Source organism: Bidens hawaiensis, unplaced genomic scaffold (genome assembly GCF_021521415.1).
Source record: "Bidens hawaiensis isolate Kalapana, Puna unplaced genomic scaffold, B.hawaiensis_p1.1 tig00006805_1, whole genome shotgun sequence".
Taxonomy (NCBI): domain Eukaryota; kingdom Viridiplantae; phylum Streptophyta; class Magnoliopsida; order Asterales; family Asteraceae; genus Bidens; species Bidens hawaiensis.
This window is the reverse complement of record NW_027491464.1, coordinates 1,022,960-1,095,048: the sequence shown is the minus strand read 5'-3', so window position 1 is coordinate 1,095,048 and position 72,089 is coordinate 1,022,960. Positions and strand designations below refer to the sequence as shown.

General features: G+C 40.2%; 3 protein-coding genes across 3 annotated transcripts; all 3 read right to left on the bottom strand.

Annotated features, from left to right (window-relative positions):
* Positions 1–16,342: 16,342 nt before the first annotated feature.
* Positions 16,343–17,779, bottom strand: LOC143633572 (uncharacterized). Its single transcript, XM_077101847.1, has 4 exons — positions 17,624–17,779; positions 17,505–17,525; positions 16,822–17,059; positions 16,343–16,720 (listed from the first exon to the last, which is right to left on the bottom strand). The coding sequence occupies exons 1-4, from the start codon at positions 17,678–17,680 to the stop codon at positions 16,536–16,538; spliced, it is 501 nt and encodes a 166-aa protein (XP_076957962.1). The 5' UTR covers positions 17,681–17,779; the 3' UTR covers positions 16,343–16,535.
* A 33,924-nt stretch (positions 17,780–51,703) lies between these two features.
* On the bottom strand, positions 51,704–53,078 carry LOC143633571 (uncharacterized). The gene is made up of 7 exons (XM_077101846.1): positions 52,931–53,078; positions 52,693–52,788; positions 52,523–52,615; positions 52,280–52,423; positions 52,098–52,205; positions 51,864–51,915; positions 51,704–51,790 (listed from the first exon to the last, which is right to left on the bottom strand). The coding sequence occupies exons 1-7, from the start codon at positions 52,979–52,981 to the stop codon at positions 51,756–51,758; spliced, it is 579 nt and encodes a 192-aa protein (XP_076957961.1). The 5' UTR covers positions 52,982–53,078; the 3' UTR covers positions 51,704–51,755.
* A 4,008-nt stretch (positions 53,079–57,086) lies between these two features.
* On the bottom strand, positions 57,087–61,592 carry LOC143633590 (xyloglucan glycosyltransferase 4-like). The gene is made up of 4 exons (XM_077101866.1): positions 60,632–61,592; positions 60,234–60,542; positions 59,501–59,905; positions 57,087–57,959 (listed from the first exon to the last, which is right to left on the bottom strand). Exons 1-4 carry the CDS (start codon positions 61,280–61,282, stop codon positions 57,324–57,326), a joined length of 2,001 nt encoding a protein of 666 aa, XP_076957981.1. The 5' UTR covers positions 61,283–61,592; the 3' UTR covers positions 57,087–57,323.
* Positions 61,593–72,089: the final 10,497 nt, after the last annotated feature.

Sequence of the window (72,089 nt, the reverse complement as noted above, 5' to 3'; positions counted from 1 at the left end):
AGAAAGGAAAGGGTTTGAGTTTGATTTGATCGTCTTAACAGTTTTGGATTTTAAAGGTTCCGCAGATTCGTAAGAATCGAGATATGTGAGAAAGGGGGTCTTCGTCGAGGAGACATGAAATTGAACTGAATTTTCTATCATATGAATGGTGCTTGATTTAATTTTGAAATTTTCGGTGATTTCGGGTGGAGCCACTCCATTGTCGTAGCCTTCAAGAGTTGGCTTGGCATACTGACTCATGTTCGGCTCATTGTTCTGGCCCGCCATCATTTCTTCGGTTTGATTTTCTCCTTATGTGGTGGCATCTACTGATTCGTCTTTGATTTCTTCGGCAGTTTCTGCTGTCCGTTTACGTGCTCGTTGGCGAAAGAGTCGTTCCAGTTCAGAAATTGAAGAAACAAGCTCAGTCTCAAAAGTAGAGGGTATACATGGGACTATATCAAAATTAAACGCTAAAGTAAAAGTTAGCTAAAGTTAGTACTAAAGGTTAGTCTAATATTAAACTACGAGTTATGCTACGATATTTTAAACTTAACTAAACTAAGGTCTAAATTAATTAAGCTAGAGTAAGGTAAGGTAAATAAAGGTAAAAAGTAGGCTAGCCGTAAAATTATATATTTTAATATTTTGTAAAAAAAAACTAAAGATAAATAAATTAGAAGTTAAAAATTTATACAATTATAGACAATGATTAAATTAAAACTTGGATCGTTCTTAGAAACGTACCGTGACCCCGGCAACGGCGCCAAAAACTTGATGTGATGTGTGCGTGGCGATTAAAATATAAAGGATGGGATAATTTGCTTTTGCACAAGATCGTGTTTTAAATATATAAAAGTGATTTCTACAAAGACTAAACACACGCAAAATAGGCAAGTGTACCTATCGTATATGTAGAATAGTATTGGTAAGAACCAAGTATCGATCCGTGGACACAAATGTTTCTAATGATAAATCGTTGTTTTACTTTAATCAGAGATTTTAATCATTTTGGGGTTATTTTTTGAACTTTTTATAAAATATAAATACTTATATATAATATATAGGTGACCAAGACAAGAGATTCTAAACGAGTTGTTCAATTATGCGAAGGTTACCATCTAAGATCAAGAATCCACTTCATTTTAGCATTGATAATTAATATTAAAACATGTGGTAAACTTGCCGTAGAAATATATGATAGATAGCTCCTTAAGCCTTAAGTGAGCATCTTTGGCAATAAAGAGGTAACATGCGCATTTTAAAGTCCATCCTTTCCTAATGTCATGCTACCTCAATGATGTCAATTTAAGTTGGCAAGTAGTTTCGTAAAGTAGAAAGATTAGAATTGACTTCGATTTCTCAAATATCAATTCTAACAACTTCGGGTGGTTGTAGTTAACTCACACAACCTCCCCTTGGTTGATTTATGTAGGTTATAATTACACATTCTGTTACCATATGACTTCTTTAACTAGCATGATATCCTAAGCAAAGCCATTTTCGGATTCCCAATACTTAGAGAAATACATCATAACTTATATCTCATCATTTCTAAGTACAATATAAGGATCCATGTTTCGATAACGTATCAAAGTATTTCTATCTTTCAAGAACATGAATCGATCATGAACGATTGCCAATAGAATTGACAACCACCAATTTTGAATTAGTGATTTAAGATGGTGAAACATTTCTCATTAAAAGATAATTGAAATATAACCATGTACTTTACTAGACTACACCACATGTTTTGTATAATTATCAAGTAAAACAAAGCTTCTTCATGATTTTAGATGGTAAAAGGAGTTTAGCTCATAATGAGCATGATGATAAACATTAAGATGAATGATGGTAACAAATACATGATTTAACTTGGAACAATCTAACCAAATGTAGATGAATCTTCCGTCTTAATGATGATGATGATGGATGATGATGATGATGGTTGATGGTGATGACCTCCAAGCCTTCAAACTCTTCACTAAATCTTCTATGTGAGTGTTAGTGTGTGTTTTTATAAGAGAAAACCGGATATAACTCTTTTCATGGTTACACCAAATGAGTGCAACATGAGCCACTATTTACGTAGGCACGCCCCCCGTGTTTTTAGTGACATGTGCTAATTCTTTTTGTCGTTTCTGAAAGGTAAACACGGCCCCGTGCTTACGTAGGCACGCCCCCGTGCTTTTTAGTGACATGTGCTAATTCTTTTTGTCGTTTCTGAAAGGTAAACACGGCCCCGTGCTTCCATAAGCACGACCCCGTGTCCAGCTGTTCACTATTTTGTCTTTTCTTGTAGATTTTTTTGTCTTTTCTGAAAAGTGACCAGAAGCACGGCCCCGTGTTTCCAAAAGCACAGCCTCGTGTTTCCAAAAGCACAGCCCCATGTTTCCTGAAAGCACAGCCCCATGTTTCCTGAAGCACAGCCCCATGTTTTGTTGTTTTCTTTGGTTTTTCATTCGTTTCTTCGTTTGAGGCTTGGATTCACCTGAAAATACATTTTAACATGATAAGTAGTTATTTTAACTATATTATACTATAGAATTTGCAGTTTTTAGAGATTATTTGATGCTAAAAAGATGTATATTTTATATACATCAGTAGACATCCACGTCATCATATAATAACGGAGTTAGTATTCAATTAACAAAAGTCCATTGGTGGAAAATAGGTTAAACGTTGGGCCTGTCAAAAAAATATTTTCTTAAGTTGGCCTTAGCGCCAACCGATAGATCAAAGTTGTAAATTTTAAATACTAATTACCCTTTATAATATAATAGTTTTTGTATATATTGATTAGGAAAGTTAATTTTAATAATTATTTACTAAATGATTCATACTCAAATAAAACTAAGTTTTCATTTTCATTTTCATTGTAAAGGGCAATCTCAACCTAATAAGAAAGTAAGTCATGTGTCATAGAGATGGTGAAAGGGCATGAGCCCCTATCTGCCACCGTGGCACAAGGAATGCGGAATACCGCCACACAAGTGGCATGGCCGGGCACGAAATTTCCGTTAGGCTGAGGGGTGTGGGGGGCTCTAACGGGGGCGCGAGTGGGGGCTCCAGCCAATAATATTGTGACGTGTGGCAGAGAGAGAAACTGGATAAGATGGGTGTTGAAGCCCCCGCTGGAGCCCCTGGCCCTGGTGTGGAGGGGCGCGAGCAGGGGCTCCAGCGGATTTTTTTTTTATTTTTTTATAAATATATTCAAAAAACGTATTATTAAAAAAAACTCATAAATTATTAAAAAAAACACACATTAAAAAAAGGTGTGGTAATTATTTTATGTGAATCTAGGTTTGGGTACCAATTTCCAGCCATGTTTTTAAAAAAAGGTTTGGAAGATGGGTTGATTTTGGGTTTTTTTTGAAGTTGTGGTAATTATTTTATGTGATTTTGGGTGTGGTATGTGATATTGGGTGTGGTAAGGTTTATATAGAGGAAAAACTTTTTTTTTAATAAAATTAAAGAGCCCAACGGCTCTTTTCTTCATCCCAACGGCTCCTTCACGCATTCCCAAGCCACCTTTACGCCATATGCCTCCCGCTAGCAGGCTTGCGCCCGCCTTGTTTTTCGCGCTCGCGCCCCTCTCGCGCCCCTCTCGCGCCTCGGTGGTGTGGTGCTCGCGCCTGGGGGCGCAAGCGGATGGGCTCTCGCGCCCCCGCTGAAGCCCCACACCCCTCAGCCTTAGTGCCAGAATTAGTGTATCGGGGGGTACGTAAGTTGGACGTTGGGATGTGGGCTAACAGTTACAGAGGAATGCAATAAAATAAATAAATTAAAAAATAATCTAATCTTCTTTTAAATTTGTACAATCTTTTATTATACCATCTCTTTCAATTTTCATACCAGAATCCCTTCAACCATATTAATGTTTCTCACTCAATTATGGCATCGACACGTGTGGTTTAGGCATTTGAAACACACCAACCAAAACGGCAGAATGGATCCCCGAACCACAAGTTACATCAACCAAATTCTCGTCGCAACGCAAGGAGGTATTTTACTAGTTTGGTTACAAAAGTGTAAGTGGTTGAACGACCAACAAACGGAATACCTGATTAAATTTACATAATTGAAGTAAGCATACTATCTCATGGTTGAAAAACTCGTCATTTGCTGGTTGATAATCCCTCTTTTGAGATTCCCAACGGTGCTAATTTGAATGAGACAAAGGATAACTAGCAATTTTAAATTTGTAACCTTGTTATAACTAGAAGAAATGAAAAAAATAAATAATTGGTTAGTATTAGTTTTCTCAGTTTTTTCTAGGGGTGTAGATCGTGTTGGAATGACTGGTTGGCGGGTAACGGATTGCTGGTTGGTGGGCTGAAAGGTTGAAATGTGCAACCGTAACCCGATCCATATTGTCATTCATATTAGAGATTTTGAGCCTAATCAGCACACACATAAATTCGGGTCGGCCTGAACACAATCCGTTTAACCTATTTATCAACAAATAATTAAAAAAATGATACGTCGACAAAGTAAATGAGTAATATGAATACTTTTTTTTTGAAATTATTAAAAATCTTGAAATTGAATTGAAAATTACAAGTGCATCTTCAGAAAATGGAAAACGGAAAAAACATAAATAAAAATATAATTATAAAATCTTTTTTTAATAGTTAAACATCGAACCCGTTGTTTAAACGGGTCGTGTTAGTTGACCCAAAACTTTTTTGTCGTGTCAGGTTCTGGCCGTGTTTCAGGTTATGTCAAAAATTGTTGCCCGCTAGTTTTCTCGTAACTTTGTTGTTTCCCATGAACTCTCCCAGATATATCTATATATTATTTGCTAACTTAAAAAAGAAAAGTAAATACGCAATTGTAATTAATTTTATACCGAGTGCCGTTACCATATCGGTGTTGGGATGAACCGAACCACCACCGACCAAACAACGTAGATACCAACGTTGGTATTTTTATTCATACAATTTATCGGTATTTGCTTTTATACTTTTTTATTGATGTATTACACGTGTCGATGGCCTTTACAACATAGGTACCGGTGTTGGTATTTGGTATTATCAAGACTGGTATCAATACCTGTTTTTATAATTTTCGATCAACATAATACTCAGACACAATGCAGGAGTACATTTACTGGGCATAGATAATATTCTTGTAAAATTGGCATCCAAAATCATCTAGGAACAAAACCATCACAACACTTTCATGGTAAAAAATAAAAATAAATAAGTAAAAAATATGATGGTTTTATTAATGTGCGACATGAGTATAATACATTAGAAAACAATAACAAAATCAGAACTTAAGCACCCTTTTTAAATATAAAGAAAAATAACGCGACACCTGCTAAACCCATAATCGCTGATTGTACTAAAGGAAGTGCATTCGATGCGTGTGATGGGGCAGGAGCCGGTGCAGTCCACTCGGCAGCATTTGCTTGCATTGCTGCACTCACAAAGAAGATGGCAAAAGCGACCACAACCATTTGAAGAGAAGCCATCTGCATGTATTTGTTATCACGTTTTTTGGTTCAACGAACCAGTTTTGCTTTTAGTTACAAGCCTTGTAAACTCATTACTATATAGCCAAAAGATGTTACGATTTTACGATAAATACAAGAAAGAAGGATTGCAGCTAGAGATAGCAGCCAGTAGGCCATGGCAACATTGTTCATCAATAATGCTGGCAGAAGCCGGTGACAAAAACAAGAAGCATAAATCTTGTTACAAAGATAAATTTTTGGAGTATATGTTTTAGAACCTAAAAATGATAGATTTATAAATAAGGTTATATACTATTACCTATTTACATAATACTACCTTCTAATATCATTAATTACAGCATGTTCTAACAGTGAGTAGTGTGATAATATTAGTACACATGTCGTTAAAAGAGTGCTTAGATTTGCTTATACGCTTATGATGATAGAAGGACTAGTGGAAATAACAAAAGAAAAATATCCATGTGAAGTTGGAAACAAGTCCTTATAAGTTGATGATGGAGTTAAAAACAAACTAATTATAAACTTGTTTCTTTATGATAATACGATAAGTTAATAAATTGTGTAAATAAGATCACCAGATCACCTCTTATGAAAATGATACAATCAGTTGTGCATAAATCAGTTAAGCGGTATATTATACGGAGTTATATATTTATCCGAGCTGGTTTTTTGTTAACAAGATCAAAACCAATTTGATTAAAAACCAGTTCGGTATGTAACCAGTTTTCAAAAAAAACCCATAAACCATGACTCACGAAGTAAGTGGAGAAGTTTTTGTTTGAAATTTTTAAAAAACGAATAAAATACCCTTAATAAACAAAATTAAAAATTAATTGTAGGACCTTTTAAATATTAGAAAATAAAAAAAAATACATTTATTAATTGTTGGAACTACCCTTGTTCTTCATGTTGAGTGAACATGAGTCACGCCTTTTCCAAAAACGTGGCACTCCCCATCTTACCTGGTTTTTAATCAAGTCTCCACACTTTCACATCAGTGGCCTCCATATTTTCGATATAAGGATATCTTTTTGAAGAAACACTAACCGGACCCCGGGCAGATTAATGGTAACCTGGGGGTTAGATAGATGTTTCCCACGAGGGGTTAGACCCTTGGAAGATGGTTCTTCTGATAACCTGCAAAACAGACACCGTGAGCTCGTCACTGAGAAGGGGGGGTTCCTCCTTGTGACCACCCTCCGGCGTGAGAATCAGACTAGATTGCTCTTTAAATATAAAAGTATATTAAGAGATTGCTAGAGCAGATATCAGGTATATATGATAAGATAAGATGTTGTAAGATGATCATACCATTGGGGTATTTATAGCCGAAGGTAGGTTTCCAAGGGGTTTAGCCGGCCCAACACGCTACCAACTGTAACCTATGCACGTGCCCTGCCTGTGAGTGGTGGATAGGTAGCGGCTGACACAGAGCAGGCGTGTCGTGCACTCTTCCTCTTCTGCCAACTACAGGCTAGGCACGTGGTATGGCAGGAGTTGGTGGGTAGGCGGCGGCTATTGGTCACAGTGCTGTGGCGTGCTGTCTGCCATGCTGCTGTCAGTGAGCTGTCGCATTCTTGGTCAGATCTTTTGTCTGTACCTCGTCAGGTATCACACAAAAGATCCTCCATCATACGGACTGGCTCATTTAGGCGGGAGTTTTCCCCCTCCCGCCTTTGCTCATTCCTTCAGGTGACACTGGGGAGTTAAGTGCCTTGTGCGTGTAGCCATGCTGCGCGGGTGGCCTTCCCTAATGGCTTGTATCCGAGGCTGCGGGGACAGGCGGAGTCCTTCACCATTGGGAGGCATTTCCTGCGGGACCAGCTTGCGTACTGCGCGTAAGGACGTTACGTCTCTGAGCATGGTTGGTCCTGCGGATCCAGTTGGTCTCTGCGCAGACGTCCCTGTTTAAGGTGAGTCTTGCGGGTCCAACTGGGCTCTGCTGGGACCTACCTCTTCAAGTCCCCCCAGTCCAATGTTCTTCTCATGAGTGTTTAATAAAATGAGGTGAACTTTTGGACTTGAGCAAAGGGTTTTGAAAAGGGTTTTGTAAGGTTTTCCATGGGGATTCTTTCCGCGGAAGTCCTTGTCACTTGCAGAAATGCCCGAGTTTCCTGCTTGGTCTTTGGGTATGATGCGGGTAGGTCTGTAACCTCCTCGCAAGTCAGGAGCATTGAGTCCCAGTTGTATGTATTTTCCATGAGGTTTTGGTAGTTTTGAACATAGTGATCAATTATGTTAAGACCACCAATTCCATCTTGGAGCTTCAAACAACGTAGTTCTCGACGTTCCCGCTATGCGGGGATGTTATTTCCGTTTCCGCAAGCATTGCCCAGAAGATCCTTCTTGGTTTCAATTCCCAGCGGAGCGCTAGGTATGTGAAGGGTTTTGCCTTAACACTGTACCTGTGCTCGTCTTACGGTTACTTTACTTCCAAGGTATTCCTGGCGTCAATTCCCTGCGGGTGCTAGGTATGTGAAGGGTTTTGCCTTTACACTGTACCCGCACCCGTCTTATAGTTACTTGGTTGCCGAGGTACTTGGCTTCAATTCCCTGCGGGTGCTAGGTATGTGAAGGGTTTTGCCTTAACACTGTACCCGCATCCGTCTTACGGTTACTTGTTCACCAAGGTTTTCTTGGCTTCAATTCCCTGCGGGTGTTAGGTATGTGAAGGGTTTTGCCTTTACACTGTACCCGCATCCGTCTTACGGTTACTTGCTTGCCAAGGGGTAAGGGGTATTTTCCCGCTTACTTTTTAATATTTTCGAATTTTGAATTTTGAAATTCGAAGAGTTGGTGAAAAGATAAGTCCAAACCTCTGAAACGTCGTGCGACGGTTTCTTCTGACTGTGTCAGGACGTGCAGGGAGTTATGGTGACGTGACAGAACATGGTCATTCCAGTTGCTTTTTCAGGCGCGTGGGCACGGGATTTCAGGCGCGTAGCCGCGAAATCTTTGGCATACGTCTTTGTGACAGATGTTGCCAGCTTGCTTTTGCCACGCGTCCTAGTTTCATTGCACCTTTGATTTCTCTCTCTTCCGTATTAAATTCATCGCATTAATTGCGATTACTATATAAAGGGGGAGAGGGTTATTTGCAATTCACACTTTTCACTTTCATCTCTTCTTCTCAAGTAATTTCCGGCGAATTTTTCTGTTCAGTAAAGCATTACCCTGAAATCTCTTCATCTTTCTTCCACCATGTCTTCTCATGATGCTGATGACCAGAAGACTGCTGGCGAATGCCAGTGCTCTCTTCCTGTCGATCTGTACCAGTATATCGTCAGGAAGTTCATGCTCGAGTCTCTCGAGCCTGAGTTTCCTGAACCCCACCATACTGTGTACGATGCCCCTAGTGGCAAGATCGGGGTTTATGCTGCATTCTTTGTCTACGGAAACCTTAGGTTTCCGTTGACAAAGTTTGTGTACCGTGTCCTGGAGAGGCACGGTGTGCACCTGACAGAGGTGCACCCCATGGCCATTGCCAAGGTCCGGCACTTTGAGTGGGTGTGCCGGATACTGGGCCTTGAGCCCCTCGTTGACCGTCTGATGACCTTCTACACTTGGAGGTGCATCCAGGGGTGGTACACTCTTACAACCCGTATCAAGGGTTTAAAGATTTGTACCACCGAGCGGAGTCTTCGCTCATGGAGAAGAGAGTTCTTCTTCATATCCGCTCGCGCCATCCCCATCGCCATGAAGTTCAAGAATGGCCAGGCGCTTCCGAACCTTCCCGCCCTCAACTACGAGGAGGCGGAATGGTTCTCGAAGATATCTCGGGTCCAGTCCCCGGTTTTCCGTTTTCCGGAGTCGGCGATGGTGATGCTGGGGATGAGCCGGGTGTGGAAGGCGGCGAATGCGGATAAGGTTCCGATCGTCCTTGAATATGGTTCGAACTCTATCCCTTATGGTACGTCTTGTTTCATTTTGCTGACTTCGATTTTTTCTAACTTTCTTGTTGATTTCAGAGGGGAACGATCTTCAGTCGCTCCTGAACCCGCGGGAGGAAGATGGTCCCGCGCGGATGGGTACTCGTGCTCTGGACGAGAACGAGTTGCCCATCTTAGAGCAGACCGCGGGTCGGTTCGTGGAGGTTTACCCGCCAGGCCAAGAGATCCTGAGCCACCGACGGCCAGGTAAGCCTATCTTCTACCCTGAACCTCTCAATGCTGTGCCTGCTGCTGGAGTTGACATTTCTTCTTCTGAGGAATCCGCAGAAGGTCCTCCACTGGTGCGGAAGAAAAAGGCTGCCGTCGGGAAAGGCAAAGAGAAGGTGGCCTCTACGGCCGACCCGGTAGTCCTATCTGACTCGGAGTCAGATAGTGCAGAGGTGGCGGGGAAGCCCGGTGGTGAGGAGACCACCGCTCCGGAGGCTGTAGCTGTTACCTCCGGGGAGGCAGCGACGACGACGGTTACCGGTGTCAAGAGGCCGGCTCCATCGGGTTCGCCCCCGCTCGTCCGTACGTTCAGGCTCAAGAAACCCCGTAAGTACCCCTATAATTCTTGTCTAGATTTGTTGTTTCAAATAAATTTTTCTAACACTTTTGCTTGTGCAGGTGTGGATGTTGACGCATTCCCGGGTGTAGTTGGAGCAAGTATTCCCCCGCCAATGAGGGAAGGCTCGGTCAGCCTTCCCGAGGCGTCGACCCAGGCGTCTGCGCCTGCTTCCGTTGGTTCCAGCCTTCCTGAGGCTGTTCCAGCTGAGAAGGTGTCTCCGCCGGCCGTGAGTGCAATTTTTACAGCATCTTTCACGGAGCCGGCGGTTACTGTTGCTGAGGAGGCGACGCCAACAATGGCTACCACAGCGGCTGCCACTATACCTGCGCCACCGGCACCGACGGCCGGACCATCAGGTACGCGCCGGGCTTCCCGCCGATCTATGCCACCTTCCCATCTGCCTGACCTGTTGGATGGATTTCCTTTAGGTTCAGGTGATGGGTTTGGCGGCTATCGGCCTGTTATTGACCCTACAGGTACGTAGGGTTCTTTTTCCTTTGTATATTTTTGTCATCTTTTCCTAACTGCCTTTGTTTCTTTTGCAGTGTCGGATTCCAATGAAGTGTATGTTCCAAGATGGAACATACGCCGAGGAACAACCCTTCGCACCCCTGTGGAGTGCGTGGATTGGGCTCGCCACGCTGCTCCTCATGGTGCGTTGGGGGAAGCCATGGCTAGCTACCAGGAGGGTAGGCTAACCAATGAGCTTCGGGTTCTCCAAGCCCGGATGCAGCCCCGCGTCGAGCTGCTTTGTCGTGAAAACGACAAGTTAAAAGCAGCTCGCGCCAAAGAAATATCTGAGACGCGGGCTCTGCGGGAGGAGAACCGGCAGTTGGCCGCTGCCGCCGCCGAGAAGGAGAGAGCATTCAAGGCCCTCGAGGTTGAAGTCCAGGCGCGACTCGAGGCCCGCTCCAAGGCTGCCCAAGCTGTGAATGAACAGCTTCGGCTGGCTAAGGAGACTGCGCGAAACTCAACTGAGAGGGCTGCCAAGGCTGAAGCTGTTGCTGAGCCGCTTCGCGAAGAGAATGAGCAGCTTAAATGCAAATTAAAGGCTCTTCAGCATGCTCATGACGCCTTGGCAATGGAAGATGCCAAGAAGCTGCAGGAGATCCTTGACCAGAGGGGGGTGCTTGACCGCACTGAAAGGAAACTCAAAAGCGTCGAAGAGGCTGCCGCCAAGGAAGTTCAACTTGCCAACCTTGATAAAAGCGGAGCCGAACGTGCTTACAAAGAAAGTCAAGCTACCCTCCAATGGCTGCTTCGAGAAGCATTGCCTCAGGTATCTTTATCTTTTTCTTTACGCTTTCCGCTCGTAATTAGAAAATGTTCTAACTTGTATTCTTTTGTAGGTTGTGCGTCGGGTCCTTTCAGAGACCTCTTATGACGATGCGATGAGCGCAGCCCTCAACGCTTCTCATGAGGATGGGGAGAAGACTGGCTTCCTGCTTGGTCTTGGGTTTGCTGAGAGAGGCTTTCCGCCCTCCAACTTCCCTTTATTCAATGTTAATACTGAAGCTGCTTATGACCAAGCTGTGAACCAGTACGCTGCCTTCCCGCATCCAGTGGTGGAGAAGGTGAATGAAGCTGCTGCTGCTGATGATGGGCTAAACATCCTTAAGGCTTTCCTTGGGCAGCCGCTCTCTGACGGTGCTGGTCCAAGCGGAGGTGGCCCTGAAGCCTGATCCTGAAGATCCCTTCCCACTGCTAGGATAGACTTAGCTTTGTATAGATTTCTTTTAGGCGGGTAGTTACCCGGCCACTGTTGTAATATATCATTGAAATATACGATTGTTATTCCTTTCATTGGATTCTTTGCTTTATAAACTTATGACTTGCATACTTAGTTTAAAATAGCAATTTTCCAAGTGTTTAGAATAAGAACCTTTGAACGTGGTTGATAGTGGGTTAAAGTTTCGCTTCCTCCTTCGTGATTGTGCGGGTAGAACCGTCACTTGCACTTGGTAGGATGGCTAAACTTTAACTTTTATCTAACCTGCGTGTAGGTTTTTCTTACTTTTTGAGGATAAGTTAACCTTTGAACGTGGTTGATAATAGGTGTGAAGTTTTGCTTCCTCTTTCGTGATAGCGCGGGTAGAACCGTCACTTGCACTTGGTAGGATGGCAAAACTTTACCCATACCTGACCTGCGTGTAGGTTTTTCTTACCTTTTGAGGATAAGTTAACCTTTGAACGTGGTTGATAATAGGTGTGAAGTTTTGCTTCCTCTTTCGTGATAGCGCGGGTAGAACCGTCACTTGCACTTGGTAGGATGGCAAAACTTTACCCATACCTGACCTGCGTGTAGGTTTTTCTTACCTTTTTAAGAATTTTGTTTTGAACCGTTCGACGCGCGGTTGTCGATAGGTTAGTGTTCATCTTCCTTTCATGATTCGTGCGGATAGACCGGCACTTTCATTTAATGGAATAATTGAACTCCTTCAACTGACCTGCGTGAAGGTTTGCCTGTTGAGGATAAGTTAACCTTTGAACGTGGCTGATAATAGGTGTGAAGTTTTGCTTCCTCTTTCGTGATTGTGCGGGTAGACCCGTCACTTGCACTTAGTAGGATGGCATAACTTTACCCATATCTGACCTGCGTATAGGTTTACCTTTTCCTCTTAAGAATTTTGAACTGTCCCACGCGCGGTTGTTGATAGGTTGGTGCAGTTCCCTCGAATGATTCATGCGGATAGACCAGCACTTTCATATGGTAACTTTTTTCCCCTTCAACTGACCTGCGTGAAGGTTTATCATGCTTTTTGGGTTCGTGCGGGTAGGACCGCCTTCCCATGCAATGACGTTTTTTGTAATTATGCGGTGAAAACCGGCATATTAGTGTGTACAAAAGTATAAATGTAAATCATCAGCTTCGACGTTTGAAAGAGAATCATTTCCATTAGAAGTGGCTCTTGGCCTTTTCTGTACAAATTGGAATTGATTACATGCAAACTGTGTAATTGAACTCCCTTCCATGTTGGGACAGGAGTGCCATCGAGCCGACACGCACCTGTTTCGGGATCTCGTTCTTTACGCAGCATGTAGTCTCCATATTGAAGCTGATTTTTTATTCATGTTTACCCCAGCCATGGTTCCACACGCACCTGCCTGCTTAGCTTTTATTTCGCCACGAGGTGTGCGAGCGTCCCATCTCTGACGAATGTTTCGACCATGTCTTTTACGTCTATGCATTCTTCAGTGTTGTGGCCTTTTGTTCTGTGATAGTCACAGTACTTGCTCCGATCAGCATCGTGACGATGTCGGATTACTGGAGGCTTTGGCCATGGGAGCTCTTCAGTAGCAAATATGTCAGTGACGCTTTTGGTAAGTGGCGTCCATCTGGAGTTCCGGTGCAGCTTTACATTATCCCTTTCACCCAATCGGTGCTGTAAGCCGGATGAGGTGTCAAAGTTTACCCTTGACTGCCAAATGCCTTGCTTCCGTTTTTTGTTCAATCGGGCGGTGAGGACGTTGTCCTCTCTCGTCCTCTGGGTGTAAAGGTTTGTGCTCTGCGGAAGGTCTCTACCCAGTTGCTTCTCCGTTTCCGCATAGCGTTTAGCTGCTGTCATGATGCCATCCCATGTGGATGGCATTCCATCTTTACCCGTTAGGGTGCGGATAAGCTCTGGGTCCTGCGCGCCCTGGATGAAGGCTGCGCGAACAAGATCCTCGCTGATATTGCCCAAACTTAACTTCTTTGAGTTGAAGCGAGTGATGAAGTTTGCCAGAGATTCATCTTCTTCCCGTATGCATTTGAGGATTGTCCATTGCTCCTCGGTATACTTTCGCTGCTGGCTGAAGTGTTGGCTAAACTTCTGCTGGAAGTCTGCCCAGTCGTAAATGTGGTTAACCGGTAAACGATCAAACCAAACCCTAGCAGCCCCCACCAGCGTCATTTGAAACATGTAACACCACGTGGGTTCCGTCCAGTTGCTGACGGTTGCCCCTGCTATGAACCTGTTCAAATGGTCGTCTGGGTCGGACATACCATCATAAGTGCCTATGTTGGGCATTTGTTTGGCACTTTTTGGGGCAATTGCTTCCGCAATGTCCCTTGCAAATTTGGACGTTCCCGCATTTGCAACGTTCGGTCTGTACGTTTTGGAGAAGTCTCGTGAACTTCCACCTGTGCTTTTTGGTTTGAAGGCTTGTCCAAAATGCCTTCTCGGTTGGGAGTCCGTTTCCTTACGCTTCCCTTTTGCCCTATGGCGAGGGTTCGCGTCGGAGTCGGATTCCTCCGAGTCATTGTCCAAGTATTCTTCGAATTCGTCGGCCTGTTGGACGGAACGCAAGCGTTCGTCCAACTCAGCTTGGAATTCCTTTTGTCGTGCCTCCGCCCATGCCTTAACTTCATCGAGAGTTTGGCGGGGGAGTCTTGTTCGTTTTTTAAACTGGGTATCGGTGAATCCCAGTGGGCGATTATTTACTGCACTTGCCCCAGCTTGGGTAACTGGGGTAGTGTTCGTAAAATTTACTTCACTTGCCCCGGCTTGGGTAACCGGGGTAGTGTTTGTAAAAACTGTGTTGCCGGTATTCCCTCCAGTAGCTGGGGTTGTGGTTACCGGAGTTTCTTTAACCATCTTTCTAGAAGTTTGAAAAAACTGGAGAAAAATGAAGTTCTAGCTTTATGCACGGATGGCGCCAATGAAGAAACACTAACCGGACCCCGGGCAGATTAATGGTAACCTGGGGGTTAGATAGATGTTTCCCACGAGGGGTTAGACCCTTGGAAGATGGTTCTTCTGATAACCTGCAAAACAGACACCGTGAGCTCGTCACTGAGAAGGGGGGGTTCCTCCTTGTGACCACCCTCCGGCGTGAGAATCAGACTAGATTGCTCTTTAAATATAAAAGTATATTAAGAGATTGCTAGAGCAGATATCAGGTATATATGATAAGATAAGATGTTGTAAGATGATCATACCATTGGGGTATTTATAGCCGAAGGTAGGTTTCCAAGGGGTTTAGCCGGCCCAACACGCTACCAACTGTAACCTATGCACGTGCCCCGCCTGTGAGTGGTGGATAGGTAGCGGCTGACACAGAGCAGGCGTGTCGTGCACTCTTCCTCTTCTGCCAACTACAGGCTAGGCACGTGGTATGGCAGGAGTTGGTGGGTAGGCGGCGGCTATTGGTCACAGTGCTGTGGCGTGCTGTCTGCCATGCTGCTGTCAGTGAGCTGTCGCATTCTTGGTCAGATCTTTTGTCTGTACCTCGTCAGGTATCACACAAAAGATCCTCCATCATACGGACTGGCTCATTTAGGCGGGAGTTTTCCCCCTCCCGCCTTTGCTCATTCCTTCAGGTGACACTGGGGAGTTAAGTGCCTTGTGCGTGTAGCCATGCTGCGCGGGTGGCCTTCCCTAATGGCTTGTATCCGAGGCTGCGGGGACAGGCGGAGTCCTTCACCATTGGGAGGCATTTCCTGCGGGACCAGCTTGCGTACTGCGCGTAAGGACGTTACGTCTCTGAGCATGGTTGGTCCTGCGGATCCAGTTGGTCTCTGCGCAGACGTCCCTGTTTAAGGTGAGTCTTGCGGGTCCAACTGGGCTCTGCTGGGACCTACCTCTTCACTTTTAGTTATGGAAAAACCCACTAACACACCCTCTCTGTATATATTTGGTTGTAAAAAACGTAAGGCACGGCAACAAAGTCAGTAGTCGTATCGCAAAGCAAAGCCGAGCCAAGGCAATAGACTTTTCGTACACGAGCTGCAAAATATTATAGAAATATTATAGACACAAATAAGCTTTTATATATGTTTTAATATATAAATTGCATACGTGTACAACCTAACAGGTTTGTTTTCCAACACCCTGATGCATAAAATATACAATGTACAAGAGGTGTGTGCTTCACATGTGCCTTTAGCACACATCGCACCCTAGGTTACAAGAGGTGTGCGCCTCACGTGTGCCTTTAGTACACAACACACCCTAAGTCGTTTGAAGCACGGGTGAAACTTACTAGTTAAATTTAAAATCACAATAATAATAACTAATTTTCTAAATCGTAGTTATATATATAGAATATTTCAAGGCTTTTAAAAAATAACTTATTGAAAAAATCACCTTAAGGCTAATAAAAGTTAAGTTCATGTTTGACCATTAAACAAATTTATATAACTAAAAGAGGGACACACGAATATAACCATTTCAAAGTAATTATGATGCAAATCTTTATTAACATATTAGGTTGGAGGGAGAATATTTGTCGTGGATCCTCGGTATCAATAACATACTATGAAATCTTAAGTTAAAAGTTTCCTCTTTGGCCTTTAACTTCTGGGCATTTTATGAATCATGACAAAACAGAGTACTTTTATTTTTAACTGTTTAGACGTTTCTATTTGATTTTTATGTTGTAGCAAATGGTATCCGAGGAATATGCACAAAAGTATATCAATCAAGATTTGAAACATTACATAGATTTGAACCATTACATAAGCACTTGCCATTTTACCAAAACAAGATCAACAACCTCCTAATTCCCTCTTCACAGGCCAACCCACATTTTATTTCTCAAGCTTAAACATAGTAGTAATACTAAAAATAATAACACCTACTTAATAGTAAATATTCTAAGGACACTTGGGCCTGCCGCCGTGAGTTGTCATATTGGTGTAGCAAGTACCGCAAACCTCCCGGTTGCCAGACTGACCTGGTGGAACACATTTGCACCGGTCACAACATGTCACACAAGCTCTCAAGCATACATTCTGCCTTGAATGAAGTTTGCACCGAACCAAACACAGTGGGTAACATTCTACACAAAATACATAAATAACACACGTGTTAAATGGAAATATAATAATATATTCATATTAAAAACTTGGGTTATTTAAAAAAAAAACAAAGATATTATACCTTTAGTGTTTCTTGGTGGTGTTGGTGGTGCGGCGGTGGGTGGTGGTGTAGGGGTTGGTGGTTTAGCCACCGGTGGTGTTGGGGTGGGTGGTTTTGTAACCGGTGGTGTAGGTGTAGGTGTAGGAGTTGGTGGTGTAGGGGTGGGTGGCTTGGCCACCGGCGGTGGTGGTGGCTTTACGGCGGTTGGTGGTGGTGATGGGGTTTTGGATGGGGCTGGGGTGGTGGCAACATATGCAGCCTGTATACATTAAACAAAATCCAAGATTATATATTATATCTAGAATGCCCTACCTTAACTTAAATAAAATGATTTGATTTTGGTTTTAGAGTGTTTAAATTATTGCATATATGATATATCCATTTTCTCTAAGGTGGATCTGAAGATATAATTAAGAAGACAAATATCTTTTGGCTACCATTAAATAAGGACATATTTGGAAAGAGTTTGAAGCTGATGAAGTCTAGCTTCATTTACCCATCTGATTGTGACCACTCATTTCTCAAGGTTTATTTTAAAAAATAATAATAATATTAATAATTTTGTAAATCAAGCATAGCTACTTGTTTAAAATATTGTGTATATTCTTGGTTTCTTTGTTCTCTTCAAGATCTAGAATAATAACCAAAAAATATATGTACTTGAAGATCATGACAAACATTTGCAGAGAGATCTGATTTCATACCTCTTGCTCATTGGATGTAATCTGAAAGTAGAAAATAATAACATTAATAATACTAACAAGAAAAAATGTGAAGTGTTATTTTTTAAAAAGGAAGTGATTCAAGTAAAGATGAAGCTTACAGAAGTATTGACAAGCAGAAAAAAAGCCAGAAGGAAGAGATGAATCTTTATGGCCATATTTAGAAGCTTCAACTTGTGGTGTTTTCACTTGCTGCTGGGGTGACTATACTTGGTATAAATAGAGCTGGTGAGGAACAAGTTTCATCATAAATTAAGAATATTATTTTCCTTATATAAACTATAGTATTTTGAGATTCGTATAAACGGGTTTAGATTTTTCTTTCTTATTTTTTAACATTTTAAAATAATTATAAATATCATAGTGAGTTATCTTTATATGGAAGGTTAACCGTTCATTAATTTTAACGCTATAGGCCTGAGTTACTTGAAATGCTATCAAGAAGCATACTTCATACATTGAACCAAAAGATTAACTACAGTCTAGCTGATGTTTTAGTCCTAATACATAGCACAACTGTATTAGCATATATATTGTCAAAACTATACATTAATTAAATAATAGACGAAAGTGCTTATATATCTAATTATTATTTGGATGTACTTCATATATATATAGCTTGCATACAAATTACACGTGCGAAACACGTCTTAATCATAATAGACCACGGACCCCCTAAACGTAACATATTGCTACCAATGGAAAAAATAATTTTAAGAAACAAAGTTGATAATTTATGTTTCACTATAAATCTTGCTATTAAGTTATACAAAATACTTGAACTTTGTACTAAGATTCATTGTATGAAAAACAAACTAAATAATTATTAATATTTAATAATACACTAGAGTATTTTTTTTTTTACCTAAAATATTACTTTTTGGATCACCCTAGGTCCACACATAACCTCACTCTTAGCCTCTTAGGCTAGACACGAGTCATGGGATACTGGCCATGTGACAAGGCTAGCTGGATATACATCCCGAGCAACATCGACCTAATATGCCACACATACGTATCCTCTTCGAGCCATTTCCTATAAACATGATATTCGTTATAACACCTATACAAATGTTATTATGCCTTAGATATCACCATCACGTTTTACGCTTGATGACGGGGTAGTCCAAAGTCTAGTAAAATGGCTTTCACATATTAACGCTAAAAAGGTTAGAATGTTAAAAGGTTCGTTTCCCGCCCAATTTAGGTAGACAAGTACATGAACAGTAAGCACATGCAACAATACCATGTCAAATCACTGTTCACATCATTGTTCCCTCTGAACAAGGGACATGCTCAGAAAAAGTAATATTATTATAATCGTTAACCAACGGTCAAAAGCTTCCCGCCCATAAATGGTCAACCCTCTAGCAAACCAGAGGTTAACTAGTTTATTCACTGGACAAAAGGCTTGCGTTTCTCCCTCTATAAAAGGATGACCAAACAATAAACAAGAACACACCAGATTGGAGAGTTAACATATACTCTCTAATCTTCTCTTCTTCCTTGAGAAGCATGCACCTTGCTTGCTTCTTTCTTACTTCAAGAACATCATAGCTTCACCAAGAACTTCATCCAAAAACCGATTCCAAACATCACGGTCTTGGATCTTCGGTGAACTATAACAAATAACAACAAACTAGTGAACCTCTCTCTACGTTTTGCAAACGTAGAGGGACACCACGACCCGCGTTAGGTTAACTGGAACCCTTGAAGCTTGTTAGCCTAACCAGTCCATTCACTATCATTGGTCTTATAATTGTTGTAGCAACAAGTTGGCGCCCACCGTGGGGCTACGCCGCTTACTTTATCTTAAAGACCAGTAGTGTAGCTCCATTTTCATCAAAATAATCATGTTGGAAAGTGAATCTCCCGAAGAAGTTGACCAAGTGTCAAGAACGGCGACACCGAGCGCCGGCCGCAATTACGCCTCTTTCCACTCCGGGAAGTACTCCGACGGGACCCTTGTTCCTCGAGTTTTCACCCTTTCGAACTCCAACCCCTTCACGATCCGGAGTTCCTTCTCTTCATATAGGAACCTCAAACATCCCGGAGCAAGTCGACTTGACACCGGAAGGGGTATCAAGACATTTCTTACAACTAAGACATCTACTTAACCAACGCGTGAGCCAAGAAAGAGAAAAGGGGATAAGAATAAGGCTGGAGTATGACGATCCAGAGCCCTCACTATCACTCGGACGTCCACCTTCCCCTTTAACTAGCTCACGACCGGCTGCTTCCCATTTAGAAGCTAGTCCAAGTATAACCTGCCAACCTTTTAACCCAGCTCTGTATACCTACGGGAGGCCAAGCCCAACGACCTTCTCCTTGTTTACTTCACAACCCCTTGGGCACGAGACCACTCTCGACCAAATATGGCAGTCACCAGCTTCAAGTGTTCCTCCTACAGCCACTACGTGGGAGCAAGCCATGACGGTCTTGCCATTGGCTCGGAGTGCAACAATGAGCACCCCCATGGGAACAAACTAGATAGCAGCAACATCTGAAAGCCTTCAAGGCTTTAACCTCATGCCTCAGATGATGGCTCAAATGATGACACACTTTCCTTGGACCCAGCTCATCAACCAAGCGCTGAGTACTCACCAAGGAGCAACGAGTCATAATCTCGCTACAAGGGTAGAAGAAGACCTTGCAAAACCTTACAAGCCCGGGAACCTATCCTGTTTCTCTCAACAAATCACCGATTATGACTCTCAAACAAAAATCAAGATGCCACCCCATATAAAAACATATGATGGGACCGAGGATCCCGAGGACCACCTCCAAGTCTTTACCGGTGCTGCCAGAATTGAAAAGTGGTCCCACGCTGAATGTTGTTTAATGTTCATGCAAACACTTGTCGGATCAGCCAGGATATGGTTCAACGACCTTCCTGCCCGTTCGAAGCTTCGTGATATGAGCAAAGGATTCTTGGCCAACTTTTCACAACAAAGGAGGTACGTCAAGGATGTCACGGTCATTTTTCAAATAAAACAAAAAGATGATGAAAGGCTTCGAGATTTCATCGAAAGGTATAAGAAAGAAGGGTTAACATATGTGGGGGCTGGCGAAAAAATGAGGGTGGCAGGCTTCATGAATGCCATCACCTCTAAACACCTCACAAGGGACTTTAACAAGTACCTACCAAAAACCCTTGAAGAAGCTCTTGAACGAGCTAAGGCTCATATTCGAGGCGAAGAGGCCGTTGATTTCAAAGAAAAAAGAAAAAAGAGCTCCTAGTTGGCGAGGCACTAGCCACAACCGAAAGAGAGGGAACTTCAGTCCCTATGATAGATATTCAAGAAGCTCAGATCAACGAATGCCTGAAGGTCGGAACCTTCCAAGCAAGGAAAAGACTGTGAACTTCACGGATTTAACCAAAACCCCTCAAGAAATCCTTACCACCGAAGAAGTGAAACATAGCTTCCGACCTCCTCGACCCTTGCCCAAAAGCAAGAAAAACGAAAGCTCCACCCAGTTCTGTGATTTCCACGAAGAAAAAGGTCACCACACAAACGATTGCTTTCAACTCAAGAGAAGAATTGAGGAAGTTGTTAAGTCTGGAGAATTGGCCCATTTGGTGAAAGGGGTCAAAGACAAGATGGCCGAAAGAAAAAGCAAAGAAGTGAATATGGTGAATATAGACGAAGGTGTTCCCCACAAACGATAACCCTTAGAGGCTTGGGAGCTTCAATGCGTCTGCTTCATACCACCTCAAGATAACTTACTCTCAAACCCTTTGATGGTAGAAGCGAACATGGGAACACTCAAAACAAACAAAGCCTACATCGACACAGGGGCGGCCACAGAGATCATGTATGAAAGGTTCTTCAACCGGCTAAGTAAGGAAGAGCGTTCAAGGATTCAACCCTCCGGGTCATCTATAAAAGGTATCGCCGATATAACCTTGAAGCCTTTGAGCCAACTAACTCTTGATGTCTGTTTTAGTGATGGAAAGATGAAGAAAACCAAACCACTCACTTTTGTGGTTATCAACATACCTTCCAACTATGATGTAATCATAGGAAGGCCAGGAAAATGTGCGTTCAACATGGCTGTCTTGGTTGGTCAAGGTGCTGTAAAGTTTCCCACCGACAGGGGAATTGCAACCCTTCAACCTACCCAAGAGGTTTACACGGTTGAAGGGGAAAGTTCAAAAAGCGAAGACGAGGAACAAGGCTTGATCATAAACCCCAAGTATCCTGAACAAAAGGTACGGGTAAACACAAGCATTTCCAAAGAAACTCTCTCACACCTTAAAAAGTTGTTGATACACTATAGCGATGTCTTTGCTTGGTGCCCGGAAGACATGACAGAAATCTTTCGAAGCATTGCGGAGCATGAGCTAAAAATACCTCCCGATGTCACGCATGTTGTCCAAAAGAAACGAATCCTAGCTCATGAAAGAAGCTTGGCAGCATGCCAAGAGGTTGAAAAGCTTGTCCTAGCTAGGATCCTACGTGAGGTCAAATATCAATCTTGGGTGGCCAATCCATTCATGGTTCGAAAGTCTGACAAGTCTTGGAGGATGTGCATCGACTTCAAAGACTTGAACAAAGCATGCCCGAAAGATTGTTATCCCTTACCCGAGATGGACCTCAAGGTTGACTCTTTTACAGGCCATCCCTTTAAGTGTTTTCTTGACGCTTACAAGGGATATCATCAAATTCTCTTGAAAGTGGAAAATGAAGAAAAAACTGCATTCCACGCGGACAAGGGTATTTTTTGTTATCAAAAGATGCCTTTTGGCCTACGAAATGTTGGGGCAACCTACCAACGTTTGATCAATAAAGCATTTTCCAGCCAAATTAGCATAAACCTGGAAGCTTATGTTGATGATCTGGTAATCAAAAGCAAGACCAGCATCAAATGCTCGATAACATACAAGAAACCTTCCAAAACCTGAGAAAGATCAACATGAAACTCAATCCCGTAAAATGTTCATTCGGGTTTGAAGAAGGCAAGTTTTTTGGACACATCGTGGGGAAACAAAGCATAAAAGCCAATCCCAACAAAGTCCGGGCTGTTCTTGAAACCAAATCCGCATAAAGCAAAAAAAAAGTGGAAAGTCTGAATGGAAGGCTTGCAGCCTTGAAGCGTTTTACCTCCAAGCTCGCTGAGAAATCCATACCCTTCTTCAAAACACTAAAGGATTGCACCAATAAAAAAGATTTCAGGTGGACGGAAGAAGCATAAGAAGCCTTCAATTAAATGAAGCAACACTTGGCTTCACTTCCAGCTATTGCAGCCCCCGAAACGGGAGAACTAATCTCTGTCTATCTCTCGGTCGCTGAAGAAGCATTAAGCGCGGTTCTAACCATCGAACGAGACAAAGTTCAGGTACCCGTTTATTTCTTTAGTAAAACGCTAAAACTGGTAGAGATCAAATATCCTCCTTTGCAAAAACTTGCTCTGGCCTTAATTCAAACGGCCAGAAGGCTTCGAATGTACTTTCAAGCATACCCTATACAAGTGGTCACTGACCAACCCATCAAGAGTGTGCTTGAAAAACCAGAAAATTCAAGCCGATTGGCCAAATGGGCCATGGAACTAGGTGAACATAACATCACCTATGTCCCAAGAAAAGCTGTCAAAGCCCAAGTCTTGGAGGATTTCATTGTAGAAATCCCGAAGCAAGTCATTCCTGAAATACATGCAACTGCCACTGAACCTTCTGACCCTGAAGCTTAGAAGCTTTTTACCGATGGTGCTTCCAGCATTGAAGGGTCAGGAGTTGGGCTCATTTTAATCAACTCCGAAGGGTTATAATTTACATATGATCTCCGACTTGAATTTAAGACCACCAACAACGAAGCTGAATATGAAGCATTGATCGTTGGTCTGAAAATCGCCAAAGAGATGAAGATCCAAAAGCTACAAGTCTTCACAGACTCGTTGCTTGTTTCAAGTCAAGTCAATAATAACTATGTAGCAAAAGAGCCCAACATGAAGAAGTATCGTGAAAAGGCAAAAGAGTTGATGAACACGTTTCAGGAGTTCACTATCAAGCAAGTCCCAAGATCACAAAACAAAAGAGCCGATACCCTGAGCAAACTGGCATCCCTCACATTTGCACACCTCACCAAGAAAGTATTGGTGGAAGTGTTGAAAACTCCTTCAATTCAAGAATTGGAGGTTCAAGATGTAATCACCGAAGAAGGTCCCAATTCGATGACTCCCATAGAAAATTTCCTCGAACTGGTGAGTTACCTCTGGACCAGACAGAGGCTGAAAGGGTTCGAATGAAATCCCGACAGTATGTGTTGCAAGGGGAAAACCTTTTTAAGAAAGCTTACCTTGCACCACTACTAAGATGTGTGGGCCCTGAACAAAGTCAATATCTGATCAAAGAGGTTCACAAGGGGATATGCGGAGCTCATTTTGGGCCAAGGACGGTGGTTGCAAAATTGATGAACCTTGGATACTTCTGGCCCACGATGCACCGAGATGCAACAGAACAACTCAAGAAATGTGAAGCTTGTCAAATTCATGCACCTGTTCCAAAAGCCCAAAACACGATCTAGTCCCCATCTCCTCGGCTTGGCCATTCCACAAGTGGGGAATGGATATCGTTGGTCCATTCCCACCAGCTAAGGGTGGGGTAAAATTTTTTCTAGTAGCCATTGACTACTTCACCAAGTGGCCTGAAGTCAAGCCACTTGCAAAAATAACGGGCAAACAAGTCATCGACTTTGTATGGGAAAGCATCATTTGTCGCTATGGGCTGCCAGGAGTGTTGGTCACGGATAATGGGAAACAATTTGCTGAGAAGCCGTTTAGCACATGGTGCAAAGAATTCAGAATCACCCAAGTGTTCAGCTCAGTTGCATACCCTCAATCCAATGGCCAAGTTGAAAGAACAAATAGAACCATCGTGGAAGGAATCAACACAAGGCTGGGAAGACACGGCAACAATTGGCTTGAAGAACTCCCAAATGTTCTATGGGCAATAAGAACAACTGAAAAGCCAAGCCACAAGCGAACACCTTACAGCCTAGTGTTCGGATCAGAAGCTGTAATCCCAGTAGAAGTCGGATTTGTGACTCAAATAACACTCAACATGGATCTCGAATCAAACAACAATGAGACCATATTGAATTTGCAACTCCTCGAAGAAATTCGTGATCAAGCCGCAATACAAGAGGCTAAGTACAAACAGAAAATGGAAGCTTATTACAATGCAAGAGTAAAACATGAACGTTTCAGGCCTGAAGATTTTGTACTCCGAAACAACGAGGCCAGAAAGAAAGAAAATCAAGGAAAGCTCGGCCCAAAGTGGGAAGGCCCATATACAATCCTTGAAGCTCACAAGGGTGGATCCTACAAACTGACCGACACAGAAGACAAAAAGCTACCAAGACACTGGAACGGCAAAACCCTTAAAAGGTTCCTTGCCTAGTTAAGATCTTAAAATGTATTTCAAGAGATGTACAGCTCTCCTTTTTGTAAACAACAACCTCTTGAATGAATGATGAAGTCTTTATCATAACTTGTCTTTACTATCCTATAATCAGGTTGAGAACCTAGCAAGAAACTCCATGGCAAGGGCCATGTAAGGGGATGAGCTCCCAGGCCACATCCTCAATAGGTTCAAGGGTTAAATGAACCTATATAAGGGGTGAGTTCCTATATCAATCCAACTCTATGAGACTTAGAAAATCTTTTCAACCAAAACTTGTCTCATAGACGGGTCTGAACAGCCTGCATCAATACGTTCCTTAAGATTTGAAAAAAGTTTACGAAACAAATATACACTAAGTAATGATATAAAGGATAGAAAACATGTGCTTTTTACCTAATGAAGCCTTGAAGCTAATGTGACTGCAGCACTAAAACTTCTTAAGGAAAGTTAGCTAAAAACACATTAAACAAACAAGACAAGCAACAAAATACAAAACACCAAACATTACGATTCATAAAAAGGCCCTTTAAGGCCATAACTAGCATCATTCATAATAAAGCCATCTAGGCTAAACAAGGAAATCATAAAGATTCCCATAAAGAGTGTCCAAACAGCCAACAAGGCCAACAACAACCATAAAGCAGAAACCTTAAGGGTTTCATGCTTAACCTAAATTGTTTAAGATACACAACATTGTTTAAAGGTGCTAAGAAAGCTAAGAATAAAGTGTTTCAACATCAGAAACAGGCTTTGAAGTACTAGCCTCACCACCCTTAGCTTTCTTGGACTTCTTCACTTCTGGGCCACCACCAGCAACGGCTGAACCTTCGAGGCTAGCCACATGAGACCTGTCGCTATCTCCAGATATGGTCTCATCGCTATCACCAGAACGGGAACGCTTCTTGGACAAGGACTCAAGCACTTCAGAGCACACCTTCACATCAATCCCAGCTAGTTTCAAGCCCTGCAAAACGGAAAGAGGTTTACCGAAGCAAGAGGAAACTTCACCCACGTAGGGGTAAGTAAGCCTTTCCATCGCATAAACGGAATCTGAGAAGAGCTTGGAAGCTTCACGGTTGAACATAGGCGATTGCTCCAATGATTGACCAGCCTCGTGATGTTTAAAGCCAGCAACAAAGCTCAAGTGTTTTCCATAATTCAGTAGGTTCGTGTAAAAACCACCCAACACTGAGTTGAATTCAGAAGAGTGAAGCAGGTAAGTCACAACCTGAAGAAACCCATGCTCAGTCAGCCATCAATTGTCATTAGTAGCCTGGGTGACCAAAGCCTTCAAGCCTTCTTTCTCCATATCAAAGGTTTTCTTCTGAACCTCCAAGGCTTCCCTATCAGCCTCCAGCTTAGCTCTATCAGCTTCCATCGCTTTCCTCAACCCGACAATCTCAACCTCGTGGCTACGGGACAACTCATCAATCTTCTTCACATAACCCTCCTCCTTTTTTGAAAAACCATCAACCTCTTTCTTCATGACTGTCATAGAAGCCTTCATCTTTTCCTTCTTCTTAGAAAATTCCTCATACTCTTGCATCCCCTTCCGAAAACGAGTAACGCCCTCAGCTAAAAGGGCAGAAAGGTTGCAAGAGCTAAGGATTAACCTTGAAAGCGTGGCATCACCTTCCATCTTAGAAATGGTATTACGAACCCCATGGGGAGCAAAGTTAGCCAGAACATCGGCACAAACCTCCTGATCTTTAAAGCTATCACCAACCTTAACATTCCACTCAGGAACATAAACATCATCTCCACTCAAACCTTGAACTGTGGCCATCGCAACCTTTTTACCAGTTGATTTCTTCTTCTTGGAAACAACCAAGCCCTGCTCCTTCTCCACCTCCACACTAGGACCTTGATCCTCAGCAACATGAACATCATCACTAACATCCACTGGTTCATGAGAAGATGATGGACCAGAAGACTTCAACAAACGCTGTGTGGAACGGCGGGTAGAAGCCTTAGAAGCAGCAGCCTTGGTAAAACCCTTAACGTTTGGAACTCCCACATACCCAGAACCTTCGAACCTACCCTCTTTCCCTCGAACCACAACATTCTCCCCAGCAGTAGTCGCAACATCCGTAAACCCAACATCTGAAGTGTCATCACTCATCAAAAAATCCAAAGCCGACATAACTACAAAAACAAAGGAAACCTATCAATAAACATATCAGGGAAATGAAACAAGTGCAGGATAAACAAACGCATACCCTTATCATATCTCATAAGCACGGAATCCCGATTAGGCTTATCCCACAACTTTCTAATACCTAACAAAACGAGAAGATGTTCGGGAAGAGGACGAAGACGCGATGGACACTTCCTAATCGATTTCAAAAACACATCATTCAACTCTGATTCAGCCGGCTCCGGTTCATTCAAAACAACCTCGGGTTGTCTCCAAACAGGTTTAAAAGGAAGAATGGAATCGGAAACAAAGAAAAAATGATCCTTCCAAGAACCAAGGGTCGTAACCGTCGAAGAAACTAAACATGTATCAACCTGAGTATGTTCAAAGGTATACCAATCCCCGTTCTTCGCTAGACGGAAGAAACGGCGAAAACTTAACAACGACGGATCATACCCTAAAGCCCTACATAAAACCTCAAAATGCAAAACCCTAGCAAGCCCTAAGGGGTGAATCTGACTAAAGACACACGATAATACTCTAACACGCTCAAAACAAAAACCGAAAATGGATGGCGAAGGTTCGAAAACTCAAAATGGCGACAATAAAGAGCAATGGAACCCGCCGAACAACGATCGATAGAGGCGTCGGCCGGCGGAGCAACCGGTTTAAACTCTAAACCTATACCCTAATCGAGACAGAACGATTCAACCTCCTCTTGGGTTAATCGGGAATAACTCACCAATAGATCCTTACGAGCACCCATAATTTCGAAAGAAAGGGAAGGATTTAAACTAACCTGGTGAAGGAATGAAAGGAACTTGATGAATGTTTGAAGGAATATTGTGGAATTGTAAAAGAAAAACTGAAGAAAATGAACAGTTATCACTATTAATAAGAGCAGTTACTGGAAACCGCAACCTGCAGTAACCATCACATCAACTGTCTTGTCAGAAATTCAAAAAATAACCAAAACCGTTTGAAGCCTCTAAGCCTTTAAGTAATAACAAAATGTGTGCAAAAGTCAGAAGCCTTTGAGCTTACTTCTCAAACACTTCTGACTTGGGAGCTGATGACGGGGGTAGCCCAAAGCCTAGTAAAATGGTTTTCACATATTAACGCTAAAAAGGTTAGAAGGTTAAAAGGTTCGTTTCCCGCCCAATTTAGGTAAACAAGTACATGAACAGTAAGCACATGCAACAGTACAACGTCAAATCACTGTTCACATCATTGTTCCCTCTGAACAAGGGACATGCTCAGAAAAAGTAATATTATTATAATCGTTAACCAACGGTCAAAAGCTTCCCGCCCATAAATGGTCAACCCTTCAGCAAACCAGAGGTTAACTAGTTTATTCACTGGACAAAAGGCTTGCTTTTCTCCCTCTATAAAAGGATGACCAAGCCATAAACAAGAACACACCAGATTGGAGAGTTAACATATACTCTCTAATTTTCTCTTCTTCCTTGAGAAGCATGCACCTTGCTTGCTTCTTTCTTACTTCAAGAACATCATAACTTCACCAAGAACTTCATCCAAAAACTGATTCCAAACATCACGGTCTTGGATCTTCGGTGAACTATAACAAATAACAACAAAATAGTGAACCTCTCTCTACGTTTTGCAACGTAGAGGGACACCACGATCTGCGTTAGGTTAACCGGAACCCTTGAAGCCTGTTTGCCTAACCAGTCCATTCACTATCATTGATCTTATAATTGTTGTAGCAACAACGCTTGATGGTAATGTATAACATTAAAAACTCCAAAGTTAAGTTAGTTCAAGTGGAACTAGTAGCCATGGGGTTGCATAATGAGAAGTCTCCACATAGGCATCATAAAACAAACATATAAGCAAACCGGCAACATTGGTGATACAATGGGTTGGATGCTACATTCGTTGATGATGAGTCTCTCGAACGGTAGACCATGCGCGTATGGTGTGTATAATGTCACGTGTTAGCCCAAGCTCAGCAATGCATGCGTGTTGTTTGATAATTTGCCAACGTAGTGCATCAATTAATATAAAGACTTTTAAAAAACAGTTTGATAAATTTCATGTATATAGCAAATAAAGCATAAGAGTAAGCAAAGGCTCAAAGTATATAGAGAAAAAAACAAGAGGTATTTGCAACTTCACAATTCAAAATAGATTTTTCAAATAGTTCAATATTGTTTACGGGTACTCGGGTAGGCGGGTAAAACCTTTACCCTTTTTTATTATTGTTCTTTTGTTTTTTAACAACTATTTTTTTTTTTTTTTTTTGTGTTTTCTTATCACAAGATTGATCTCACCTAAACAAGTATATCTATAGTTTTTTTTCGTTTTCTATAGCGAGTACATTAAACCGAAGAGCTCCTGTCATTGCAACGCACGAGTTTAATCCTGCAGTTAATATAACGAAACAACTTGAACTTCAAGTTTACTAGTAAAGTTATTAGTTTTAATTCAAAATCAGAATTTTTTTTAATTAAAAGTTATATTACATCGATTATTTTTCACTAAAGATGAATATGGATGTGACAGATTAGCCCAATGTACTAGACTGCTAATTCGTCTATTCTGTGAACTCTTATCAATAAATTGAATTACAGACAAAGAAAAAACATAAAAAGAAGCTTTATTAAAATCATTTATTTCATATTCTTAGTTTTATTTCTATCTCAAAATTTACCATCCGTCTTTTTTGAATTTAGAACTGTCAGAAAAGAAAATTAAAATATAAACAAACAAAGAAATAAAGTCATGTCTCAAATAAGTGGGTTGGTTTTACAAGTGTAAGGTTAAAAAGAATTTAGGTCAAAATTTAAAAAGGTAAAAAATAAAAAGAAATATAATATCTGCTATGATTTTATTCATGTTTTTAGATGACCATTTTTTTCAAAGCAATCATATACGTTTGTTCCTCAAATAGTCACCTCAATAGTAGTTTGCACTATAAATATCAACGCGTGTAATGTATATCAACAAAAACTTACTGAATTCTATATTCAATCTTCTCTTATTACATAAATAATATTGTTACAGATAGTGGTGACTTCTTTGTTATCTTCAAGTTCTCACATTACCCTAATAATCTTGTTATAGTTTGGGCTAATATTATAACACGTTATCAGCACGAGCCGCTTATATCCTAATCAAGAAAGGTAAGACACAAAGGTATCCACATAAGCATCATAAACACTTCTTTAATTATGTATATTAGAAATATATATATATGCATATACATATACTAAGTAACAACAGTAATGTGTATAAACATTGTTATTAAAATTTGATAACTATTCTAACTTTTATTTATATATGCACACTAACATTTCATTTAGAAGTTAGATTTATGTACACTAACAATTCTATTCTTATTATTATTATGAATACTAATTATATTTTATAAAATAAACTTTATTTAATATCTTACTTTAAAATAATTAATATTATATATACACACACACATACAAACGGTAATGTTACCGTTATAAAACTGTAATATAACCGTTGTAAAACGGTTATAAATTTTCGATATAAATAACCAATTATCAACTCCATTTCATTTACAACAAACATTCTTCTTCTTAAGTTTATCCAAGATAAAGCTTTCAAGATGATTCATCCAGTTTTAATATTAACTACCATAATGCTGATAATCTTATTGTTCTTAATTTGTAATCTCCCACCTAGAGAGTTTAATCTTTTCTTTTTTCTTTATCTGTTTATAGCTTTGCCATTGTATTTTCTTTCAATTTTAATAAGTATGTAATTCTGATATTTATCTTATTTGTGTTTAGTAATAAACTGGCAAATATCGCAAAATTTGAATTTCCGACTCTCAATATCAACGGAGATAATTATATGTCATGGACGGCACATGTCAAATGACATCTTAAATCAATGGGTGTTTTGGATACGATAACAGTGAGAAATAATTGCGGGGATCAAGATAAGGCAAAAGCCGATGTCTTCCTCCACAAACACATTGATGAGATGTTATAATTTGAGTATTCAAATTGTGAGGATCCATGCATTTTGTGGGGGGGATTTAAAAAGCAGATTTGACCATCAAAGGGAAGTTCTACTTCCCACTGCTAGAGATGAATGGAACAATCTCAGGTTCCAAGATTTAAAAAAAAGTAAATGAGTACACCTCTGCCTTGTTTAGAATATGCTCAACGCTCTGATTTTGTGGGCAAACTGTTACCGAGGGAGATATGTTGGAGAAAACTTTCTCCACATTTCATGCAACAAATATGACCTTGCAAACGCATTATCGATTGCAGAATTTTAGGAGATACTCTGAACTAAATGCATTTCTGCTTGTAGCAGAAAAGAATAATGAATTATTGATGAAAAATCATCAATCTCGTCCCACGGGATCATTAGCAATACCAAAAGCAAATGTTGCTCACAAAAATTCACATAAAAATTCTGGTAATAAATGGGAACAAGGTCGTGGTTGAGGCCATGGACGTGGCCGTGGTCATTTTGACAAAAGGCATTTTAATGATCGTAAGCATTCATTCAAATGGAACACTAATTCTTAAGGTCGTGGTCGTAACCAGAGAGCCAATTTATCATGTCCCATAAAATACCAATTCCAACCACCACAATAAATGGAATGAAGCTGGTAGGTCTGAGAACAATGGCACACCCTGTTTTAGATATGGAAGTACAAACCACTGGGCAAAGGCTTGTCGCACAGCCCCACATCTGTGTGAATTGTATCAAGCCTCTCTTAAAGGAAAAGAGAAAGAAGTTAACAATGTTGGTAACTTTGATGATCTCAATGCTGATCTGAGCATTGCAGATTTTGATGTGGATCTCTGAAATAAATATTGTTTGACAAGAATAACTATGTGCAATAATTAAGTGTGCTTCTCATTATCTTTAGTTATGTAGTTTCCTTCATGTACTGTCTTTTTTTCAATTAAATAAAGTTATTATTAAAATATCATAATGTCTTTGTTATACACTTATTATTTTTCTTAATACTTTCAAGATTTAAAATGAAAATCACTGGAGCACAAGATCAAACAAATGAAGAAGATATATGTATAGCGGATAGTGGAGCCACGCATACTATACTTAGATCTAAAAAATATTTTTATAAACTGAAACCAACAAAAGGGATCATCAATACAATATCAGGTCCTACAAAATTGATAGAAGGAGTGGGAAAAGCTAATTTAGCATTACCAAATGGTACAAAACTCAAAATAGAAAATGCTCTATTTTCCCCAAAATCAACAAGAAATTTGTTGAGTTTCAAAAACATATATCATAATGGATATGATACTCAGTCAAGGACTGTTAGTAATGAAAAATATTTGCATATCATAAGCAAAGATAAGATATTGGAAAAACTGTCAATGCTTCATTCTGGTTTACATTATACATATATAAATGTGCCTCAAGCACATATGGCAGTCAAAGAAAATTGTTACGATTCTTGTATCATAAACTTATGGCATGACAGATTAGGCCATCCAGGATCCATAATGATGAAAATGATCATTGAAAATACACATGGGCATCCACTGAAAAATCAAAAGATCCACAAAATAGATAAAATGTCTCAATGTACATCTTGTTTTCTTGGCAAATTAATTACAAGGCTTTCGCCATTAAAAGTCGATAAATAAACACCAATATTTCTTGAAAGAATTCAAGGTGACATATGTGGACCAATTCAATCACCATGCGGCCATTTAGATACTTCATGGTTTTAACAGACGCATCAAACAGATGGTCTAATATCTCTTTATTATCGACTCGTAATGTTGCTTTTGCAAAATTTCTTGCTCAAATTATCAAATTACGTGCACATTTTCCTGATTATACAATTAAGTAAGTAAGGCTTGATAACGCGGGAGAATTTACATCACATGCTTTTGATGATTATTGCATGTCTGTGGGGATTGTTGTAGAACACCTTGTTGCTCATGTACACACACAAAATGGCTTAGCCGAGTCATTGATCAAACGCCTACAGCTAATAGCTAGACCATTAATAATGAGGACAAAACTCCCTGTTTATATTTGGGGTCATGCAATTATGCATGTTGGATCATTAATTCATGTGAGACCAAGTGCAAATCATAAATACTCTCCCACACAACTTGTTTCTGGAAATGAGCCAAATATCTCTTACCTTAGAATTTTTGGGTGTGCTGTGTATGTCCCTATTGCACCACCACAACGCACAAAAATGGGTCCCCAAAGAAGGTTGGGAATATATGTTGGATATGAAACGTCTTACATCATAAGATACCTTGAACCTTTAACAGGTGATGTATTTACAGCACGTTTTGCTGATTGCCATTTTAACTAGACAATATTCCTGGAATTAGGGGGAGAAATGAAAAAGCATGAAAGAGATATATCATGCTGTGTACCATCATTGTTACACCTAGACCCAAGATCAAAACAAAGTGAGACAGAGGTTCAAAAAATAATACATCTACAAGAAATTGCCAATCAGTTACCTGATGCATTTACTGATATAAACAGGGTCACTAAATCTCATATATCAACTGCTAATGCTCCAGCTCGAGTTGAGATTCCAAGCAAGCAAAACCATAATAATGCACCTCATGAATCCCAAAAACGTTTAAAACGTGGAAGGCCAATCGGTTCAAAGGATAAAAATCCTCGAAAAGAAAGGGCTCTGAAAAGGATAATGACCCTAAGGAAACCTTCCCTCAGGAAAGAATAAATGATTCCAATAAAGAATTGTCAATCAACTATGGTCAATCACATATAATGTGGGATCGAGATGAAATGGAAAATATTGATGATATATTTTCTTATTCTGTGGCAAGTGATATCATGGAAGAAAATGATGACCCTGAACCAAAATCTGTAGATAATTGTAAAAATCGACAAGATTGGAACAAATGGAAAGATGTCATGCAAGCTGAATTAAATTCCCTAAATAATCGAAAGGTTTTGGGACCTATTATCATTACACCAAAGTCAATGAAACCTGTAGGATATAAATGGGTTTTTGTGAGAAAACGAAATGAGAAAAATGAAGTTACAAGATATAAAGCAAGACTTGTAGCTCAAGGTTTTTCTCAAAGGCCAGGAATTGACTATGAAGAAACGTATTCTCCTGTTATGGATGCTATTACGTTTAGATATTTAATCAGCTTAGCAGTCTCTAAAAATTCAGAGATGCGTCTTATGGATGTTGTCACAGCTTACTTGTATGGATAACTAGACAGTGACATATATATGAAAATTCCCGAAGGATTTAAATTCCCCGAAGCAATAAGCTCAAAGCCTAAGGAAATGTATTCCATAAAGTTACAAAGATCCTTGTATGGACTAAAAAAATCTGGAAGGATGTGGTACAATCGTTTGAGTGATTATTTGGTAAGCAAAGGATATACAAATAATCTTATTTGTCCATGCGTCTTCATCAAGAAGACAACATCAGGATATGTGATCATAGCTGTGTATATTGATGATCTAAATTTAATTCGGACACAAAAAGAAATTAATGAAGCAATTGCTCTTTTAAAGAAAGAGTTTGAAATGAAAGACCTTGGAAAAACCAAATATTGTCTTGGTTTACAAATTGAGCATATGCATAATGGGATACTTGTGCATCAGTCAACTTATACTGAGAAATTCTTAAAGCGTTTCAATATGGACAAAGCAAATCCTTTAAGCACACCAATGGTTGTTAGATCACTCAATGTTGACAATGATCCATTTCGTCCTTCCGAAGATAATGAAGAGATTCTTGGTCCCGAAGTACCATACCTCAGCGCAATTGGAGCACTTATGTATCTTACTAACTGTACAAGACCTGACATTTCTTTTGCAGTTAATTTATTGGCAAGATTCAGTTCATCCCCTACTAAAATACATTGGAATGGCATTAAACATATTTTTCGGTATTTAAAAGGTACTGCTGATTTAGTTCATTTTATCCTAACGATTCAAAAGAAGGGTTAGTTGGTTATGCAGATGCAGGTTATTTATCTGATCCCCATAAAGCAAAATCTCAAACTGGGTACGTATTTAAGAATGGAGGAACTGCGATTTCATGGCGTTCTCAGAAACAAACACTCATTGCAACATCTTCAAATCATGCTGAAGTCATTGCATTGCATGAATCTTCAAGAGAATGTGTATGGTTAAGATCTATGTCACGACACATATTGATTTCCTGTGGACTAGAGAAAGATCGAATCCCAACTCCTATCTATGAAGATAATGCAGCTTGTGTCTCACAAATGAAGGAACAAAATCACCAAGATACTTTGAGTATACCCGGGACCTTATTAAAGACAATCAGGTTGGATGATATATGTCCAATCGAACAACAACTCAGCTGATTTTTTCACAAAAGCACTTCCCACAGCAACATTCAGAAAGCATGTCCATGATATTGGCATGCGCCATGTACGGGCGATGTAACGACCTGCAACTTGAGAGGGAGCTATATACTGCACTCTTTTTTCCTTAGCTAAAGTTTTTTCCCATTGGGTTTTTCTTTAACAAGGTTTTTAATGAGGCAGTATTGCAAGTCTCCGAAGTTTTGAAAAGTGTCATCCATGAGGGAGTGTTATGATTTTATCCATGTTTTTGGATGACTACTTTTGCAACGTATGATTTTATCCATGTTTTTGGATGACCATTTTTTTCAAAGCAATTATAAACGTTTGCTCCCCAAATAGTCACCTCAATAGTAGTTTGCAATAGTAAAGTTTGTACTATAAATATCAACGCATGTAATGTATATCATCAACAAAAAGTTACTGAATTCTATATTCAATCTTCTCTTATTACATAAATAATATTGTTACAGATAGTGGTGACTTCTTTGTTATCTTCAAGTTCTCACATTACCCTAATAATCTTGTTATAGTTTGGGCTAATATTATAACAATATCAATATAATTTAAATGCAATGTCAATGTACTAAGAACTCCGTAGTATAGAGTTTGATAGAAACAATTACAAAGTAGATAGTTTTTACTTTTTTTTCCAACGGCAAAGATGGTTTTTATTTAAGAATAACAAACCTTGTTTGCAATTCCAGGATCTATGACCTTCTAAAACATTATTATACAAAATAATTACAAACATTGACAACATAATTACATATTTAAGTTAATTTACTACAAAGGATCCATAATAATACAATATTATTAAGGTGTGTAGCCACTTGAAGGTTCTAGTCTCGTATTAGGAAAAAGGATGCAGTTTAAAAAAAAAGTTACAGATGGAGATGAGATGAGATGATCGGATAGATAAGTAGTTTTTAGCGACTGAAATTAATGTTAAAAAAAAGTTGTATGAATAGAAATAGGATGCAATTAGTTTGGAGTGGGTAGAAACAGCAAGCAGTTCAGTCCAGCTGGAGTTGTGGTGTAGGCCAATAATGCCAGCTTTCTTTAGGAGACATGGTCATTTTTTATGACCTTGGAACCTGCGCTTGGACTAAATCTCACTCAATATTATTATTTTACCTGCAAACTATGTCCCTCAAAACTTATCTATTTGTACCACTTGACCTCACCATCTCAATATTTTCAAAATCAGTACCATATTGTTTGGTTTTATTCATTTTTTACTTTCTACAGAAAAATAATATCAAATATTATTAATTATTAGTTAATTAGTTTAAGTGTTAATCAGCGGCGGATCTATAGTGGGCTCATGGGTTGCCCGGGTTACCCCTCAACTTTCTTTGTGAAGTGAAAAATTAGTGGAAAATTCATTTTTTGCTTCTTCGTATTATACGTTAGGTTATCCCTGAGCTAATATTAGGATACCCTTAAAGATTTCCGCAAAATAATAATTTCATCAAATTTTAGTTTTTTTCCGGCAAGGAGAGATTGGAGCAGCTAAGTTGAGGTAGGAGATGATAGGATGAATTAAACCTGCCCGCTACCGTTGTTGTTGTTGTTGTTGTTGTGATTCTGAGTGTTGAAACTCCGAGTAAATTCGGGCTTACGGTAGTGGTGTTGCGGTGGGAGGTTTGAGGATGAAGATCTGGTGTTGTCAAACTTTCTCTTCCTGCTGTTCGGGTTGCTGTTGTTGTTACTGTTGCTGACGTGGTCATTACTCGGGTTGTCACGGGCTTTAACAGTCGAACCCCTCGGTGGTAACGCACCCTGGGTCACAGCCTGATCCGTCAGTTTGTGAGCCAAACGGATCGCTTGTTGGATCGTGGCTGGTCTGGAAGACGTCACCATACCCTGAATCTGTGGTGCTAACCCATCAATGTACATCTCTATTCTCTTGCTCGGCGGATCCACCATCCGCGGACACATCACTGCCAACTCGTGCGAACGAGTAGTGTAGGCTTCAATCTCTGAACCCACCATTTTCAACGACCAAAACTCCGACTCTAACTTCGAAATTTCTTCCCTCGGACAGTACTCCTCTCGCATCATGTTTTTGAACTCCTCCCAGTTCATCGCGTTAGCCAGTTCCAATCCAAGGATCTGGACGTTCGAATTCCACCAAGTGAGGGCGGAATCCTCAAGTGTCCCAGCAGCGAATTTGACCCTACTGGCAGGGGGACAGTTACACATCTCAAAAGCCGACTCGGCCTTCTCAGCCCAACGCAGGAAGCCTATAGCTCCCTCAGTGCCCTTAAACGTACTGGGCTTGCAGTCTAAGTAGTTCTTGAAGGTACATGTTCCATTTGGACCCCCAGTTTGATTCTGAACGTGTGCGGCTAAAGCGGCCGCCACATGGTCATTCAGCAGAGTTTGGAGTTCAGCTGCAGTCATGCTGATGTTACCACGTCCGTGTCCAGCGTTTCTTCCAGCCATCTAGGTATTATCATCCCGAGATGTCGTCGCCTGAGGACACATCCGAGTGTGCCTCTGGCTCAGCCGGTTCTTCCTCCGGTTCCTCTTCGGGTTCCTCCTCGGGATCTTCCTCAGGTTTCTCCTCAGGCTCCTCTTCGCTATCTTCTTCATCATAACCTTCATTTGTTGATCACTAGCCCCTTGCATATCTTTCATTGCCGCTGCCATGCGGGCAATCTCCTCCTGAGTCTCGGTTCCGTCTTTAAACAGTCTGGAAACATTTTCTCTCGTGTAGCGCATGTAACCCACATCACGCTCCAAACAAGAAACGATAGCTGCGAGAACTCGCTCTACAGGTTCGGTTATAAGTGGTAGGGTGTTAGGGTAAGCAGGGTGGTTCGGGTGAGGCAATGGGGGAACTTGTTCACGGTAGACCATACGTCTGATCATGTTGGGGTACCACTCCCAGCTAACGTCGTTGTCATACTAGCCTCCGGATAGGCGGTACCTCTTCGGTGTAGGAGCTTCGAGTTCCGGGACTACACGGGGTGGCGAGGCAGTAGGTAACTGCGGTTCCTTCCCGTGAGCATGCGTCATCGAATCGGATGATGATGAGGGTGGCGTCGACATTTCTACAGGTAAGCCGTGTATATGCGCGCGTATGAGTGAAGGAGATAAGGAAATAAGATTTCAAGACTACACAAACCTATGCAGTGCGTATCATTATAACTAATGGGTCGTCGCGGTTATAGTCTAGTATGCATGCAGTTTCTAGTTCGCTATAACCAATGGCTCTGATACCAATCTGTCACACCCTCAAAATCCACTAACGGAGTTTTACCGTCAGAGGGTGTGAACTGGCAGGATCGGAATCATTAGTTATAACCAAACCAAAGAAAAACGTTTAAATGAAAGTAAGTGCGGAAGCGTAAAACCTTAATACAAAAGTTGCGTCACGCAGGACGACTTAAAACCAAATGTAAATGTTAAAATTAAGTTTGCAGAGTAAAGATGTTTTCAATTAATGCATGCTCCTAAACCGCGCGCCCGCCTCGGCTACCTGAGAATAACATACTAAAAGTGTCAACACAAGGTTGGTGAGTTCACAAGTAAATAAGATAAATCGTTTAGCGTTTTGCGTAACCTCGTTACGACGTTTAAATGTTGCGTAACCCCGTTACGACGTTTGAGTGTGTAACCACGTTACAACGTTTAAGTGTTGCGTAACCCCGTTACGACGTTTGAGTGTGTAACCACGTTACAGCGTTTAAGTGTTGCGTAACCCCGTTACGACGTTTGAGTGTGTAACCACGTTACAGCGTTTAAGTGTTGCGTAACCCCGTTACGACGTTTGAGTGTGTAACCTCGTTACAGCGTTTAAGTGTTTTGCATTACCAGATAGTGTTATGTCAAATTATATATCGATAGGTAGCTAATCTATACAACAAGTATCGCTAAGTGGTTCGCGACCGAAGCTGACTGTTTATCAAGTGCCCGTCACCAGGTCCTCCAGACCATGGTAAGTGTTAGCCAAAATTTACACCCACTCAACCTCCAGTTGAGCTTAGCGTCGGGTGGGGTTTGTCAAACCCAGTAGTACTACCCAAAAGTGACTCGCTATTCCAAATATTAACCGGTCCGATGTGTGGGACTTCAAATGTTACGTATGCCGCTTAGCCTTTACAAGTGATATATAATTTATAACAAAATCTTTCATATGCGTTTATCTCAGAAAATATGTTTATCGGAGTATGTTATCTCCCCCAATTGAAAAACGTTTGAAAGCAGTTTAAGAGTGGGGTAAGTGAACTCACTGTTTGCGAAGAATATCCGATCTAGATCACCAAGTGACGCGCGTCGTAGAAAACTCTCTAGCGTTCTAAAATAACAAAGAGATTTTCTAAGTATCGGAACGTTTAACGAGTCTCTAGACTCGGCACATAATACCTATGCACGTAACAGATTTCGTGTTTCGTTTGTGAATCGTGTGTGACTTAAACAAGTACAATTGTGATACGATACGTGGGTGAGCAATTACTTTCGTATCATGTATTAATAACATACTTATTAGCAATTATTCCCCATAAGGGCAATTTGGTCAATTCATGGCAATCAACTAGCAACTATTCCCCGCAAGAGTATTTTGGTCAAAATACAACAATTATATAAAAACTATCATATTTCATGCATTCCTATACAACTCAGCAGCTAGTTTCGTTATGACAGAATTTCTACTTGAAAGATTGCACTAGTTCACCGATTATAACGTCTCAATTAATTCACCAAAAATTACCACAGAAGCATACATATCTTAGGTTTCCAGAACATATTTTATCTTATTTTTATTCCATATAGATTGCTCATAATGATCAAAACACTACAGTAAACTCATATCAGTCAGATTCATGCGCAACAGAATGTTATTTGAAATTCCCGTTAAACGAAAAATCCAATAAATGCAAGACCACTTGGGTTTGGTTCCTAACTCAGTGAGTCAACTTCCAGAAGTGGAACCAACCCAATTGGTCTCGTAGTTCATGAGATATAATATTTACAACATAACCTAACTGCAGGTCTAACAGCTCAGCTTTGCATCACATTTTTGTAAAATCATAAAAGTATACTTCCACTTATCCAAAAATTACGAATTTATACTTTATAGAAACTAGACTCAACCTAGTTTACTGCAGTACCCACAATCTCAATCAATTTTCACGTTTACACTTCGTTACAGTCAGTTAAACATCGTATATATATTCTGTCCAGAATCTGTTCACATCAAAACTCAACATAATAACAATCTATGAACTATCATGCATCCATATAACCCTCTAGACACTATAACTACTATCCATGCATATCAATCACACCATACATACAAGATTAGGGTTTGTGTTCTAATTCAAATCAAGGACAACAATCAATCAAGCAACAACATCAATACTAGTTATCAATCATCATGAATTTAACAACCATCATGTTAACTCATACATACTCATGAAAATCGGCTGCCTAGGGTTTTTAATTAACCCATTAAACATCAAAATCAAACAACAAGAAGGTAAAGGATGATCAAATATACCTTCCTAGCACTTAGTTCTTCAATCAAAGGCTTGAATTGATGGTGTATATGTGTGTGAAAGTGGACGGCAGCCAAGAAGAGCAAGGGGAGGGCCGATTAGAGTTGTAGGTTTATAATAATAAGTTAGGGTTTAGTGTTAAGGTTATATTTATAGATAATCAAGTTACATTCTAGTCCCTAATCTTTCAAGTGTTACATCTCTAGCCTAAACTAATTAGTTCTTGTTTCTTGTTTAACATTCCACATAACAATCAAGTAACACACATATACCTAACACATAATAATCACATAATTAGTGTTTTGACGTTTGTCGTTTATTTATCAATCGCTTGCGTCAACTCGTTTGCGTTTCGGTGCAAATCCCGAAAGACTACACATGTAGTAAGTGTTAAGCGTCATTTAAACCCTAGTTTAAATGTAATGAAGTGTGCGTTATAGATTCAACGATCTTAAAGTTCGAATTTACGGAGTTGAGTTAACGAGGTTAACCTGAAATTGACGATTGTCACATCATTCCCATGTTAAAGAATTTTTGTCCCGAAAATTTGAGTCAAGTCGTGATGAGTGTCTGAAAAAGTAAGAAAAATTTTCAGTTTGTCATATCATCCCCTAGTAGAAAGAAATTTCGTCCCGAAATTTAGTTCATACCTCCGGTGATGTTTGACGGTTTGCCGGGTTTCGCGGTTTCCGGTGTTTGGTTAGCCCTTCAAAAAGGTGAGGATACTTTTTCATCATTTGATCCTCGCGTTCCCACGTGAACTCCGGTCCACGTCTCGAGTTCCAACGAACCTTAACGATTGGAATTTTGCTGTGTTTGAGCGTTTTGGTTTCCCAATCCAAAACCTCGACTGGTTCCTCAATGAACCGTAACTGTTCATCAACTTGTAGTTCCTCCAAAGGGACTACTTGGGTTTCATCAGATAGGCATTTCTTCAAATTTGATACGTGGAATACATCGTGTACGCCACTGAGTTCTGTTGGTAGGTCCAGTCGGTACGCCACCAGACCAATGCGCTCAGTTATCCGGTACGGACCAACATACCGTGGGTTGAGTTTGTTTCGCTTACCAAAGCGAACCACACCTTTCCAAGGTGAGACTTTGAGTAACACTCGATCGTTTACTTGAAATTCGAGAGGTTTTCGGCGCTTGTCGGCGTAACTCTTTTGGCGATCTCGTGCTGCTGCCATGCGATTTCGGATTTGAACAATCTTTTCCGAGGTTTCGAGTACCAGTTCCGGACCAGTGATTTGGCTGTCACCCACCTCTGCCCAGCAGAGTGGTGATCGACACTTCCGTCCGTACAGCGCTTCAAACGGCGCTGCCTTAATACTTGCGTGGTAGCTGTTATTATACGAAAACTCTACCAAGGGTAAGTGGGGTTCCCAACTTTTTCCGAAATCTAAGACGCATGCACGCAACATATCCTCCAGGGTCTGAATAGTCCGTTCACTTTGCCCATCCGTCTGAGGATGGTATGCGGTACTCATATCGAGACGTGTGCCCAGTGCGCTTTGCAGCGACTTCCAAAAGTGTGAGGTAAAACGAGAATCTTGATCGGAAATGATCGAGGCAGGCACTCCGTGTCTCGACACTACTTCCTTCATGTAGACACGAGACAGTCTTTCCATTTTGTCTGTTTCCTTAATCGCTAGGAAGTGCGCCGATTTAGTCAACCGGTCAACGATCACCCAGATGGTATCGCATCCCGTCGGTGTCTTAGGCAAACCCGTAATAAAGTCCATTGAGATGTGTTCCCATTTCCACATTGGGAGTTCCGGTTGTTGCAGTAGACCAGATGGTTTCTGGTATTCTATCTTGACTCTGGCACAAGTCAAGCATTTGCTCACGTAGGTGGCAATGTCGGCTTTCATGTTCGGCCACCAGTAAAGTTCCTTTAAATCATGATACATTTTATCTGAGCCAGGGTGGATAGAATATCGGGACTTGTGAGCTTCGTCCATCACTAGAGTTCTCAACTCTCCGTATCGTGGAACCCAAATCCGGTTCTCAAAATATCGGACCCCGTCCGATCTGGTTTCAAGTTGCTCGCTCATGCCCCGCATGAGTTCCGATGGAAGATTATCATCTTTCAAAGCTTCCAGTTGCGCATCGCGAATCTGATCGGGTAAGCTGGCATGAATCGTGAGTTGCAATGCTCTCACCCGTCTGGGTTTATCCGTTTCTTTTCTGCTGAGGGCGTCGGCCACCACATTGGCCTTGCCAGGGTGGTACTTGATGGCACAATCATAATCTTTAAGCAGCTCGACCCAACGACGCTGTCGCATGTTCAGCTCCTTCTGATCGTAGATATGTTGGAGACTCTTGTGGTCGGTGTAAATGGTAAACTTGGTACCGTACAAGTAATGCCTCCATATCTTAAGAGCAAACACTACAGCTCCGAGTTCCAAATCGTGGGTCGTGTAGTTCTTCTCGTGAACCCGTAGTTGTCTAGAGGCGTAGGCTATAACCTTCTCGAGTTGCATCAGCACACAACCGAGACCTTGTATAGATGCGTCACAGTGTACCTCAAAATTTTCTGTTCCCTCGGGGAGGGCTAAAATAGGGGCGCTACAAAGCTTGGTTTTCAACAGTTGAAAAGCGGATTCCTGCGCGTCACCCCAGTTGTACTTAGTGCCCTTGTGAGTCAAAGCGGTGAGGGGTTGAGCAATCTTTGAAAATCCCTCGATGAAACGCCGATAGTAGCCGGCCAGTCCTAGAAATTGTCGCACCTCAGTCGGAGTCTTAGGTGCTTCCCAGTTTTTGATGGCCTCTACCTTACCGGGATCGACATGGATACCATTCTCGTTGATCACATGTCCTAAAAAGTGAACCTCGCGAAGCCAAAATTCACATTTCGAGAGTTTAGCATACAGTTGTTCCTTCTTCAGCAGTTCCAGAATTATCCTTAAGTGCTCTTCGTGGTCAGTCTCGTTCTTGGAGTAGACGAGAATATCATCAATGAAAACAATCACGAACTTGTCGAGGTACGCCTTGTATACTCGATTCATGAGATCCATAAATACGGCTGGTGCGTTGGTTAGGCCAAAAGGCATAACCGAAAACTCGTAGTGACCATACCGTGTTCTGAAAGCCGTCTTTGAAATATCTTCTTCGCGCACTCTCAGCTGGTGATAACCGGATCGTAGATCGATCTTCGAGTAGTAACTCGATCCCTGAAGCTGGTCAAACAAATCATCAATTCGGGGTAAAGGATAACGGTTCTTGACCGTCACTTTGTTCAACTCCCGGTAGTCGATGCACATTCGGAAGGTCCCGTCTTTCTTTCGGACAAACAAGACAGGGGCTCCCCATGGCGATGAGCTAGGTCGGATAAAACCTTTATCCAACAAATCTTGCAACTGGGTGGACAACTCCTGAAGTTCCGCCGGTGCGAGCCGATACGGGGCTCGTGCCATGGGTGCTGCACCGGGTGTCAACTCGATTTGGAATTCGACTTGACGAATAGGAGGGAGTCCAGGCAAATCCTTCGGGAAAACTTCCGGGAAGTCTCGCACAACCGGTATGTCTTCAATTCGTTTCTCCTCCGCGGGTTTCTCAACAATCTGCGCCAAAATTGCCGGATGACCCTTTCGTAAATACTTCTGTGCCTTCATAAGGGTAATGACGCTGGTGGTCATGCCGCTTCTCTCGCCTCGGACCGAAATGATCTCGCCGGAAGGGGTGGTAATATGGACTATCTTATCATGGCATATAATCTCCGCTCGGTTCTCGGATAACCAGTCCATGCCGACAACGACATCGAAACTACTAAGCGTAAAAGGAATAAGGTCGATGTCAAAGACATGACCTGACAGTTTCAACTTACATCCCGCAAATATATGAGTTGTTATTATAGTTTTACGGTTAGCTAATTCAACAGGAAACTTAGCGTCTAACGGGGTTGGAGTAAGGTTTAAAAGTTGGCTAAAGGCCTTTGACACAAAACTCCTATCAGCTCCAGTGTCAAACAAAACAGAAGCAAAACAATCGTTTACGGGGAACTTACCAGACACCACATGCGGATCTCTGCGGGCTTGACCCGATCCAATCACAAACGCTCTTCCTTTGCCATTTCCTCCACCGTTACTGCCACTTCCATTGCCCCCATTGTTGTCATTATGTTTCAGCTTGGGGCAATCCTTCCGGAAATGGCCTTCCTGTCCACATTCAAAACATCCCTTAGTCGTCATCGGTGGCTTAGGAGCACCCTTCGCCGCAAGGTCTTCTCTACATTCCTTCGCTTGGTGACCTATCTTTCCGCATCTTTGACACTTGACACGGTCACACTGACCAACATGATGAAAGTTGCACCTGTTGCACTTTGGATATTTCCCAGCATATCCGCTCGAAACCTGCCCGCTACCGTTGTTGTTGTTGTTGTTGTTGTGATTCTGAGTGTTGAAACTCCGAGTAAATTCGGGCTTACGGTAGTGGTGTTGCGGTGGGAGGTTTGAGGATGAAGATCTGGTGTTGTCAAACTTTCTCTTCCTGCTGTTCGGGTTGCTGTTGTTGTTACTGTTGCTGACGTGGTCATTACTCGGGTTGTCACGGGCTTTAACAGTCGAACCCCTCGGTGGTAACGCACCCTGGGTCACAGCCTGATCCGTCAGTTTGTGAGCCAAACGGATCGCTTGTTGGATCGTGGCTGGTCTGGAAGACGTCACCATACCCTGAATCTGTGGTGCTAACCCATCAATGTACATCTCTATTCTCTTGCTCGGCGGATCCACCATCCGCGGACACATCACTGCCAACTCGTGCGAACGAGTAGTGTAGGCTTCAATCTCTGAACCCACCATTTTCAACGACCAAAACTCCGACTCTAACTTCGAAATTTCTTCCCTCGGACAGTACTCCTCTCGCATCATGTTTTTGAACTCCTCCCAGTTCATCGCGTTAGCCAGTTCCAATCCAAGGATCTGGACGTTCGAATTCCACCAAGTGAGGGCGGAATCCTCAAGTGTCCCAGCAGCGAATTTGACCCTACTGGCAGGGGGACAGTTACACATCTCAAAAGCCGACTCGGCCTTCTCAGCCCAACGCAGGAAGCCTATAGCTCCCTCAGTGCCCTTAAACGTACTGGGCTTGCAGTCTAAGTAGTTCTTGAAGGTACATGTTCCATTTGGACCCCCAGTTTGATTCTGAACGTGTGCGGCTAAAGCGGCCGCCACATGGTCATTCAGCAGAGTTTGGAGTTCAGCTGCAGTCATGCTGATGTTACCACGTCCGTGTCCAGCGTTTCTTCCAGCCATCTAGGTATTATCATCCCGAGATGTCGTCGCCTGAGGACACATCCGAGTGTGCCTCTGGCTCAGCCGGTTCTTCCTCCGGTTCCTCTTCGGGTTCCTCCTCGGGATCTTCCTCAGGTTTCTCCTCAGGCTCCTCTTCGCTATCTTCTTCATCATAACCTTCATTTGTTGATCACTAGCCCCTTGCATATCTTTCATTGCCGCTGCCATGCGGGCAATCTCCTCCTGAGTCTCGGTTCCGTCTTTAAACAGTCTGGAAACATTTTCTCTCGTGTAGCGCATGTAACCCACATCACGCTCCAAACAAGAAACGATAGCTGCGAGAACTCGCTCTACAGGTTCGGTTATAAGTGGTAGGGTGTTAGGGTAAGCAGGGTGGTTCGGGTGAGGCAATGGGGGAACTTGTTCACGGTAGACCATACGTCTGATCATGTTGGGGTACCACTCCCAGCTAACGTCGTTGTCATACTAGCCTCCGGATAGGCGGTACCTCTTCGGTGTAGGAGCTTCGAGTTCCGGGACTACACGGGGTGGCGAGGCAGTAGGTAACTGCGGTTCCTTCCCGTGAGCATGCGTCATCGAATCGGATGATGATGAGGGTGGCGTCGACATTTCTACAGGTAAGCCGTGTATATGCGCGCGTATGAGTGAAGGAGATAAGGAAATAAGATTTCAAGACTACACAAACCTATGCAGTGCGTATCATTATAACTAATGGGTCGTCGCGGTTATAGTCTAGTATGCATGCAGTTTCTAGTTCGCTATAACCAATGGCTCTGATACCAATCTGTCACACCCTCAAAATCCACTAACGGAGTTTTACCGTCAGAGGGTGTGAACTGGCAGGATCGGAATCATTAGTTATAACCAAACCAAAGAAAAACGTTTAAATGAAAGTAAGTGCGGAAGCGTAAAACCTTAATTCAAAAGTTGCGTCACGCAGGACGACTTAAAACCAAATGTAAATGTTAAAATTAAGTTTGCAGAGTAAAGATGTTTTCAATTAATGCATGCTCCTAAACCGCGCGCCCGCCTCGGCTACCTGAGAATAACATACTAAAAGTGTCAACACAAGGTTGGTGAGTTCACAAGTAAATAAGATAAATCGTTTAGCGTTTTGCGTAACCTCGTTACGACGTTTAAATGTTGCGTAACCCCGTTACGACGTTTGAGTGTGTAACCACGTTACAACGTTTAAGTGTTGCGTAACCCCGTTACGACGTTTGAGTGTGTAACCACGTTACAGCGTTTAAGTGTTGCGTAACCCCGTTACGACGTTTGAGTGTGTAACCACGTTACAGCGTTTAAGTGTTGCGTAACCCCGTTACGACGTTTGAGTGTGTAACCTCGTTACAGCGTTTAAGTGTTTTGCATTACCAGATAGTGTTATGTCAAATTATATATCGATAGGTAGCTAATCTATACAACAAGTATCGCTAAGTGGTTCGCGACCGAAGCTGACTGTTTATCAAGTGCCCGTCACCAGGTCCTCCAGACCATGGTAAGTGTTAGCCAAAATTTACACCCACTCAACCTCCAGTTGAGCTTAGCGTCGGGTGGGGTTTGTCAAACCCAGTAGTACTACCCAAAAGTGACTCGCTATTCCAAATATTAACCGGTCCGATGTGTGGGACTTCAAATGTTACGTATGCCGCTTAGCCTTTACAAGTGATATATAATTTATAACAAAATCTTTCATATGCGTTTATCTCAGAAAATATGTTTATCGGAGTATGTTATCTCCCCCAATTGAAAAACGTTTGAAAGCAGTTTAAGAGTGGGGTAAGTGAACTCACTGTTTGCGAAGAATATCCGATCTAGATCACCAAGTGACGCGCGTCGTAGAAAACTCTCTAGCGTTCTAAAATAACAAAGAGATTTTCTAAGTATCGGAACGTTTAACGAGTCTCTAGACTCGGCACATAATACCTATGCACGTAACAGATTTCGTGTTTCGTTTGTGAATCGTGTGTGACTTAAACAAGTACAATTGTGATACGATACGTGGGTGAGCAATTACTTTCGTATCATGTATTAATAACATACTTATTAGCAATTATTCCCCATAAGGGCAATTTGGTCAATTCATGGCAATCAACTAGCAACTATTCCCCGCAAGAGTATTTTGGTCAAAATACAACAATTATATAAAAACTATCATATTTCATGCATTCCTATACAACTCAGCAGCTAGTTTCGTTATGACAGAATTTCTACTTGAAAGATTGCACTAGTTCACCGATTATAACGTCTCAATTAATTCACCAAAAATTACCACAGAAGCATACATATCTTAGGTTTCCAGAACATATTTTATCTTATTTTTATTCCATATAGATTGCTCATAATGATCAAAACACTACAGTAAACTCATATCAGTCAGATTCATGCGCAACAGAATGTTATTTGAAATTCCCGTTAAACGAAAAATCCAATAAATGCAAGACCACTTGGGTTTGGTTCCTAACTCAGTGAGTCAACTTCCAGAAGTGGAACCAACCCAATTGGTCTCGTAGTTCATGAGATATAATATTTACAACATAACCTAACTGCAGGTCTAACAGCTCAGCTTTGCATCACATTTTTGTAAAATCATAAAAGTATACTTCCACTTATCCAAAAATTACGAATTTATACTTTATAGAAACTAGACTCAACCTAGTTTACTGCAGTACCCACAATCTCAATCAATTTTCACGTTTACACTTCGTTACAGTCAGTTAAACATCGTATATATATTCTGTCCAGAATCTGTTCACATCAAAACTCAACATAATAACAATCTATGAACTATCATGCATCCATATAACCCTCTAGACACTATAACTACTATCCATGCATATCAATCACACCATACATACAAGATTAGGGTTTGTGTTCTAATTCAAATCAAGGACAACAATCAATCAAGCAACAACATCAATACTAGTTATCAATCATCATGAATTTAACAACCATCATGTTAACTCATACATACTCATGAAAATCGGCTGCCTAGGGTTTTTAATTAACCCATTAAACATCAAAATCAAACAACAAGAAGGTAAAGGATGATCAAATATACCTTCCTAGCACTTAGTTCTTCAATCAAAGGCTTGAATTGATGGTGTATATGTGTGTGAAAGTGGACGGCAGCCAAGAAGAGCAAGGGGAGGGCCGATTAGAGTTGTAGGTTTATAATAATAAGTTAGGGTTTAGTGTTAAGGTTATATTTATAGATAATCAAGTTACATTCTAGTCCCTAATCTTTCAAGTGTTACATCTCTAGCCTAAACTAATTAGTTCTTGTTTCTTGTTTAACATTCCACATAACAATCAAGTAACACACATATACCTAACACATAATAATCACATAATTAGTGTTTTGACGTTTGTCGTTTATTTATCAATCGCTTGCGTCAACTCGTTTGCGTTTCGGTGCAAATCCCGAAAGACTACACATGTAGTAAGTGTTAAGCGTCATTTAAACCCTAGTTTAAATGTAATGAAGTGTGCGTTATAGATTCAACGATCTTAAAGTTCGAATTTACGGAGTTGAGTTAACGAGGTTAACCTGAAATTGACGATTGTCACACACCCAACTATCGGATGCAAGTTGGCAGGGTTGTCTCCAAGATTTCGAGTGCCCTAATCGGGTACTAAAAAATCGGCCACATTTAAAACAAGATCATTTTTTTTTTTACCAAAATGACCTATTTTAGGTAGTTAACGGATCACGTCCTAACATTTTTCAAAGCAAAATCAGCGCTCAAATTCAATAATCAAAATTCAAAAATAGCATTCGTTCATTCAAGACTAAATTAACTAATTATGTTGCAATAAAGCAAACACATGACTGGCCTTCAGTCTTATTAAAAAAAATAAAAATAAAGACAACACAAGTTCTTTAAGACAACCTTTGATTTACAAATAAAAAAATTTTGAGTAAAGGATTCAAACTCGCGTCAAAAATGGCAGCAACAATCTAGTTTTGAAAAGCCTGTTTCAACCTGTTACACTAAAACAATACTATTGTTTTGTTTGGTTTTGCATATTATATAATATATAACCACGTATATACTTTTTTAAAATAATTATGTGCCCTTTGTCAAGACGGTGCCCTAGACGGTGGCCGAGCCCGTATGGGGTCTAGGCCGGCCCTGAAAGTTGGTAGCAACAATGTTATTGAGCATCAGTGGCCAAATGTTCCTATAATTAGTTATACACAATTGTTACATCTTTAACAAAGGGTTGTAACAGTTTAATGGAATCATTCTAATTATCATTACACAAAAAGAACATTTTATTTTTTTTAAATCATTTTCTGTATTATCCAATTATTAATTTTATGTATCAATGGCATACTTTAATTTGATATTCACGATTCAAAAAGATAGCAAAGACATTCTAAATTCAAAGCTTACAATAATTTGTCTATGGTGTTACAATCGATGATGTAAGCACCATGATTCATGAGGATATCAACGCAATGCTACCATCAAACATAGAGTTTTTACACGTAATACTTTTCCTTTCAACTTTAGTTGATTTTTAAAGAAAATAATAGAAATCGTCACAGTAACATTCTCACATTTTGATCATCAAACAACCCGACACGACATATGAACTCCAGTGTTTAAAAATTAAATTAACGTATTAAAACAGGATAGTAAAATAAATCAGTTAAAACAATGAACTAATTTAAAAGAAAAGAAGACAAATAATATTCTTGGAAGTAGATATAATTACTTATATCCACTTGATCCATTATATATATTTGTTTTAAGGTGTTACGGTCCAATTAAAAATTAAAATATGTCGATCTCCAACGAAATCTAAGCATAAATCTTGATGCTTAAGACATATTGTCCGACCATTTTCAAAACGTAACATGGGGTAATGTTTTCTTATTATTTTATAAGGGATTTTGAGATTCGAAGTTGATTTTGATTCCCTTCATTCACCAAACGTAACTGCATAGGTCAATCGAATATATGCTTACACACTAATGATGCTATACTTAAGTACATCACAATACATATATTTAATAATATACTACATTAACATTTTATACATGATAGTTTTAATAAACTCAATAAACAAACAAACGTATTGGTAAGGTAATGAAGGGTGGATGAGGGAAGACATTACTCTTACAGTGAAACAGATAGATTGATCTAAACATTATTTTAACAAATTCACTAAAGAAAACCTAAAATAAAAATAAAACAGAATTATATTGTTTCATGATATTTACAAATTATGTAAAAAATTAAAAGAGAAATTTTGAAACAAGACAAAACACTTGGATGACTTTAAGCCTATTAGATCCATTTTATATTTCACTAGCGTTTTAAACTTTATCAGATTCGAGGGCGAGTCAAGCTAATCATGACCTACTTGAGCTTGACTTGTTAAAGTTTGACATGGTTCGAGCTCAAGTTTTGAGCTAGAAATCATTTAAAAAACAAATTACTAACAAAAACTTGTGCTCAAAAGAGCAAGGTTGTACAATGCATGCTACTACTAGCCTCATCATTCATCAACACATAACTCATATTTTCAAGCTTGTTGACTAACCACTTTACAAGGGGAAAGTTTGACCTGTCTCCTATTTACTATCAACTTCCTCTTGAATCTCACCATCTGCACACACATAAAAAATTTTAGAAACACTTCAAATCATACAAAAACCATAAAAAAAGCATGTATTTTTTACTCTGAAGATGTACACCTAGGTTGGCCTGAGTGTCAGCTTCTGAGTTGTATGCCTTCAATAATTTACAAAAATAATAATAATAATAATAAAATAAATTAAATCCAATAAAAATATTAAAGAAACATAATTGTATTAAAGAAAAGTGCAGTTAAATATATCTATATATATATATATATAATTACATAATTACTCTACTTGATTCTCACGTTTAGAAAGAAAAGTAGAAAAGCATACCCTTTCAATATGACAGATCTGAAAAGATTGAAACTTCTCCTTAAGCTCCTTTGCCACATTGCACAACTCAGCCATGTTCTGGTTTTTGGTTTTCCACAATCCATTAACCTAATTGTCAAAATTTTGTTCATTAATATATTAAAACATCAATATTGGAAAAAAAATATAAAGAAAATAAATACCTGCATACAAACAAGTTTAGAGTCACCATGCACGCGAGCATGTTTAAATCCTCTATCAAGAGCGTAACGCAACCCTAAAATCACAGCTCGATATTCAGCCACATTATTAGTTGCTACACCAAGACCTTGGCGCAAACGATAAACCTACAAAATTCATGATCACAAAGATTAACGCTGCGAAATATTAATTATTAAACGATAATAAGTATATTTTATTTATTATTTGAGTTGAGTAACTCATACCAGACTTCCATCTACTGCACGTAGAATGACCCCTGCACCAGCCGGTCCCGGGTTACCTTTTGAAGCACCATCAAACTCGATGGCACATGAGATCTGGTAAGCAAGTAGAAAAAAAACACATATTTTAAATTTTAAAAGATTATTACAATTAATGATATAAAAAAACTCACACAATGAGCAGAAACTGGTAAAGCTTCAATAAGGCTTTCGGTTTCAGGAATACTTCTTTGAGAATTTTCTGACAGAGAAGTTGATCCAACATCTTTCTGTACAAAGAAAAATGTTATACACAAATAACAAATCAGAATAAGCATCCAACACACAAAAAGAAAAAAAAAGAATAATATTTTTATTTAATATCTTTCATAAAGACCGTGTAATACAGTACAATTTCCTTTAATGTATTACCTTTATGTTCATATCAACAGGAGCTTTGCTACCAAGGGGTTGCTGAAACATGGAGATAAATGTTATAAACTAAAAACATACTAATATTGAGTCTATATGGATTTCTTGATGCATTGTTCAACATCTACTATTAGATAAATAATAGGAGAAACATGCAAAGGGGTTTAATGTCACTTTCATTTTAAATATGGTGGCAAATCTTAAAAGTTCCTACAACTATGAAGCTACTAAAAGGAAGATAAAGTACCATAACTTAATTCATTTTCTTTTGTTCTTAAGCAACGTGCGTGTACTGTCTGAAAGCAAATGCGCAAGTTTACCATGCAAAAGGGTTGTTAAGTTTTTAATGTTTTTCAAACCTACATTTCTAATATACTTCCATATACATGTTTACACATATGAATACAAAGTTATGCATATGCAGACATATATATTGCATACATATACACAAACAAGACACATACATATATAATGTAAATAGGGGCACGCTCATTACAATCCCAATTGTAACTTTTATGTTGAGAACCACATAAAAACTTGTACCTTTTGCTTTAAATGTTACGCATAAGATGGTTATACTTTTGCCAAACACTGTATACAAGTCTATTATGCAATTCTCATGGTTCTCTACTTAAAATCTACAAGCATATATGTACAATATGTATAAGTTGGCATTGGTGAAACAACAGTTCCATATCTTCTCAAACGCCATATCGAAGTCTTCCCAGTTTTGTATGTCATGAACAAGTAATACTAGAAATAAAAAGTATCAAAAGAATTCAAGTAAGCAAAGTAGTCTAACCTGAAAAGGACAGGGACAAGCTGACCAAAAAATTCACTTTGCAAATTGTCAACACCAACAGAATATACTGCACTACTGAGCCCATGTTTAGCAAGGTACTTCTCGGCAACATTCGATAACCGATAGCCTTTAAACACAGAAACATCTGGACCACACAGCTAAACAACACTCCAAACATTTAATAAATAAAACAATCAAAATTCAACAATTTCATAAGAAAGATTGTTCCCCTTTTCACATTTATTTGTTTTCAATGGACCCTCGATAAAAAAAACTTAACGAATGATGTTTTAGGGCTTTTGATCGACGAGTCAAATTATGTAAAACTTATCTTGAAACAATACTCCAAAGTCCAAACGACTTGAATTTTGTTAATTGGAAGTTTAAACACCCAAATTAAAACACCGTTTCGAGTTAACTTTTACATCAATTAACTCGTATACTCTTTCGTATCAAAAGCCCTAAAACATCAGTTTGAAATTCGGAAGAACCGTTAACTTTTGTTTAACAGGGTCCAACAAAAACAAATAGTTTGAAAAGTGGGACCGGTGGAAGCAATTTTTGAGATGAGATTATTATCGGTTAATCTCCAATTTTCCATTTTATAACATGTGTAAATAATAAATTGCATATAAAAACATACAAAGATAGGGTTGATGTAAATTCAAACAAAGGTTAATTAAGCTGACCAGAGATTGACAATCAGTGAAGCTTCTGTAAACACCAACAATGTCTCCTTTCCTTACGACGTAATACGCGTCTTTCTCGTCCTCCATTGATTGTTGAATGCGGATATCAATAGTTTGCCCTAGTGTATGTGTATGTATCTTACAACTGAAACTGCTGTGTAAGTAGATGAATTGATCAGCTCAAAATTAGCAGTGAATGATATGATATGAGGAGTGCAAGGGTTTTGTTTTGGGTTATTGGCGCCAAAATATCGGACTTATTATTAATGAACCTTTCATTTCCCTTTGGTCCATGGCGAACCACCATGCCCAACTCTCCACCAACTTCGGTTAGGTTAGGTTCGGTTATTAGCATCAATCAAATTAATCAATTAGTTTTTGATTAATTGGCTTGGTTTGTTTGGTTATCTTTTGATTTTCGGTTCAGTTTGGTTAATAATCGAAATTAAATTTCAGCTAAACTTTTTTACTAAATATATGTTTGGTAGTCTCTTAAGGATTCCATTAAAAGACTACATTTGAATCGGTCATAGGTAGTATGTGTTTAGTTGCATTGGCTCATAGCGTCTCTTAATAGCTAAGAGAGTTAAGTTTCAAAAACATGTTGAATCATTCAAAGGTTACCTCTTAATTGTGTGGTGGTGGTGGTGGTGGTGCGGGGGGAGGGGGGGGGGGGGGGGTTGGAATCAATTCGTATAGTTATATATCTCTATTTAATGTATTTATACCATCATTTCATGTATTCTAAGGAGTTGTGTGACAATTAAGTGATGAATCAATTCTAAGAGGTTGATTAAGCACTTAATTGTCACACAACTCCTTAGAATACATTAAATGATGGTATAAATACATTAAATAGAGATATATAACTATACGAATTGATTCCAACCCCACCCCCAACCAACACACACACACACGCACCCACCCCACCACCCCCGGTTGTCCAAGTTTCACCATTGTCTCCATCACTACAACCACCACCGCCAATTACTCAAAATCAAAAACATGGATTAAAACGGACCAAGCTAGTATGATTTGCAACACTTTTTTCTGTAAGATTTATTCAATTATGTACATTATTTAGTTTTTCCAAACATGGTTAAAAGTTTATATTTTATCTTTTATTGAAAACCCGTTTATTACACGGGCACACGAGGTTCTAGTGAGTATCTGAAAAAGTTGAGCATTCAAGCCTCGCCTATCGCTCTATTTGTTTGCCCCCTATGATGGGCTAAACAAGGTTCTCAATGATGGCCCAGAATGGGCTAATAATAAGTTTACAAATTATATCTATCTAAACTGGCTGATTCACATATAAGCTAGGCAAATGGTTTTAAAATATGAAAATCAAATTGCTTATAAATTACATTAATAATAAACAAATCTGAATACATAATAAAATGAACTAACACAAATTAACATGCATAAACAAGCTAAACAAGTTGATGAAAGAACGAGCATAAACGACGTAAATGAATTAACCTAAATAAACATTAACGAAGACATGTGTTTAATTGTTTATATTCATTTGCTTAATTAAATGAACAAAAACTTATGTTTATGTGAACATAATTATCATATAAATAACCTTCAACTGACTGATCGATGTGTTTAAACTTTAAAGGACCACAAACGAGGAACGCTAGAGATTATTGCAACATCTTAAATATGAGATGTTGTAGCCATGTTACGTCCTGCTTACCAAACAATTTTTCTGGTATTTTTAATCTTTTTTATTTCTTTCTAAAATGACACATGTCAGATCTGAACCAAAGTAATACTTTTTAAAACTATAACTTTTTACTGGAACCTAGTTTGACCGGACCCCGTTTTAACACATTAACTAACTCTGCCGACCCAACTGTTTTGGCGATCTTATGTTCTGTTTTGTAGTCATTTTTTGTAAGTTAACTACCTATGGCCCGTTTAGAAATCGCGTAAGCAATCCATCTATTTCACAACTTCCAATCTTATTATTCGAATTCCTGCAATATAGCAAACATAGAATGAATATTTTTCGGGTCCGCTTATTATGTGGCTCCTCTTATCGAATTCAAGAATGTGAATCTTCACATTGTTGTTATGACCTTGCTGGCACAACTTGTAAAGCCACCAATACCTTGTTTCAGTAACCTAGAAGGCATAACTAACTATTACGAATACGTGAAATTTCAGCTCGCGGATCAGAATCTTTTTGAAACTGTAAAGACGAACATCAACAAAAATCCTACCCACACACAAAAGGTAATGGCGTATCAGTTTGGGCCAGCCTTGAGCTCAAACCGAATCTAAAACCAAAAATTTGGCTTATGGAGTTTTGAAAACCTTTTGGTTTCGATTTTTTCGGTTTTAGTTTTCACTGTGGATTTGGTTCACTTTTCGGTTTTAACATCTGGGCTTCAAATTTTGGGCTGACAAAAGAATCCCAAAATAATAAAACTGGGCCTCACTTTGGGTTTTGGTTGAGAGCAAACCTGACTGAATATCGAGTTTTTGAAAAACATAAACCGAATCATCAGTTTTTTATTGGGTTTGAATATTTCGATTCGGTTACATCACTTATTCCAGTTTAGGACCGGTTATATTTTGGTTTCGTGCACACCCTAAATTATGCATGTTCACACTTGCAGCAACAACCAGACCATCTCTCTTGGACATTACAACGAACACGAAATGAATGTTTATATAATCACTGTTTAAGTTAAGTATCAACTGCTATTAACCGAACAACGAATTTAAGAATCAAGAACACTTATAATTATTTATACAACAAAACCAAAAAATTCAACTCACATATCATATCCTTTCACGTATATCGTTCTATATCCAACGCGATAATCCCCTTATTAAATCATCCGTATGTACCGACACTAAATCCACGTAATCCAAAACCGACCCGACTTCAATTTACCTGCTCCCCGATCAAGTCCAGCCCGACAACAAGAAACGACAAGCCTTGAAACAACAAGAAATAGAAATGAATCCCATGAGCCGATAAAAGACTTCTCGCTGCAGCAGTAAGTAGCAAAAATGCAAGTGCGAGTTCCCTCCGATAAATCTTGTTTTTCTTCTTATTGTTATTATCGATGGCTGGAGCTTCCTTCAACTTCCCGAGCATTTCAAGCCCGGATTCAGACAACCGTCGTTGAATCTTGTCCTCGCCTTTTGACTCTCGTTCTGCAAACGCCAACAGGTCTGATTCTGATGACCGACCAGTTTTCTTGGTGACAACCCATTCGTATGCGCTTCCGAGCTGGAACAGGCCCGAGATCATGGCGTTAAATTTGGTTACTGACATTGTGTTTTCGAATAATAGGTATGGCATTAGGAATGGGAATGATTTGGGTGATGGGAGGATGTTTAATACTGACATTGTGACCGGGACGTAACAGATGACCCAGATTGGTAACTCGGCTTCGGGTATGAACATTGTTAGTGGTAGGATCACGCAGAAGAGAGTGAAGGAGTAGAAGGGTAGGATCATTTTTCGGAGGAGGAAGAATAAGAAGATCAAGTTAATCTTTTTCCATTTGGATATCTGCAAGAACATCAAAAGTTGAATAATTTTTCAAGATTTTGAAAAGGGTGTGCAAGAAATCGAAATAATGAACTCATTAGTGAAGTGATAGACATAAGAGAACCGAACCTAACCCAAAACCAACGGTTTGGTTTTGCATATGAAAACCGAAATTTAATTTGATCATTTAATCATTAATCAATTAAAAGAAATTTAGGCCCGAAGTTTCAGGCTCACTTTCATTATTTTGGCATATTTTTTCAGCGCAAAAAATCCAAGCTCACGTGGCAAAACTGAAAAAAATGAAACTGAGTCGAACCCACTGTGAAAACATAATCGAACAGCAGCATCAGCATCAGCATCATACTCAGTATATCCCACCAATAGCAAAGCTATGGTAGGGTCTAAGGAGGGTAAGATGTAGACAGCCTTACCTCTATCCCATAGGGATAGAGAGGCTGCTTCCGGTGAGACCCCCGGCTCGATAGTAGTTTCAAAAACCACATAGATATTAAACAATTAAACAAACAAACTCTAGAACAGTATGCTAGGGCTAAGTTAGATTCCGAAAAATCTCCCAATTTTAATCCCTAAAACGGAAAATCATATTCTAAAACAGAAATACAACATTTTACCTTGTTCGCATGAAAATTGTTGATAATACCAATCTCAGAGATCAATTTAGGATCATATTCATCAGCTAAAAGAAAACTGTAACACATAATTAATAAGAAAAACCTAATGAAGCTTGTAAAGTAGAGTCACCACCAATGATGGTTACAAAAAGCACAAGAGATTAAACAAACAAAGAAAGAAACCCTAGCCTAGAAGAGTAAAAGATGGCAGGGGTAAGTTAGAATAATAAATATTCTAAAAGCACAATTATATATATAACATTCCACCACTGCTCAATTGCTAACCCTAGAGCATCAGAAATTGATCAACATTTTGCAGAATTGAAAATGTGAGGAGGAAAAGTAATTTGAAAGATGAAAATTGGATAACCTAAAATAATAAAATTAGGTAACGAGAAACGGAGGAAGAGTAAATGAAGAGGAACTTATGGATCTATCTAGGTCAACAATATGATTGAAATGTTGAAGAATTATTGAGGGTTTAATGAAGATTCAATCGAATCGAAGAATAATAATAATAATAATAATAATAATAATAATAATAATAATAATGGCGGGATGAATGAAACAAACCAACCGTTCGTTCGTCGTTGGAATATTATTATTAGTATTATATTTAGGTTTTGAAAACATAATCGAACGATTTTTATAAACTCAAAAACCAAATTTGACTTAAATTAGGTGAGGCCAGTGAAACATACATGAACCTTTGATACTGTTTACTGTGATTATTTATTTTCAATGTGACTTAAATTGATCAGTTATGAAACTTGAGTATCATTTACTGAATTTTTCACCTCATGTTTAAAACAAAACAAATAAAAAAAACTTTAGAAAACTTATTAGTTGTTGAATTTAGAAGAAAAAAAAGAATTAATGATTTCAGTGAAACAGTTGGAAACTTAAAGGTGGTTAAATTTAACAAACCTTGGAAGAAAGGATTGCAGGGAGGCAGAGTCGAAACAACTGCATCGGGCCCGAATGCCATCGATGTTGTTGTTTCTTATAAGCTTCATAAGACTCGGGCAACTCACAAAGAACTCGCACATCATTAAGATAAATAAACTTCCAACCGTTCAAATGTGCTCTAACCGCAATATCCATATCTTCAACTGTTGTCCTTTCAAGCCACCCACCTGATTCTTCCAATGCTTTAATCCTCCACACGCCCGCAGTCCCATTGAACCCAAAGAAGTTGAGAAAGTGACCGTTCACTTGCTGCTCCACTTCAAAATGAAAACACAAGTTGATGTTTTGTAGCCTCGTGAGTAAGTTTTCATCTTTGTTCACAAATGACCACCTCGCTTGAACCAGACCCAAGTCGGGTTTCCCCTAAAACCACACGAAAATTACAAATCTTTAGACAATGTACAATGTACCAAAAATTACAGCCTTGACCAAAAGTTATAAAGTTCTTGTGAATCAATGTACCAAAAATAACAATAGTAAACAAAACTTGTGAAAAGTGAAAATAATTAACCTTTAAATGATTTTACTTAATCATCAAGAAGGAAAAATAATACAAAATAAAATAAAAGGTGAACTAGTTGCTCAATATAGAGTGTGTGTGCATATCATACAGCACACCTATTATCAATTATTGGTGAGAGGTACATACACAGATAGTAGATTAGGTTAGTAAGTTAGTTAAGTTTGTTACCTTAAAGTGAGGAACTGTGAGTTTAAGGAAATCAGGATTAGGCTGAAAATCTGCATCCAAGATGGCAACAAACTCATAGTTTTTAACATAATCACAACACATAGCTGAATGAAGATTGCCAGCTTTATATCCTGTCCTAACAAATCTGTGTCGGTAGATTATATTCACCCCTTTTTCCTTCCATAAATCCACTTCATTTCTTATCAAAATCTGTAATATTTCATCACTTGAGTCATCCAACACTTGAATCAAGATCCTATCTTTTGGCCAGTCTAACTGGCAAGCAGCTGCAATTGATTGTTGGTACACCTTCAATATTAACAAAAAAATATTAGCAAAAAAAAAAATTAAACAAAAATTTATTTTTTTCATATATTAAGAGATTTGGTAATTGGTACCTCTCTTTCATTGCACATGGGGATCTGAACAAGAACCATAGGGAAAGTGGCAGGATCTTCAAGATCAACACTTTGATCATGAATGTCAATCATTGGCTTAATTTTCTTGAACTTGATCCAAAAGAATCCAATCCCAAGTATGAATCTATCAAGAGACTGGATCAAGAACAGTAAGACACAAAACTGTGACAGCATAGTGACAGATGGAGCAATATAGTCAGCTCTGAATGAAATCCAACCCATGTAAGACAAGTGTAAAAGCCCCATGGCTTCATTAGGGATAAAATTCAAACTCAAATCCCAGTTTTGAAAATAAGCAAAGACTTCAACCACCAACGCAATAACAGAAATGACAAGAAAGGCCCTTATGAATCTGTACATGATTCTTTCTTTGTACTTGACTTCATCTTTGATTGAATCTGATAAAGCAATCCTTTTTTTAACAGATTTGATTGTTTTGGAAAACCCCATTGTTAGCCATGGAAAGAAAGATAGGATTCTTTGAGCTTTGAGTAAAAGCAGCCAAGAAAACTGCTTTGTGCTTGCTGTTTTCTGCTTTTCAAGAAACACAGGTGTTTCAGAATCATTAACTTCTACTAAAGAGATGCTGCTTGATTTGTCAAGTGTGACTACCACAGAGCTTGGTGCCATTTTCTTGAAGTGAAATTCACAATACCCAGATGGGGTTTTGCAAGATTGGTGAAAAAGATGAGATTTTTATGTTAAAGATTGAAGACCCATGAAGCAATTAGAGGGTTTTATGGTAAAAAAAAACTGGATCTTGATGACTTAAGTATGACAGGATGGAATATGGAGAAGTTGACTAGTCAAAGTATGTATTTTTAGTGAGAGATGTGTTTGTTGTGTGTAAAATGGAAGGTTCAAGGAGATGGGATTTGAAGCCTGCAAAAGAGTTTAAATGTGGAAGAGTGAGGAAGATGCCACGGAGTTTGGGTCAACTCTCTCTATCTTGGTCTAAAATAAATCATGATTCATGTTCTACGACATATATAATATGTAAATTTAGGTTCATTATTACAAATATAGAAGAGCTTTATATTTAGAGGGATATTTTTTTATTTTATTTTGAGATTTTTTATTTTATTCGAAGATCAACATAAAAATAAACTTAAAAACTAAAGATGTTAAAGTATTTTTCTTAATGATACATAGATTTTCAAAGTTAATACACCATAACTTGCCTTTTTCAGAATTTAAACATTTAACCTTTTAAAGTTTTGATTATGAGGCACACATCTTAACTACCGGAATCCTGTGTCTCATTGTGGACATGTAAAACATCTTTAGTAACTAGTTGCGTGCCCGCGCGATGCGGCGAGGTTGCACGCAAACATGACATCGGATGCGTAACCGGTGTTACCGCGTCTGTATGTGCGTAACTTAACAATAATATGCGCGTAACACGACGATAGTATGCTCGTATTGCGGGATTTAAATCTTAACCGGTGTTAGTAAGAACGGCACGCAACGATTGTGCACGCTCAACCAGGTGTTGGTGCGCACGTAACACTACATTGAACTCGTTTTGACCCGCAACCCGTTCCGCTTAACAATGTTCTAACCGAAATCCGTTATGACTTGACCCCTTTCAACCCAAACTCGTCACGACCCAAACCAAATTAACCTTTTTGTATCGACTCATTCCAACCTTAACCTTTTAGACACATGACCCGAACGACCGAAACCGCCCGATTCGTTTGTCGGTCTTTAATGGTAATCACGTAAAACGTTTAGTTTTTAAAATGAAAAAACTATAGCAATACCATACTCAAATTAAAGAGAATAAAATACTCGTTTTTATAGTATAATGTTTTTAAAAAAATATTAACGTGTGAAAAAGTTATAAACGTTTAAACGTCGTCGGGGTAGTTGGTTTAAAATAAGGGGTATATATGTAACTATTATATAAATTAACAAAATGCGATTAAAGTTAATGGATCAAACTTGTAATTATTTTTTTATAATTTAAAAAAAAAACCGCACATGATTTTGGTTATGCTAAAAGACAAAATTGTCAAAATACAAAATTGCCCCTAAAATGCCTTAATCTTGTGCATTGTAGTTTGTACTAAAAGCAACAAGTTTGGTACCTCTTAAAAATTAAAAGGTCCCTCACTCATACTTTATATATAGTATAGATATAGATAAGAGTGAAAAATAAGATTTTTAAGAAACTTGACTATAAACATTTTTTCTAAAATTAGTATACCTTTTTTTCTTCAATATTGTCATTTACAAATCCCAACTTACATGTATAAAAAGTACTCCATCCTAAGTAGCCTTGAAATCTCAATAATAGCTTAATCAATCGAGCGAAAAAGAAACAATCGGAGTGTAAGGAGTATATTGAAGTGAAAAAGCAAGTACGCGAGGCGACCGACGAGTTCTTAGAGAAACAAACAAAGATGATAAGCACGGTTATGTATGACAATAAGATGAAGGTCTTTACTTGCCCCCCACTACTAATTCACCGGTGAAATGTTGGAAGCGACTCTAGATCGAAAACGCCAAGTAAGGAAAAGTTATGATTAGACATAACTTTTACATTCTTCATGCATGGGTTTGTAATATTTATTTTTAAATATTAATTGAATGTTTTTATTTAAAAATGTTAATATGGTTTTATATGTAATATTTGGTTTTATACAAAAAAAAATAAATAAAAAAAAAATTTGGGGTAGTTGATTAGTGGAGTGCCCCCTTATGTTTAAGTGAATTATGGACCTATGGTAGTATATGAGGTGTCATCATGAGATTTGTGGGTATTAGGGTAACTTAGCAGAGCACCCCTCCCTTATAATTTTAGTTTACCCAAGCATCAAGCTTGATTTCCAGCTTAACCACATGCTCGAACTCTATAAAGGCACGTCTTAACTGAGCTTGATTTCAAGTTAAACGTAAGTAACTCAGTAAATCTCTTGGCATATTTACAACACTAACTTTAACTTTATTTAGTTATACGTGTAATTTTTAACTTGATTATTGTATTATGTTGATCTAGTTAAAGCCTTAATCTCCTTGGAATCCAATGAGTGGGAGCGGCATGACAACTCAAGGCACATGTGGAATCACGGTGCCAAGCGGTATAATCACCCCACCTCCTAGTGGTGTTTCATTTCACGCATATAAAGGGTTGTTTGGTAGCCTCTTTACAGTTATTAAGAGGCTATCTTTAAGAGGTAACCTTAAGTCTGAATGGTTAAGAGGCTATCTCTTAATGATTACATCTTAACCATTGGGCTGTTTGGTTCATTCAGATCTGAATGAGTCAGATCTGAATGAGTCTCTGTCCCATTCAGCAGCAACAATAAGTCTTAATGATTCAGACATAATTTTAACCATTCAGATATTTTTCTGTTTGGAATCAAACAGTCGAAAGAATGAATGAATCAGATGTTTACATCTAAATGATTCCATTCAGATGTAAACAAACAGCCCCTTAAGACTACTTTTTAATCATTAAAAAGTCTTTTTATGAACCACTAAAACAAATCATCAAATTTGAAGTTCAAATTTCCACTTTCTCGAGTCAAACTTGAAAAACAAACAACATAGATAAACATAAAAAGTTTATTACGATTTGAAGTTTTAGAAACCACTATATATAACCTTATTTCCTATATAGATAGCGGGGGGTCTTTTCAAATCCATTTTGTTCCACCAAAACTTAATTGTTTCTTTATTTCGTTTCTCTTTCAATATTTTTTTTTGTCTAACACCTTTTCTACAATTATTGTTCAAAATAATCATTAAGATTTGAAGTTGCAAATTGCAATAAAAACTTTATCGGCATTGTGCCATTGGGGTGCCTTTGTTATATCCATATTGTCCAACCTAAAAACTTGCTACTTTTTAAACCTTTTCTTTTTTACTCATAGCTTTTTTTCTTTTAAATTTTAAAACATTTGTTAGAGCATTCTCAAAGTCTCATTGCGAGCTATGCGGATGACGAATGTCGAATGATGGAGGGTGGCGGACTATAACACACTAACTTTGCATTGCGGGGGTCTTTATTCATGGGCATTTTTTGGGTATGGTTCGTAGGAATGAATAATAACAAGTCATAAGACATGGAAATAATAATTATGAATGAAATAAATGCAAAAAATAATAAGGTGAATAATAGTGTTGCATCATGTCCTTGAGTGAAGACACAATTATGTTAAAGTGTCTGCTTTTATTATAATTACGAATTTACAAAATAGTAATTACATAATACTAAATTATTACGAGAGAGAAAGAAACTAATGTAAATCTTTTAACTTTTCTGTCCATGATATTTTTTTAAAAAAATTGTCCATTTTACATACAATTATATATGCTCATGCACATAAAAACAATCAAACAAACATTTCCATATGATTCTTTTTTCACTTTTAACCTGTTTATATACACATCACCTATGCACGTCCAAGTTATTAGCTTCATCCTATTTGTTCTATTTGGTGTTACACGCATATTCTCTCCAAATGTTTATTACTTTTTAAGGGTTGATGTCTAATACTACTAAATAATTGTCAAAGTCTAAGTGAAAGTACACTTTTGAATTAAATATTACTACAATATTTAAATCACCGGCAAACAATAGTTGGTTTTTAAAGCGTGGTTTTTGTGTCTGACGCGCTGAGCAAAGCAAAGTCCAGTTGAGTTTATAGTCAAGAAATGCTAACCAACCAACCAACGCGCAAACCGAACCATCAATTGCGGCCAATCACTAAATAATATAATATAATATAATATAATATAAGTTTTCAGTTTTTATTTCACAGCAACATAACGGTATGGTACTATGGCATATACAAGGTCCAAAACGGAAGAGCATTAACTCAATCTAGCCAGGAAGGACCACGCTAAACCTAAAGAAAAGCATGAAGACAAGACGGAGACATAAAGGTGCAAATATTGGTTGGCCGGTTTTGAAAATATCTATCACCGATTGTAATTGGTTATTTGTTAAACATTAAAAACACGTTATGAAGAAACGTGGATCGACTCACTGGTAGACGATCTACTTTCCTCGGGTGTGATTATGCTATTTCACCGATGGTTCTCTGGGATCTGGATTCTTCCACCTACAAAATGAACAGCACCGTAAACTTACCCCTCAGAAAGGGACAGAGGGGTCCTCTTTGGGGTAACCCTCCGGTGTGAGAATAAGAGTTTGTAGGAGAAGATAATATGAGAGTAAGGAAAATGGAGTGTATTGCTTAATATAGCTGAATACTGTGTAATTAGATGTCCCTCTCCTTGTGGAGTTGATGTTGTATTTATAGTGCTAGGGTTTCCAATGATTGGGCTCAGACCCAATTAGGGCCTTTTTGGCCTCCTCCTATTGCTTCGCGCCACGTGTCCTTGGGACACCTGGTGCTTTTTCATTGGTTATTGCACATAGGTTTTGCTGAGTTGTCCACCTTTCATTGGCAGCTGTCAACATCAGCATATTCTTATTCCTTAAAAATATACATTCTGGAAGGTTGTCTGACGTGCACAATCAAGGTTGCCCTAATCCTGATTTGGATAAGGACGAGGTTGATTATGTGCATGTGTGAAATGCGCCTATCCTGAGGATGCGCGAGGTCTTCTCTTTATTCTCACGCGCAGATGTTTCATGCGCGGATGTGATATGCACAAGCATGTGATATGCGCCACGCGCGGATGTGCCACGCGCAGATGTGATATGCGTGAGCATGTGATACGCGTGAGCATATGTGATGCCTGAGCATATGTGATGCTTGAGCGTATGTGATATGCGTGAGCATGTGATACGCGTGAGCATATGTGATGCCTGAGCATATGTGATGCCTGAGCATGTGATGCATGAGTATATGTAATATGCGTGAGCATATGTGATATGCGCCATGCGTATAGGTTTTGGCTTTGCGCCTTCATAATGTCTTGATTTCAAGCGTCTTGTCTATATCTTGTGGGTTGACCCGCCTCGCTCGGTGTTGAGGCGGGTACATACCTCTTCAAGCCCCCCCAGTCTAATGTGTGTCTTGTCTCGCGCGAGCGAGGTAAGATAGATATTAGACTTAATAGTTTGCTCTTTTAGTAGGGGTTTGTCTTTTTCTTCTTATTACTCATCGTTGCACGAAATTCTATCCTTTTTGTTGAAAACGAATCGTCCCTGTACGTGGTTGGTTGTTGCTGACATGCGTCAGTGATGGAGACGTGTCAGACCTTTCGTGTGCTCGAGGTGCTACAGTTGCCTTTTATGTCCCCTCACATAGTGTCAGGAACACGTGTCGCGCTCGCGTTGGTCCGTACCTGCGAGTGGTGGCGCGTGAACTCTGGCAGCACCTGTATAGTTTCTTTTCGTGTCCCCTCACACAGTGTCAGGGACACGTGTCGCGCTCGCGTTGGCTTACACCTGCGAGTGGGGGCGCGTGAAGTCCGATCAGCACCAATTTTTCTCTCTCCTGGGCCTATAAAAGCCAGCCCTTTTGAGTTTTTTATCCTTCATCTTCTTTGTTGTTTATTCAGAGCTTTTCTTTCTATTCCGATTGTCTATCTTCTGCTTCCAGATCTCTGTTCTTCAGAAGCATCCTTTGTCCGATTTTACAGTTGTATGTCTGATAGCTCAGACAACACAACCTCCCCCAGCCATCGCCGTGTGAAATCATTAGTAATGTCTACGTTGAAGAAGACCGGCAAGGGGAAGAGGGCTGCTGAGGCCTCATCGGAGGACGTGGGGAAAACCAAGGCAGTGAAGAAGTGGGATGAGATCCCCTGTAAACTGAGGCAGTCTGACTTTGACAGCCTTATCGCCTCTCAGGGTTTTCTCCCTGAGTATGGCTGCATGCTGCCGGCGGCCGGGCAAACGGCGGCGGACCCGCCCACCGGCTATATATCCCTTTATTGCCATTTTTTCACCCACTGCAACCTTCGTCTCCCGATGACAAGGTTTGTGGGTGCGCTGCTTAAGTTTTATGGGATTCATATATCCCAAGTCCATCCGTTTGGACTCGTGCGCATGACTCATTTTGAGTTCATGTGCAAATCTCAGCGCGAGGAGCCCACCCCTCGGCGCTTTCAGTTTTTTTATAAGCCCAAGATCCAAGATTCTTGGTTCTCATTTATTCCTCGCAGTCAGAAGGTCAAGTGCTGCACTGTTTCATTCAAGAGCCTTCATGACTGGTCCGAGAGATTTTTCTATATCAGGGCTGGTGTGATCCCCATCCGCATGACCATGCGCGCGATTTCTTCTGCGCCTGCGGATGTGGGTGTCTTCAAGAACCCAACTGGCGCCTGGGTAAAAAAGTTGACTGCCGAACCATCCCCCGCCAAGAACATTTGCGAGGAGGTGCTGGTGGGGGTTGGCATGAGCAGGAGGTGGGATGACAGCGCGACTGAGCCCGTTATCCAAGTTGACGGCTTGTGTAAGTTAACTCATTGCATTACTTCTGCGCGAATATAATTCGTTTTGCTGATATCATTTGACTTGTTTGGTGCAGTCAGCAAGGAGTATGTCCACGCCGCCTATGATGAGCATATGGAGGGTGGCTCCGTCGCGCTGGGCGCTGGGGAGGTTGGCTTCCCCGATCGCTTCGATGACATGTTCATCCCTGTTGATCTGGGATTTCTCTTTGACAGCGATGCGCCTGGTAGCCTTTATAATACCAAATTTGGCTAACACTTAAGTTGCACGTATTGTAGACGCGCTTGAGAACTACGAGCTGGAGCTCGCGGAAGAGGAGGAGGAGGAGGCTGAGGCGCCCCAACTAAAGCGTAAGGCTAAAGGGAAAACTGGCGCAGGGGCCAGTAAGAAACAGAAGAAAGATGATGCCCCTGTTGTTCAGGATCCTCCTACTCAGGCGAAGGGACTTGAGAAAACCCAGGTGTTTACCACCAAGTTTTCCTTGTCTTCCCTGCCTCAAAAAGTGGGCAGACCTCCTGTCCACACGAGGTATGGTGTCACTACCTCCTCCCTTCGCGCGGCGGAAAAGGGGAGCGGCGTTGCGCCTGCCGTTTCCTCTTCGACAGGTATACTTTGCTTATCCTTTATGGTTCTATGTGCGCGATTCTGATAGAATTACTAATGAATCTTTGCTCACTCAAATGTTTGTAGAGCCGGCGACCTTGGTGGATCAACCTCAGGCCCAACAAGGTGCCGAGCCTGCGCCGGAGGTCGCTTCGAAGTCCCCTGTTTTACCCTCAAAAAAGGGGAGAATGGACTTCATGGCGATGTTTGACTCGCGAACGGAGTTGCGCCAAGGTATGTATTGCGTTTTTATTTTCTGATTTTTTTCTTTTAGATCAAGTCATGAACCATATCTTTTTGTTGATTTTTTCATAGGAGTCATAGCTGGCGTACAAGCTGCTGGCGGCACTTCTGGCGCCGGTGCCAGCGCCGTTGGTTCTGCTCCTGCTCCTGCAAGCGCTGAATCTCCCCTCATCGGGATTACTAAGGAGCAGGAGGCCGTTTTACGCGCCGATCTGGCGACGTCGAGACCTCCCTCACCTCCTCCTGCGCGCAGCCCTCCTCGCGAGACTGATTTTGGTTCTCGGTCGCAGGAGAAAAGGCCTGTTTCACAGGAGGATGAGGAGGTTCAAGTTGAAGGCTCCGACAGCGGCCGCGCCAGCCCTGCAGCGCCACGAGGTTTCGTGGCGCAGTCTTCTCGTGGGGCTGGCGCTGACTTTTCTGCTTCATCCCCGCAGGTATAGGTTCGTTTTTGCTCCGCTGCGCGGACTTCCATATTAGTGTTTTGATGACTTAGATCATTACTTTGTGCTTGCAGGAAGCCGATCACATTTACTGCCCAAGATGGAATATTATTGAGGACAGCTCATTTCAGTCCATGGGTGTGTGTGCGGACTTCTGGGCTCATTCTGTGCCTCCAGCTGAAAGGAGGTTTCAGGAGGGCCGCGCTCGCGATGACTTGCTCAACGATCATCTGTTTGCTGGGTCGGCTTTCTTTTCTGCCTCCCAAGAGCTTCGCTATGATTACGTAAAGGTACGTGATGCTCTTGCGGAAGCCAAGCAAGAGGCTAAAGTGTCTGCTTGGCATCTTTCTGATGCTCGAGAGAGAGCTGAGAAACTCCAAGCAGAGCTCAGCGAGAACAGAGCAAGTGCCAACACCGCCTTCGTGAAGCGCGGGCATGAGCTACAGGCTGCGCGGGAGAAGCTACAGGCGGCCGAGGAGGACGCGGCCAAGTACGCGCGTAGAGTGCGCGACTTGGAGCTTGACGCGGAGGCGCGTGACCAAGCTCTTGTCCAGTCTATAACTGAAAAATCATCATTGGAGAGTGAGGTTGCGCGCCTGAAGAAGGAGCTGGCGGCCGCGCGGGCCGAGAAAGATGAAGCCTTGGCGACGGCAGCGTCTAGCCAGGAAGCACTCGAGCTTGCGCGAGCGGAAAAGGAAGAAGCCTTGGCGGCAGCAGCGTCCGACAAAGAGGAGCTGAAACAGACTAAGGAAACTGTTGAGTTGTTAAACTCTCAGATTCCTGCTCTTGAGACGTCTGTTGCTTCCCTCGCGCAGGATCGCCAATGGCTAATCTCACAGGGTATGACTCGTTGCGCTTACGCGATGAAATACTCAGACGAGTTTCAGGCCCTTGTGATGGATTGCAACGCTGCCGCGCGCTTGGTGGGTCGAGCTGAAGGGTTTAAGGATGGCTATGAATATGGCATGCTGAAGAAGAACCCATCCGACTACCCTTATCAGAGCGACGTTGCCTGCGCGGACATGGCCGCGATGGGGGAGAAGTATTTGAATACTCCCATCCCCATCCTTGCGCAGGTATTTTAACCTTAATGAGATTACCTTGACTTATTTTCCAAGTCTTTTTGTACTCATATTTTTCCTTATGATTTGCAGATATCCGCGCTTGCTGACCAGCCCGATCTCTGCGCGCTAAAGAAATTACTTGACGAGTGCGAAGGGGCTGGTGGCGGCGATGATGGCGCGGGGAATGCTGCCCCTGCTAGCGGCTCTGGCGCGGCCAAAGGACCCGCTCCTGACACTATTGTGACAGAAGGCGACTCCATTCAGGACGAACATCTTGACTATAGTCAGTTTGGAGATGACGAGGAGTGGGCTGCGCTAGATGCTGAGGGCGGTGATGAGGACGATGAAGAGGTTGACGTCGACGTGGAGACTTGAGAAACCCTTCATGTTTTTTGTTTTTTATTTGTAGTTTTGTGTCTCATCATCTTGTAAACTTGTAAATTTCAATGCTTTGGAATGAAATTTTGTTTTTCCCTTATTCGCATCTTGCGCATTCCCCATTCATCTCTTTATATTGCATGTTTGCTTGTTGAATATAAGATATGCTTGCACGTTGAAATAAGAACAAGGTTGTAAGGAAATCATTAAACTTAATCCTTGTCATTTTGTAAGTGATTTTGCAATATCCTGACTATGTTGACACGTGCTTTGGCGCTTCATTATTCCTCTTTTGCGCGACGTTATCGCGCATTTATTATAGGGAATTATGAGTTTTTTAGCCTTTACGTGTCAGTATGTGTTACTCTGATATCCATTACAATTTCATGCGCGACCTCGACCTGAGACCTTAACAACTATGTTTTGGCATTTGCTTTGCCTTAGTTGTGCTTAGGTATTTTTATGGTCAGGCTGCGCAGCATGTAGGATGGATGTTGTGAGTGATTTGAGCTAAGGCTCACATTATTGGGCTAAGGCCTTGAGCTAAGGCTCATATTATTGGGCTAAGGCCCTGACGTTTTAGAGTTAAGACTCGTTAACGCGTTTGAGCTTGAAGCTCGCGCATGTATGTTTTACTTCGTTTTATTTTTTGTTTTGATGTCAATACAATGTTGTCATATTGCTCAAAATTAATAAAGGGAAGTGTGAAACATGTATGCAAAAGGTAATAGAATCCACATTAAGAGAAGATAGCGCGTATCATTATTCATAATGGCTTAAAGAGCCTTGATTACAAATTTTACATGAAACATTTTCTAAGCTGTGCCGCGTTCCATGCGCGTGGGATCTTCTTTCCATTCAAATCTTTTAAAGCGTATGCGCCTTTTCCCAATTCTTCCGAGACTTGATAAGGTCCCTCCCAATTGGGGGACATCTTTCCCGGGGGTATCGCGCGGCTAGCTTCATTGTTTCGAAGGACAAAATCATTCTTCTTGAAGTGGCATTCTTTCACGCGCTGATTGTAATATTTTTCCAGTTTTTTCTTGTACTTGGCTTCACTGATGATAGCCGCCTCTCTGCGCCCTTCAAGTAAGTTGAGATCCAACCTCCTTTCGCGCTCGTTATCAATCTTGTTCATCATGAGCACTCTATGGGATGGGCATCCAATTTCTGCTGGAATCATAGCCTCCGTTCCATAGGTTAGGCTGAACGGGGATTCGCCATTGCTGGTTTTGCTTAATGTCCTGTGTGCCCACAGGACATTAGGTAGCTCTTCGACCCAAGAATGGGATTCTCCCTCCAACCTTTTCTTCAGCCCATTTAACAAGCTT

Bases quoted from the DNA above. Each gene is read 5' to 3' on its own strand.
- LOC143633572 (XM_077101847.1), bottom strand. From the start codon at position 17,680: ATGGCCATAAAGATTCATCTCTTCCTTCTGGCTTTTTTTCTGCTTGTC. The intron at 17,526-17,623 runs GTAAGCTTCATC...TTCTACTTTCAG, and splicing joins TTCTGCTTGTCAATACTTCT to ATTACATCCAATGAGCAAGA. The intron at 16,721-16,821 runs GTATAATATCTT...TATTTTGTGTAG, and splicing joins ACCACCAAGAAACACTAAAG to AATGTTACCCACTGTGTTTG.
- LOC143633571 (XM_077101846.1), bottom strand. From the start codon at position 52,981: ATGTTTCAGCAACCCCTTGGTAGCAAAGCTCCTGTTGATATGAACATA. The intron at 52,789-52,930 runs GTAATACATTAA...TTCTTTGTACAG, and splicing joins CTGTTGATATGAACATAAAG to AAAGATGTTGGATCAACTTC. The intron at 52,424-52,522 runs GTATGAGTTACT...TGAATTTTGTAG, and splicing joins GTGCAGTAGATGGAAGTCTG to GTTTATCGTTTGCGCCAAGG.
- LOC143633590 (XM_077101866.1), bottom strand. From the start codon at position 61,282: ATGGCACCAAGCTCTGTGGTAGTCACACTTGACAAATCAAGCAGCATC. The intron at 60,543-60,631 runs GTACCAATTACC...TTAATATTGAAG, and splicing joins CCATGTGCAATGAAAGAGAG to GTGTACCAACAATCAATTGC. The intron at 57,960-59,500 runs GTTTGTTAAATT...ATGTTCTTGCAG, and splicing joins CTGCAATCCTTTCTTCCAAG to ATATCCAAATGGAAAAAGAT.